At 37.5% G+C, this 72,089-nt stretch overlaps 3 long non-coding RNA genes across 4 annotated transcripts; 1 reads left to right on the top strand and 2 right to left on the bottom strand.

Annotated features, from left to right (window-relative positions):
• Window positions 1–29,463: 29,463 nt before the first annotated feature.
• On the bottom strand, window positions 29,464–56,521 carry LOC113040365 (uncharacterized). The gene is made up of 8 exons (XR_003275199.1): window positions 56,453–56,521; window positions 55,478–55,562; window positions 52,131–52,254; window positions 47,749–48,647; window positions 47,396–47,489; window positions 47,125–47,177; window positions 32,490–32,574; window positions 29,464–29,679 (listed from the first exon to the last, which is right to left on the bottom strand). It is a non-coding gene; the product is annotated as an uncharacterized LOC113040365 (long non-coding RNA).
• On the top strand, window positions 29,839–31,958 carry LOC113040368 (uncharacterized). Its single transcript, XR_003275204.1, has 2 exons — window positions 29,839–30,177; window positions 31,358–31,958. It is a non-coding gene; the product is annotated as an uncharacterized LOC113040368 (long non-coding RNA).
• LOC113040367 (uncharacterized) lies at window positions 38,323–42,466 on the bottom strand. Of its 2 annotated transcripts, XR_003275203.1 has the most exons (4): window positions 42,124–42,466; window positions 42,014–42,017; window positions 38,908–41,862; window positions 38,323–38,868 (listed from the first exon to the last, which is right to left on the bottom strand). It is a non-coding gene; the product is annotated as an uncharacterized LOC113040367 (long non-coding RNA). The 2 variants fall into 2 exon arrangements; XR_003275202.1 differs by having other exon boundaries at window positions 38,323–41,862.
• Window positions 56,522–72,089: the final 15,568 nt, after the last annotated feature.

Below are 72,089 nucleotides of genomic sequence, written 5' to 3'. Positions count from 1 at the left end.
ACATTCCTGATGAGAGATTCAGAGACAGACTGAAGCTGGACAATCAATCTGGATCTCTAACTAAAACAAACATCAGAACTCAACACCCTGGAGTTTATGAACTAGACAAAAGTGTAGTGAAATTGTCAGCAAAAACATTCAGTGTTTCTTTCTATGGTGAGTAGAGACATAATTTGTTCTGTTCTTAAAATATTCTTATTTTACTGTATTAAAAGAGTATTCAGTGAAACTTCAGCTTAATCAATAGCGTTTGTGGCATGCTGCTGAATTAACAAACATTCCATATATTAAAAAATATCAAAAACAGATGATTTTGTAACCTGTGATACTTTTTTCAGGATCCATTGATGAATTAAAATAAAAACAAAAACATAAGATTTTTTTTTTCACAGAGACATTTTTGAAACAATATAGACTACTGCTCAAAAGTTAGGGATTCGTAAATTTTTTTTCTTTCTTTTATGAAATAAAATAAAACTTTTTATTCAGCAAGATGCGTTCAATTGATAAAACATGATAAAGACATATACTGATAGAAAACATTTCATCTTTTTATTAATCACTGAATCCTGAAAAGAGTATCAGAGGTTACAAAAAAATATTAAGCACTGATGATAATCAAGAGTATCAAATAGGCATATTATGATGATATTTGAAGGATCATCTGACACTGAAGACTGGAGTAATGGCTGACAAAAATCAGCTTTATGTCAGAAATAAATTATATTTTAAAATATAATAAAATAAAAATAAAAAACTGGCAAAATGGGCCATGTGACTCTCTCCTGGTACAAAGGAAAGTTTATTGTCCAGCATCAGTGTGTCTGATCTCAGCATCAGTCTCTCTCTACCTCTGGAGATGGAATATCAGGAGAAAAACAGCTACAGCTGTGTGATCAACAATCCCATCAGAAACCAGACTACACATCTGGACATCAGCAAACTCTGTCACACATGTGAAGGTATGGCAGCATCAATATAATGTGTGTTTATTTAAACGGGGGGGTGAAATGCTAGTTTTCACTCAATATCCTGTTAATCTTGAGTACCTGTAGAGTAGTACTGCATCCTTCATAACTCCAAAAAGTCTTTAGTTTTATTATATTTATAAGAGAAAGATAGTCTGTACCGTTTTTTTTCCGGAAAAACACAAGTGGCTGGAGGCGTGACGTGTGGGCGGAGCTAAAGAATCACGAGCGCGAGTAGGCTTTTGCGTTGAGAGCGTTTGGAAGTTGTGACATTACCGTGAGGGAAAAAACATCCAAATCAAACCATGGCTAACAGTCAGATTCAGCGTATATTTATGATCCAGAATCAGATCCAGAGGCTGAAATTTAACAAGAGCAGCATCAGCAATGACGTCTCTATGTGGTATGTATTGAAACTGCATACATTTGCTTAGCGGTTTTGGAAAATGACTAAGTTCCACTTTATATCGTCTTTTTTTTTTTTAAAGCTGTACATGTGGAAAGTGCAGTTTGATGACAACATCGCATGTTGTTTAAGTTATGTGCTTACGCGCTGATAGCTAAGTTAATAACACAGAGATATTTGAAGCAGTTTTACTCACCGCATGTGGTTCCAACACACGATCGTGACCCTTTTTCGTTGGGACTTCATTATCCTGATGTTTTGATTAAAAGAGAGTTAACACTAATTGTCAGCGAATTCCTAACAATTAACAATTTTTACAATAGTGCTCTCATTGTAAAGTTAGCCTATATGACAGAAGTAATTAATGTTCTGCATTTCTGTTTTGAGCTGCATGAGCTGAAGATGAACAGTAGAGTAAGCATTTGATAGCAAGTTTTTAATCAATGGGATTAAACTCATAATTTCATGTAGAATACGCTTCATTATTCATACAACAATGTTAATATTATGACTTAAATGCTATCTGCAAAAATAACCGAATGCACATGAACATATCTGCGTGGGTCTGAATGTGAACTCCTTTTGTTGATGCGTTGTTCATGCAGAAACACAGCAGCTAAACTCTAAAAATTCACTGCGTTTTATTAGAATGGTGTTCTCATTATAATAGTATGTATATAACGGTTCCAGTCATAGTTATTAATGTTCTGCCTTGTAATTTGTCCTGCTCGTGCTGTGCACTGAAGAGACATCACCGTAGTGATACAATGAAGTGCTTGACTCAAAACCAAATGCATCTTATATCAGGTAAATAATATATCCACGATATATATATACACCGGCTGAAATGTTTTTAAATCACTTAAACCCTACCTGTTCAATAGAATCCAGTCAACGAGAAAGTACATTCATGTAAAATATTTGCATTGACCATTTTACCATGTTATTTTCTGCAGTAACTGTGGGTAATATAAACTGTAGAGACTACTGATCAACTGCAAGCTTTGGATTTACTGAATGTGTTGTGGTATTTACTGTTATTTTTCAGCATAGCGATGACTGGTGAAAAGAGTTTATTAACTTACTTCAGTAAGTTACAACACTCACTCAGAAATTATCTATGGTACTATGGTATTAGTTGTGAATGATTAGATCAGGGGTTGGCAACCTACAGCACGCATGCTAACAGTGGTACGCAGAGGGATAATCGCTGGCATGAGGGCAATAGGACAAATGCATATTTACGTAGAAATCTCCAGAGAAGTTGGGACACTGTATAAATTGTGAGTAAAAAAGGAATGGAATAATTTACAAATCTCACAATAGAATATAGATAACATATCAAATGTTGAAAGTGAGACATTTTAAAATGTCATGCCAAATATTGGCTCATTTTTTATTTCATGAGAACTACACATTGTTGGGACAGGTATTTGACTCATGAATGAGTCAGTCTATTGTTCGCTATCTGGCTCGTCTCGGCGTTCATCTTCAGTTCTCTCTTCACCGCAGTTCAGTACTGTTTGAGTGCATGCATTACTCCGGGATATTGGTTTGTTTGAACTCAGAGGGAGTATCAGCCACATTAAAAAAAGTTAACAGCTTAAGTCATTTGTGGATTAATGCTTTATTGGAGATGCGAACAGTTTCAAACGATTCAGTTCAATTTGGTGAACTGGTTCAAGAAGATCCGGTTACATCGAGTGATTAGTTTACAATCCAGATATCACAAGACTGCAGTGTTTTGAACTCTCTCACAACAGACACGGAAGAGAAGACAATGCTGAATAAAGTCGTAGTTTTTGATATTTTTGAACCAAAATGTATTTTCGATGCTTCAAAAAAATCTAACTAACCTTCTGAGGTAGGCTTGGGTACCGAGTATTGAGTATCGATTGGAACCAGGACTAGCTTTCCGATTTTCCCAGAATCGTTCAAAAGTTTAAATTTCGATTCCTAATTTCGATTCCTAGTCCGTCGACTGGAAGAAGAAGAAACCGCTGAACACCAACAAAGAAGCGTACACCGGAAGTGTTGGCATAACCGAGCAAGTCGAACATGGATAGCGTGCATCGGCTGTCCTAAGTGTGGTTTCACTTTCCTAAACAGAACGAAATCTCGGCAAAATGCAACATTTGCATTAAGATTGTTTTGTGCATGTGCATGTCAATCATGATAATTCACCTCCGAGTTCATGGAGTAGAAATAAATATGTGCAACGTCTTTGTCGTGCTGCGCCCGACCGTCATCCGCTGCCTCTTTTTTCTCCTATTTATATGTTCAAGCTTCTTCTACACCCACAGAACAAGTTATCTGTCCATAACGCTCACGCATCCTGCCTGAGAAGGCAGATATGATAATTTTCCTAAACAAGAACTGTTTCTGATTTATACTGTACCTGCTGCTAATCTATACTGGGTTTTACAAGTTTTTTCTTATTGTAGGACCCTATGATTTTTGCAAACACGGACGTAAACACAGAATAAACTGAATTTACAGTTTATCTGGGAATGTCACAGAATTTGCCAAATTTTGAATGAATTAATCAAAAGTTGGTCATTGCACTTACATCAAATAGCGATATGGACTAGTATCTGTAAATATTAATCAGGAAAAGTCTATTTAAATATGAATCCTGCACAGGGCCGGCGCTCCGCACACATGACAATGTTTTAAATAAAAATGTTGGTTTTAAAAGAACGGCGTTAGGCAACTACGTTATTTTTTCAGTAGCGCAGTTATCTAACTAATTACTTTTCCCGTCGTTACAACGCCATTAGCATTACTAAACGTTAAATGCGGTGCGTTACTATGCATTGATTTAATAAACTATGCAATCCGAATGCACCCCTGGCTCACACAGCGAGTGAGCAGGTGGGTTAATAACGAGATAAGCGATGATTGGCTAAGGCAGAGTCATGTGTTCCCTTTCATAGGTCACTTCGATGCTGCGGTGACGTCACCTGCTATGGGAACACCTTCGGTGTGACGAATGTCATGAAGCCCTATACCATCCCGCCAATCCTATTGGCCAAATAGCGCTTGGCACCTCCCTACGCATGTGTACGCATCGTATACCTGGGTGCCGCGTGCCATTTCACTCAGATTTCATTCCTTCAGGGAAGCAAATCATCTGTGCCCTAAGAATCATCTCGCGTTCTCCAGCGGTTTCTACGAGCAGTGTTTAACTCCTCTTTCGCGGACGTGATGAGTCAACGAAAGGTAAGAGCTGTATAATGGGTTTATCACAGGGAGGCACTCATGAGAGATTCGTTAGCAGCCTCTCTACATATTCTCTCTGTGATAGCCTACGGCTATGGTAAAATAAAAAAAGTATCCGCGCTCTGGAGTCTATTTCTTAAGTCGCCTCGCGTCTAACCCCCACTGTTCGCTTCTGCGGTCGCAGAGGCCCCGCATGAGGTGTTGGTTAGGGGCGATATGTGCGGGTTGACTATGTATACAGTGGTGCACTGGAGTTTTTCCACTTGCTCGCTCTTCCCCACTCGAGTGTGTTAATCAGAGCAGATTTGCTTTTCTACTATGTTTGTCTAACCGCGGCTTCGAACTCAGAGTAGGCTCTGGCCGGCATACGCGGTTCTCTCCCCTTCCTCAGTGTGCTATTTATGTGGCTATCCGCGTGGTGGAACGCTAATGCACATCCAACACTCTCACTGCCTTCCCTACGCTCTAACATTGACTGTCTCACAGCAAACAGTGCTTCGAGCAGCATTGGATCGGGCTTTAACGCCAAACGTAAAAAGAAAAAATCCCTCAGACACTCTGTGCAATCCAGCTTTCAGAATTCGAGGGGCGATTCAAGGGTCCTACACAGATGACCCGTTTATGACGGCTCGCACAGCCGCCGCTTTTCGTTAGCGGCAGAGCCCGATGTTCAATTCGTTGGCCTAATTCCTGCCGTGGACATGTTTCAGGATTATACACAACGGGACGCAATGGCTCTTATGCATACACTTCCCCTGTGCACGAATGGAGCAGGCTTTTCATGCACGGACATTTAACGTGTATGACAGCGTTGATGAAAGCGGAAATTTTGAGACCGCTAGTATTGTTTCAGGCCGTGTGGAACGCTTGGCTGGCATTTCTCAATGGGTGTTATGCACAATTTGTCACGGATACACCATTCAGTTTTTAAGAGACCCGCCTCCTTTCCACGGAATTCTTTCCACGTTGGTAAACCGATGGAAATAGCGGTGTTGCGACAGGAGATGTCAACTCTGCTGAGCAAAGGGGCTATAGAAGACATACACCCCTCTCAGATGGAGGCAGGGTTTTACAGCCGTTTTTTTGTAAAAAAAAAAAAAAAAAAGACGGCGGATTGTGACCCCGTACTTCTCAAAATGCATGGATGCAGCTCTGGCCCCATTGCGGCTCCAGGGCGTCCGTGTTTGAACCACTTAGACGATAGGCAGGTTTTATCGCAATCGCAGACTCAAGCACACTCTCATCGGGTTCTTGTGCTGAATCACTTAAAGAGCCTGGGCTTACACACGAATTTCCAGAGAAGTGTTTTAATCTCCTCTCATCGGATAACCTTTCTGGGAATAGAATTGGAGTCTCGCGCGATGACAGCAAAGCTTTCTCTCCCGCGCGCTCAGTCGATTGCGTCATGCGTGCGGCGCTTCAAAGCGGGTCGCACAGTGACAGCAAGATTGTGCCTGAGACTTTTAGGTCTAATGGCAACGGTATTCCCCCGTAATTTGTCTGGGGTTACTTCACATGCGCCCTTTTCAGAAAATGGTGGGCGAAAAGACTAAATATTTTACCCCGTTGTCTTCCGCATCGGACGATTTCGGTGACACGGAGTTGTGTGATGTCGTTATAAATCTATGGATGCCAACCGAATATCTCCTACCGGGGTTCGGCTGGGGATTTGTGCTTTCCCAGAGACCGTCACGACGGATGCGTCTTTGACCGGTTGGGGAGCTGTTTGTCAAGGGCGACCAGCCCATGGAGTGTGGACAGCGGCACAACACAGTTGGCATATAAACAGGTTGGAATTACTGCCAGTTTTTCTGGCTCTCCAGTTTTTCACAAATTTGCTGATCGGCCGTCATCTGCTGCCAAGATCAGATAACACAGCGGTTGTGTCATACCTGAATCATCAGGAAGGATTACGCTCTCGCCCCCTTTGCAGGCTGGCGAGACATGTTCTTCTTTGGTCTCAGAACAAATTTCTGTCGATCCGATTCATGTCCCCGGAAGTTTGAACTTTGGAGAGGATATGCTATCCAGACAGGCTCTGGAACAAGGGAAATGGAGATTACACCCCCAAACAAATCTCTTATGGCAGATTTTCGGAGAAACAAGGGTGGATTTATTCGCATCGAGCATGACTACGCATTGCCCACTATGCTTCTCCCTATGGCCCATTGCCCATGGGCTTTGCTGCGTTAGCTCACAGTTGGCCCAGGACCAGTCTGTATGCTTTTTCCCAGACTCATTTGATCCCAGCGGTATTATCCTAAATACGGCTGGACAGAGTGGAACAGCTGCTGCTGGTGGCTCCGCAGTGGCGCACACAGCCGTGGTTTGCGGACCTGATCAGTCTGTTAGCGGGCTCTCCATGGAGTTTCCCCTCAAACAGGATTTATTATCACAAGCACAGGGACTGATTTGGCACCCGAGGCCAGATCTGTGGAAACTGTGGGCGTGGCCTCTGAGCGGAGTGAGTTAGTATGTCCCGGTCTTTCTGTTGAAACTACCGAGACTATACTGAATTCTAGAGCAGCTTCTACGAGACGCTTATATGCTTTCAAGTGGAGACTGTTTACGACCTGGTGTGAAAATCGTAATGTGGTTCCAGTTTACTGCCCAGTGGCTTCAGTGATGGAGTTCCTTCAGGATCGTTTTTCGAATAGAGTGACGCCAGTCACTCTAAGGTTTACGTGGCAGCTATTTCAGTTTACCACAAATATATAGACGGCACCTCAGTGGGCCGTTATCCACTGGGTTCTCGTTTCATACAGGGTGCATGACGGCTGAGGCCTTTCCACCCCGTGCGAGTTCCTTCATGGGATTTATCCATTGTGTTGCAGGGTTATCAGGGCATCTGTTGAGCCCTATGAAACTGTACCGGATAAAATCCTGACTCTGAAGACACTTCTTCTTATGGCTTTATCCTCCCTCAAGAGAGTTGTGGATTTACAGGCTCTCTCTATCTCACCCTCGTGCATGGAATTTGCACCGGGATCGGTGAAGGTGTTGTCGCGACCGAGGCCTAATTATGTTCCTAAAGTCGCATCTAATTCCTTTCGCTTTCAGCAAATGGTCCTGGAGGCTTTAGTCCCTGCTGAGGCGGGGTCAGAAGATCTAAGTATTTGCCCCTCAGGGCTTTAAAAGACTTATGTGGATCGTACAGCCCCATGGTGTGAGTCTGACCAGCTGTTTGTCTGTTTGGACATAAGAGTAAAGGCCATGCGGTTACAAAACGGCGCATGTCCCATTGGCTGGTGGAGGCAATGTCTTTAGCCTATGAGGCGCGCGGACTCGCTTCGCCTTTAGGAGTTAAAGCTCATTCCACTAGAGCTGTGGCTTCTTCTCAAGCTTTTCTCAGTGGATCTTTTATGGATGATATCTGTGCTGCGGCAGGATGGTCCTCACCGAGCACTTTTATCAAGTCCTACAGTCTGGATGTGAGGATGGCTCCTGGCTCCCGGGTTCTCTCCGCTTGAGCAGATGCTTCCTCGGATCCCAGCTATCAGGTACGTCAGGGATTTTGGTATAGCGTTCCCATAGCAGGTCACGTTACCGCAGCATCGAAGTGACCTATGAAAGGAAACATCTCGGTTACGTATGTAACCATGGTTCCCTGAATAGCATTCTTCTTCTTCAGTCATGAAATCTGAGCGAAATGGCGCGCGGCACCCAGGTATACGATGCGTACGCATGCGTAGGGCGGTGCTAAGCGCTATTTGGCCAATAGGATTGGCGGGATGGTATAGGGCTTCAGACATTCATCACACCGAAGGTGTTCCCATAGCAGGTGACGTCACCGCAGCATTTGTGCTTAGGGCACCCAAATGGCTAGCGCCGGCCCTGTGTGCAGTTATGCATGGTTATTTGCAGTTTAAAATGTGCACTTTAAAATTCATACTTCATAAAATGCATTCACTTATACTGTTATTTGCACTAAACTTTTTTTGCACTTTTAACTTTCTGTGTTTACATTGTTCAGTTCCAATTATTCATTTGCAGCAGTTAATTTTGAAGTAAAGAGAAACTAAGAAATTCTGAATGGAAGTTATTTCTTTGGTTGGTTGGTGGGTGGGTGGGTGTGTGGTTGGTTGGGGAGGGGAGGGGAGGTCGGGGCACCTACTTGAGGATTTGTGCTTAGGGCACCCAAATGGCTAGCGCCAGCCCTGATCCTGCATGTTCTGCGTGTCTGTGTTAATGAATGGTGCAGAAGCGTGTCTTCATTCATCACACACACTGAAGCGCACGTGACATGATGACGTGATGTTTTTATTACCTTTCTGGAAATGCACAGTATACCGTTTACACAGCTTCAATGGAGGGACTGAGAGCTCTCAAACTAAATCTAAAATATCTTAAACTGTCTTCCGAGGATGAACAGAGGTCTCACGGGTTTGGAATGACATGAGGGTAAGTTATTAATGACATAATTTTAATTTTTGGGTGAACTATCCCTTTAAGGTTAAAAAGAGCAAAGAAGCAGCACATAATTTAATATTAGTAACCTTTTAACAATAGTTTATGATATAAATGTTAAATTACTTACATATATATCTGGTGATGCAAACTACTCTGTTTTATTTGTTATTTATTTTTTTTATTTATTGTTTTCATTTTGAGAGAGAGAGAGCGAGAGCGAGAGCGAGAGCGAGAGAGAGAGAGAGAGGTGTAAATTGTCTGTGTCTGACTCTCTACAATGCAGAATTAGTTACTAAAAAACAGCAATTTTACCCCCTCCTTGCTGAGAAATAATGAAGCGATTCAGTATCGACTGATAAAAGTCACGTGGCAGAGCTCAATAAACCTTTGGAAAAAAATAAAAAAAATCTTCAGAACTATTTGCCTGAAAATCAAAGAGGCCTATTTTTTTGTATATAAAGCATTGATGCCGACCCTTGGATAATATTACTGTAAATAATAATTAAAAAAAAGTGTTTAATTTTAAAACTTTGCCAAAACTTTGTTCAAAACACTACATTTTGGTGTCTCTTTACAATAAGGTATCATTAGTAAACAGTAGTACTGTAAATGTTGAATTTAACATTAAATAATTGAGAGTTTGGAAACATCGAAGCGTGGCAGCAACGGTAAATTGTGCTAGTGAGAGTCTCCACGATGATTGGACGAGAAGACGTTAAGTTTTCCTTACAATTATAATACAATAATTACAACGACCATCATTTGAAGGGATATTTCATTATTGTTCGTACATCTTCCAGAGGTCCTAAATTATTGTACGAATACGATATCGTATGTTGGCAGCTCTGTAATGCATTTTCAGTGATTCGATCAGCTGTTTAAATTATTGTTTACAAGTATCATTAACACGATTTATTAACCGCTTATTATTTTGTCACATCACTTTCATTTTCGGTGCACCAATACTATTGAATAAACGAACTCGTTTCGTGGCTTACGTGAATTAAGATAAAATTACTAATATTATCATTGCTTTTACTGTTATATTAAATGTTTAAATCGTCCATGATAATACTAATTTACTCACCGTGATAATCCTGGATGAATTGTTAGGCAGAATGACAGCCTGTTACCGTTCACCTTTTTCCTCATACAAGTGAACGGAAACTGTCAGTCACTAACTTTGCATGACACAGGAAGCAAGTTTTTTTTTTTTTTTTTAATTCCAGATAAAAATATATAGACGATCGACAGCGATGTTTAAACAACACATTGGCTATACACATATACACACACACACACATGACCAGCCCTACTGTTTTGGGGGCCCTAAGCACCGGAAGACATAGTTTTCTGTGACAATATATTAAGTTCATATGCTTTTCATATAACATCCTTGAGTCAGTCACACCATAGGCCAATTTTGAGATTTAGCTAAAAAAAAAAAAAAAAAAAAAAAGATTAAAAATACAAATTTTAAATGATGACAATATTATTGAATGTTTTATCTTGTGTGACAGTGAAAATTGCCATGTCATGTCAACAACCCATCTAAGAAAACTTTTTAAAACTAAAGAGTATATATATATATATATATATATATATATATATATATATATATATATATATATATATATATATATATATATATGCATACATACATACATACAACACACACACACACACACACATAAAGTGCACTATAAATAGATGTTGCTGTTTTCAAAGTCACTACTGTTTATAATAGTATTATAATAAATAGCTTTATACTGTCATTTCTTTTCAAGTGGCGCCATCTGGTGTGTTTTAAATAACAGCAGCTAAAACAGCTTTACAGCACTATGCAACAGTTGTGACTACCTGACATGTGACATAATACATAATGTGAAAATTGTCACCAAAATCTGCTGGTACTTGATGTGCATGTGAAGTTGATAGAGATTATCTTCTTTATGTTTTAATGTCAAAGCTCACTTTTTTTCATTTACTGAACTGATTTAAAAAATGTATTACATTATATGTTTAACATTCCTCAGAAAAATGCAGAAAGTGCAGGCGTTCATAGACATTCTGAATTCTACTGGGGTTAGACAACACATCTCAGGACTTACTCACTGTCTAAATCATACTCTAGATTTAATACTGTCACATGGAATTGATGTTGATGGTGTTGAAATTATGCAGCCAAGTGATGATATCTCAGATCATTATTTAGTTTTGTGCAAACTTCATATAGCTAAAACTGTAAATTCTACTTCTTGTTACAAGTATGGTAGAACCATCACTTCTACCACAAAAAAAACTGCTTTATAAGTTATCTTCCTTATGTATCGCAATTCCTTAGCATATCCAAAACCTCTGAACAACTTGATGATGTAACAGAAACTATGGACTCTCTCTTTTCTAGCATTTTTAATACAGTTGCTCCTTTACGCTTAAGGAAGGTTAAGAAAAATGGAGCGCAGCAGGAGGAAAACAAAACTAGAGGTATTTCGTATGGCTTGGCGGGAAAGTAACCTATCCTACTGAAAAGCAATAAAAACTGCTAGATCTGATTACTTTTCAATCAATCAATCAATCAATCAATCGACTTTTATTCAAGACACATAGGTCCATAGAGACAGTGACATACAGATATACATATATACATACATACACATAGATACATACATGCATATATAAACATGCATATATATATATATATATATATATATATATATATATATATATATATATATATATATATATAAACATGCATATTTATATATATATATATATATATATATATATATATATAAATAAATAAGAGTACAAAAACATATAAGGATGATGCAGACGAGGCATCATTAGAACATATACAGGCTTCGGGTCCAATGTTTCCAAAGCAAGATGTATACCTTGTATCACTCTTAGAAACATCAGCTATGGACACAATGATCATATACTTAGACCCTGTTAGTCTGCACATGAATCTATACATAAGATTTTTTAAAACAGCATTAAAAGTGGGCACATTATTAGACACAAACATTTCACTGACACTACACCACCTAGGAATTTTAAGCACAATTCTCAGTGCATCATTAATATGCCACTTGAAGTTTTTTCATTTTTGACTGACTAAAATTACACCACAGGTGGGCAGTATACAGTGGAGTGCAGTAGGTTTTGAAGAGTGAGATTTTAACATTGAGTGTACACATGTGGAATTTACTTGCCAGCATGTTTGCCTGCCCATACAGTTTTCCACACTGACGCTGCACATCATCATCACCACAGAGGTCATGTCTTATCACATGTCCCAAATATTTAATTTTCTTTACAACCTCTAGTGGTTTACCTGCCAATGAGAAAGAAGGATAGACACCCTTCATATCCTCATTGGTTCTGACAATCAGTACAACACTCTTCATTGTGTTAAATTTTATATCAAACATTCGCCCATATTGAGATCATCTAAGAAGTTGCTGCAGGCCAGCACTGGAGGGAGACAGTACCACCAAATCATCAGCATAAGGCATATGATTAATGAGACTATCCCCCACCAGGCAGCCAGTTCTACATCCCTTTAGCTCCCTAGGTAAATTATCCATGTACAGATTGAATAGCAGCCGAGACAGAGTTCCACCCTGCCGCACTCCATTGGAGACATAGAAGGGTTCTGACGAACTCATCCCCAACTTGACTTGCATAGTTTGGTGAGAGTACCAGAACTGCAGTATCCTGATTAGGTAAGAGGGGACACCACAGTCATGTAGTTTACCAAACAGTTTCCTATGATTGATATGATCAAAATCCTTTGATGCATCCAGGAAACACATACAAACTGTGCTATTGCGTGATCTATACCTATGGACAATTTAAGTGCATTAATACACAGTTCAGTTCCATGCTTGTTCTCAAAGCCAAACTTATTATCTGCTGATTCAATGTATTCTGCAAGCCTATCCATAATGACCCCCTCTAGTACCTTGGATAGTACACTTGCAATTGAAATCTATACTCGTTAATTTACCAGTCTTATTTTTAACTACAGGCACTAACAAGGCCGATAAGATGGATCCAAGAAGTATACCATGCTTCATTAACCCAGAAAAGCATAGAGCAAGTAAAACTGAAATACTTTGACTGGCGTATTTCAGATGTTCTGCTTGTTATTCTATCCCGCCCACAAGCTTTATTCATTTTAAGTTTGTCAATAGCATAACAAACTTCCTCCGGCCCGATGACTACACCATAACTGTAAGGTATCTGACCTACAGTATATCAAATACATCACTCTTCACACAGTTAAAAATGTTCTCATAGTGTCTCCTCCATCACTCTGCAATGTTTTCAGGTTCAGTAATACCATCAATACTAGAAAGCAGTGGCATCTTGCTGTTGTTTACCACTTTCACCTCCTTCCAGAACTCATAAATATTATTATTATATATATTATTATTTTGTAGCTTTCGCGCCACGGAGTTTGCCCTCATAGTCTGCTAATTTATTTTTATAAAACGCACAGCAAATTTGAATCTAGCATCAGACCATACCTTGTACTCACAGACTGGGCCATCCCTAGGGATGGGTATCGTTAAGGTTTTAATGGTATTACTACTCTTACCGATACTGCTTAACGGTCCTGTACTTAAACGGTATTTCTTATCGGTACTTTGTTTTGTGTTACTGTGTTACTTTGTGTTGTGTTTAGGCAGTCGAAAACTTTGCATTTCTCTGTCTGCACTTTTGAAAGATGCTTTGATAGATTGCTTGTGTTTCCGCCCTTACATGCAAAAATTTTGTTGCACTTATGACAACCAGCCTTGTCTGCATCAACTCTAGTGAAGTATAACCACACTTTGGAAATGTTTTGCTGTCTCCGCTATCGTTACTCTTTGTATTAAGCAGGAGTTTTCGTACTGTAAGGGGCCGTTCACATATCGCGTCTAAAAATGCGTGGAGAACCCTAGGCACGCCGCTTTCTGATTTTTCCCCCAAAGCCTTCAGGCACTTGCGCTCCTGAGGAGTCTGCCATTGCTAAGCAACCATGACCTGCTCTCTTCATGAAGACGCGGAAATTTCAGCATTGGATAAATGGATTTGCAGCACTAAAAACTTCTTGCAGTATCTCTGCTACTAAATTACTTAAAAAATCCACATACAGCTATCAGCTGTTCCTTCATCTTGACTGAGCTTTTAATGTTGTTACGGAAAAGGTGAGGAAGTTACATGACCTGCCGTGCGCTTGCGGCTTTCTGAAAAGATGAGATGTTTTTAACTCGATGCGGTTTGGACGTGCCTGGAGAGAATGAGCTCGTCCCACCGCGATTCATTATGAGTACGCATACCGAGTGCCTACATTTGAAATGACGAACTTGAGCATGCATAATATATGAACGGCCCCTTATGCGTGTGTGCGCGCCGCGCTCGTTATTGTAGTGTGTGTGTGTGTGACTGACAGACAGCCTCCGCAGCGCACATGAGAGATCTCGCAGATTCACAGTCAAACGTCTTAATATGATCGCACATTAGAAATGTTTGGGAAGATAAAATGTGCACGATAACATTATTAAGCAAATCTCTTCGCCATCTTCACTCTTTATTATTAAGCGTGAGTTTTCATACTATATGTCTGTGCGTGCGCCGCGCTCATTGTGGTGTGTGTGTGTGACTGACAGACAGCCTCCGCGGGCTGTCTGTCAGTCACACACACACACACAAACACCACAACGAGCGCGCATGAGAGATCTCACAGATCTCACAGACAAACGTCTTAATATGATCGCACATTAGAAATGTTTGGTGAGATAAAATGTGCACGATAACATTATTAAGCAAAAATACATAGTACATTAATTTTTTTCCCCTCCAGTACCGAAAGCAGAACCGATACCGTCAGATCTTACTAAAACTACGGTCTTTCATAATTTAGCCCCAAGGCCAATTTAATACCGGGTTTCGGTACCCATCCCTAGCCATGCTTAGGTTTGCCTGCTAAGACCGATATTCTAATTGCATCTCTTGCCTCAATATGAACATCATGGACATATTCATTCCACCCTGGCCTTACAATATGTTGTTTCCCTACTTTACTTCTTAGTGGTTCACTTCCATCAACTAAACGGTTCACAATTCTATCATACATTGCAAAAAGGTCATTGTGACTTACATTCTTACATCTGCATCCACACACATAATTGCATCAACAGGTACCTCAATATCTCTAAAGTGCACATCAGTCAGTAACGTTGCCCAGTCTAGTATCTCACCTGATTTATGACTGTCACTACAAACAAGCTCAGGTAGACCCTTAACACTTATGAACATAGAGACAGGGATATGGTCGGCTGTAGCCAAACCCATATAGGATCTCAGCCTCCTTTATACAATGTGCATCAGCTGTAGATATACAGTGGTCCAACCAGGATGTTATCAGGTAGGACTCATGACACAGATGTAAAGGTGAATTCAGAACTGTGTTTATTTAATAAAGTTTCAAGTGCTAAGTGTTTTCTGTTCCTTAGTGCTCGGTGAAGCTTCGATCTTCTAGTGCAGGCTTGTATGGAATTCACATGGAGCGGGGAATAACACAGGTGAGTTTGTTTGGAACACATATGTCAAAGCCACAGTCATTGATCGCTCATTAATGTTCTCTTCCTTCTTATAAGCCAAAGACAGTACCAGCTAGGGGTACTCACAGGAGACCAAGTGACCGTCGAAACACTTGACATTGCACGGTGATCCACGGTTCTGGGAACAGCAGAACAAGAACATAGGTTAGGGTAACACTAAGGTGAGTATAGTATGAGATGTAGTATGCCAAGCTTCATACTATTCGTCTCTTTTAGAAGAAGTAAAGAAACATAACCCCAGGTATTTATTCAATACAGTGGCTAAATTAACGAAAAATAAATAATCAACAAGTGTTGACAATGCCCAACATCACAGCAGTAATAACTTTATGAACTACTTTACTTCTAAAATCGATACTATTAGAGATAAAATTGCAACCATTCAGCCGTCAGCTACAGTATCGCATTAGACAGTGCACTATAGACCCCCTGAGGAACAGTTCCACTTTTTCTCTACCATAGGAGAGGAAGAATTGTATAAATTTGTTAAATCATCTAAACCCCCCTTCCTCAAATCTTGGAGGTCCAATGCACTGCAGAGTTTAGCTCCAACCTGAACAAAGTCAACTGTCTGGGATTATCTAATGATCCCAAAGACATTAATTGGCACTGATTAGCATGCACAGGTGTGTTTGATTAGGGTTAGAGCTAAACTCTGCAGGAAAATGGATCTCAAGGTCCAGATTTGAGGATCCCTGCCCTATGCCATCTAAGCTCCTAAAATAGGTGCTTCCAGAAGTCATAGATCCTCTTCTGACTATTATTAATTCCTCATTGTCATTAGGATTTGTCCCCAAAACCTTCAAACTGGCTGTTATTAAGCCTCTAATAAAAAAAAAAACACAACTTGACCCCAAAGAACTAGCTAATTATAGACCAATCTCGAATCTCCCTTTTCTGTCCAAGATACTAGAAAAGGTGGTATCCTCACAATAATATTCCTTCTTAGAGAAAAATGGTATATGTGAGGACTTCCAGTCAGGATTTAGACCGTATCATAGTGCTGTGACTGCTCAGTTACAAATGACCTGCTCTTATCATCTTATCTTGGTTGTAGATCTCTATTAGTTCTATTGGATCTTAATGCTGCGTTTGACACTATTGACTAGGGATGGGACGATACACTTACTCACATACGATGCACCTCGATATGCCAGGGTCACGATACGATACGTCACGATACGATATAAAAAAAAAGAAGAAAATATTACTGTATAACAACAACTTAGTTATTTTTGTTTCAGCTGCACATAGGGAAACACAAGGCCTAACTTGCCAAACACAAACAAGAACACTCCCTTAGTGCTGCTCTAATCCTAGGTTAAGTTTTCTCAGGACTGGTTCTTCTTCAAAAAAACTAACATATCAACATGTTCTGGTGTAATCAGTGATCTTTGAGCAGACACAATGTCTCCTGCTGTGGAAAAGACACGCTCACTGGGCACTGACGTAGCAAGAATGCAAAGGTAGGCTTTGGCCAGGGGGGCAAGTATGGGGTAAGCATATGCATTAACTTTCCACCACTCAACTGAACTACTGTAGGAATCCCATTTCTGTAGGAGAGTATCTCCATTTCAATCCCTCTGCTGGACTGCACTGTCTCAACAAAAGTAGTGTAGGAGCTCCCAGGGAGATCTTCTAACGCTGTCTTTTTTGGTGGGGGAGGCTGTGTCACGTCCTGCATCTGCCTTTCTCCTTCCGCTGGCTCTTCCTGGCTCTGCTCTGCTCCCTGTGCTGCCTCAACCATGACCCTGGCCTGCTCTGCTGCTGCCCCTGATATTGAAGCACTGGCCCTAGTGGTTCTTTCATCTATGTCACGGGTCTGAAAAAAATAAAATAAAACTAGCTCAAACATTTCTGTTTTTTAATCATTCACTCCCTCCCTCTCTCACAGACACACACACACAGAGACTCTCTCTGTCTCTCTCTCTCTCTCTCTCTCTCATCGACTAATAAAAAAACAATATGAGAAATAAGTTTTCGGGCTCTGGCCTACACATACAGAGTTACACACACGCGCAGGGCACCTCATTTTTTTTTCAATAAAAGTTAGCCTACCTGGTTGCGCTGGTCATGAAGTGCTGAAGTTTTTTCACGTATTCGGGCATAGACAGACTCGCGTTATTCATCATTCAGATGGGGCAGGCTTCGGAATTGTGGGTCAAGCGCAGTGCACTCCTGCAGCATGTCATTACAGTCCCCAGAGTACCGGTCCGAGATGTTGAGTAGAATGACGCTTTTCATGTTGGCGATGGTCTGTGTGTCATTTTCGTCTGGTGGCATGCGTTGCTCAATCATGAACTTCAGTGGGATTATCAGTGAAACAGTGGGCTCTTTTTCATCACAGACAACTGTTGTGGCTGTCTTCAGTTGCTTAAGCAGTTTCACTATGACCTCGACATCTGATATATCACTGTTATCCAGAGTGTCAATTTCTCTCGCATTCCTTCGGATTCCTGGCAGCTCAGCGCAGCTGAGACAGCTGCTTGTTGCTCCAGGTAGCGTGCCAGCATGTCGTATGTGCTATTCCACCTGGTTTGGACATCGGTGATAAGTTTATGCCGAGGCAGCTCTAACTGGGTTTGGTTGTTGGTCAGGAGGGCGGTGGCCGTGGTGAATGTAGTTATTATAATGTGAATGTAGAATGTATGACTTTCACTTAGCTCACGAGTTTGCAACTCAAAGCTTTTTCTCTCCCATTTCTCACTGATAACCGTGATGGTTATTTAACTCTGTGTTGCACGCGAGGTCCAGCTGTCGGTGGTCAGGGCGACACAGTCGGCATTTTTTAGATACTCTTTCACGCTTTGTTTGGTTTCATTGTAAATTTCCGGGATTACCTTCTCTGGAAAATGTCCTCGGCATGGCATCTTAAACTTGGGCTCCAGCACATTGAACATTTGGATGAATTTTCTGTTCTCTACCATGTTAAATGGAGCCATATAGTCCGCCATATTCACCAATGAGCCTGGTTATCTGTTTTGCACGCGGACTTGACGGAGGTAGAGTTGGTGTCAGTGCTTGTTTCATGGTCAGCTGTCCCTTCGGTAGGCTCATTTTCTCCGGGGCCATCTTCACATTTTTATGGTGACGTTGAAGGTGGTGGTTCATGTTTGATGTGTTTGATGTGGTGTACGGAATGACAGCATGGCATAGCTTACACACAGTCTTAGTCTTGTCAGTTACTCTATTGCCGTCTTTGTCTTTTTTAATGAGAAAGCCAAAATACTGCCAGACATATGATTTGTATCCAGGCGGAGCGTCCTCAATTTCGACCTCATCCGACTCCATGGTCGGCTGTCTGGGGGCAAGGCAAGTTGGTGCTAATGCTAATATTTGTTAGTTCGCTGCAGTGTTGTTGTTGCAATGACATGCGCTGTCATTGAGGTTGAAGATGTTAGGAAAATGTTTCAATCTATCAATACAAAAAAGGCTGTGGGTCCTGATGGTTGTAGTGCAGGCCTTTTAAAAAGTTTTGCTCATGAATTAGCACCTGTGTGGCAACCAATATTTCAATCTTCAGTCGACACACATGTTGTTCCTGTGATATGGAAGACTGCATACATAAAACCGCTACCAAAAATATCATGTCCAAAAAATTTTTAAGACTGAAATCATTACAAATGTCGGAGTACCGCAAGATTGCGTTAGCTCTGCTATAATTTTTACCTTATATACTGACGACTGTAGAACGGACATGTTTAATCAGTATATTCTGAAGTACTCTGATGACACTGTCTTAATATCTGTGTTGAATGACTCGGACAGTTCTGAGGTTCATCAACAAGGTGTAACTAAATTGATAGAGTGGTGTGACAATAATGCCCTTATCATTAATACAAGTAAAACTGAGGAGATTGTATTCGGGTCTACGGCGGATATAACTCCTGTTTCTATTCATAACGAGACAATTAGATTTGTTCAGACCTATAAATATTTGGGAGTAATTATAGACGACATGTTGTCCTGGAAAGATCACATTGATATTCTATGTAAAAAAACAAAGCAGAGAATCTATTTTCATTTGGAGTAAGAAGGCAGATTCTTTTGTTGTTCTATAGGTCTGTGATAATGAGCTTACTGCAATACTGCAACTCTATTTGGTATAAAAGTTTATCTGTTGCGCTAAAAAACAAGGTTTTTAGTCAATTAAAAATCTGTTCAAAGATAGTAGGTCAGCCGCTTGAGAAGCTTTACGATTCATCCTATCATAAGAAGATGCTTAGGCTTGCTAACAATATAGTCTCTAATCCTACGCATATACTGCATAAAGACTTTGAATTATTACTGTCACAACGGAGGTATAGAGTCCCCAAATTTAAGAAAGTGAAGCTGAAAAACTCTTTTGTGCACCAGGCAATCCTTGCACTGAACAAAAACACCTAACCGTATTGGGACGGTGTTGCAGATGTATAAATGTTGTATGAAATGTATAATTGTACGTGCTAGAGTGAATGTCAATGCAGAATGTATGTTAAATGTTGTAAACATAAATACTGTTATGCAAGAAAAATTTCAGACACAGTCTGACAATAAAGTATAAAGTAAAGTAAAGTAAAGTCTTGACGACGTACCGCACGGTTCCCCGGATTTTTTTTTTTTTTCATTTAGTTTTTTTACCATGCCACCATAGACGGTATGTCTGCCCCATATACATACACACACATATAATACACAAAATTATTTATATAATACGCAAATCATGCAGCAGTGCCATCTATCTTTATTTCGCGATCCATTTTTTTCGACCTTGATGTGTTTCGTCACGTTTTGTATCGCAATATTTTGTCAAACGATATTTCGTCCCATCCCTACTATTGACCACAACATTCTTTTGTATACTAGAAAACTTTGTTGGCATTAATGGACGTGCATTAGCATGGTTCACATCTTACTTTTATGACCGCCATAAATTTGTAGCAGTAAATGAAGTGGTATCATATCAAAAGTGAAACTGACATGACATACAGCCAAGTATGGTGACCCATACTCAGAATTTGTGCTCTGCATTTAACCCATCCAAAAGGGTTAAATGCACACACACACAGCAGTGAACAAAAACACACACACACCGTGAACACACACCTGGAGCAGTGGGCAGGGTGGAGAGAGCGCTGTACATTCAGGAAACACAGCTTTCACTGATATGCTGATGATACTCTGCTCTATATTTCTTTGAGGCCCACCGAAACATACCAATTTGAAAAACTAGCAGAATGCATAGTCAATATAAAAAACTGGATGACGAGTAATTTAAAATTGGGTAGAAAACAGAGGAATTAATTACAGTACTTAAAAAAAACTCTGCTTTTAATAACCTAGAACCTAGAAGACTTGATGGCTGCTCTGTCAATTCTTCGTCAACATTTAGGAACCTATGTGTTCTATTTGAGAGCAATCTTTCCTTAGAAAGACACATTTCCAGCATTTAAAATATAAAAGTGCATTTTTCCATCTCAAAAATATATCTAAATTATGGCCTATGCTCTCAATGTCAAATGCAGAAATGTTAATCCATGCGTTTATGACCTCAAGGTTAGATTGTTGTAATGCTTTATTGGTCCGCTGCATTCTCAAAACTACATTTTGATAAATTTTATAATACATAGAATTTAAAAATCAATGTTTTCTATTTAACACCCCAACTCTGGAATAACCTACCTAACATTGTTTGGGAGGCAGACACACTCTTGCAGTTTAAATCTAGGTTAAAGACCCATCTCACACTGTGGAACCAGCAGCTTTTAAGGGAAGAGTTTATTCCTGTTCTGCTTTTTATAAATGCATTTATGACCTCAAGGTTAGATTATTGTAATGCTTTATTGGTTTGTTGTTCTGCACGCTTAGTAAACAAACTCAAGTTAGCCCAAACTTCAGCAGCAAGATTTCTTACTAGAACCAGGAAGTATGGCGTTATTAGCCCGGTCCTGTCAACACTGCACTGGCTCCCTATCAAACATCGTATAGATTTTAAAATATTGCTTATTACTTATAAAGCCCTGAATGGTTTAGCACCTCAGTATTTGAATGAGCTCCTTTTACATTATATTCCCCCATATCCTCTGCCTTCTCAAAACTCAGGCAATTTGATAATACCTAGAATATCAAAATCAACTGCGGGCGGCAGATCCTTTTCCTATCTGGCTCCTAAACTCTGGAATAACCTACCTAACATTGTTCAGGAGGCAGACACACTCTTGCAGTTTAAATCTAGATTAAAGACCCATCTCTTTAACCTGGCTTACACATAACACACTAATACGCATCTACTGTAATATCCAAATCTGTTAAAGGATTTTTTTGATTAGATTAGATTAGATTCAACTTTATTGTCATTATGCGGAGTACAAGTACAGATCTAATGAAATGCAGTTACCATCTAACCAGAAGCATATACCATTTTAAATACATAAAGTGCAGAGTAAGTGAAGCTATGACATACAGAATGTACAGTGTAGTTGCTATATACAATATTGATCAGAGTATATACAGAATATAAATAGGAATGCAATGTAGGTATTGTATGTACATTATGAACAGAGCAATGTAGGATTATATATACACATTATGAGCAGCAGCAACGTGAGAACAGTGGTAATAAATACAGTTGGATGAGTGTGCAAAAGTATCGTTAAACAATGTATTCTATGCAAAATAACAGTAGTGCAATGCTATTTTTTATAGAAATAGTTTACTGTGCTTTGTACAGTAACAACTTTAGACAGTTTACAGTAATAGCTAGAACAGTGTGCAGTCTGTGCAAATTATGAGTAGCGCAAATACATGTAGTCTGCCCTGGCAATGGTGTTCTGAACCAAAGACTGACAGAAGCTAAAAGGAATAAAGCTTCATCACACGTTCTTCGTTGTGCTTATGTGATGCACACTTTACTTTACTGTAAAACTGAAAGAGACACAATACAAATTACAAAATGATTTACAAAATAGCATGGACATTTTCACATTCACAAACATCTGTTTACAGAATTAACAAAATAAACAACCGAATTATGCCTTTGAAGAAAAATGCGACTATTAGCATATTAGCCGTCAGATTACGCTATATTTCAGAATCAAACATCAATCTATAAACATCTTAATAACGACCAGCTTTTAATTAAATTAACACAACATTATTGCAGTTATTTTCAATATGATATTTACGGACTTACGGTCGTTTCTTCTCCAAGGATTAGACAGCATCTAAAACGCAGATCACAGAAAACGACTCTTCTTCTATTGTTTTACGTGCTTCCTGTTGCGTTCTACTGAGGATTGTAATAACGATTTTCACCACAAGGTGTCACACATGAACTACTTATACAATCCAAAATGAAACTAAAGAAAAAACCAATACTGCACAGAACAACATGTATGTAAAGTACTGTGACCAGTTCAGGTTAGATTGGTGGTGTGGCGTTCAGAGGTGTCACAGCCTCGGGGAAGAAGCTCTTCCTGAGCTTACTAGTGCGAGAGCGTAGGCTAGTAGCTTGCTCTATTCTTTTTTTTATTCTACCTGTTTTTCTTTTAATTTGTTATATTATTTAAAATCTCATGCTACGTGTAGGCTACTGTGTTAACCTAACTGAGACTTGTTATAGCACTTGTATATCATTGCTCTTTTTGTTGTTTTTGATTGATTCCACTGTCTTCATCTGTAAGTTGCTTTGGATAAAAGTGTCTGCTAAATGAATAAATGTAAATGTAAAAGTCTATGCATGCTAAACATTAACGTTACAACAGTAAACATGGTAAATGTAACCAGGAGAAATCAGATGGCTTCTGATTCTCTATCGCAATAATGTATTTATTTAGTAATTTATATTATCTGTCATAAGTCTCATCTGAAGAGTTTAGCTCCACATAGCCTATTATAAAAATATAATAATTTTTTTTCGAGAGCTTTTATAAAGATATAGTGTAACAATTACAAACTTCATATTCCTGGGAAGAAGGAGGCGGGAACCGGCAGACAATCAAACAGAAACTTTAATTACAAAATAAAAAGCAAACACAACTAAAACCCAGGCCTGGTCCTCTCTCGTCCGTCACTGTTGTTGGTCCAGTTTTATATCCCTCCATCTCCTCCGTGGGACTCGAGACCGGTGGGTTGGGCAGGTGTCGCTCATTTCCAATCACTCCACTGGCCTCGCTCCTATTCCCACGTCTCTCGGCCCAGCCCCACTCATCACATAGAGATATTATCTTTCATTCTAAATGTTACGTATATAGGCTACTGTGGTTACAAATAAACAGAAATGGACTCGACTGAATAAGCAGGCTATTTTCATAAGCGTTAAAAATAAATCAAATAGAAATAAAATACTTTCTGTGTGATTAATTTTGAGTCCTGATCAATTAATTTCATTATGATCAATATATCACTTATTATATTTTAAAACATCGATGCCTTTGAATTTAAATATTTTACAAAGTGTGCAAACAATACTGCCGCTTTTATCATGTTTGTTTTGTGATCATGCATGCTCCAGTGACTTATTTCTTAGTTTTTTAAGAAACTTTCTTAGTTTCAAACTTATCTTTGTTGGTGAAATGATGAGGTTGCGTGACGTTGTTCCAGAGAGGCGTGTAAAGGGCATGTTTTAGCGCAGTGGAGCTGCGCTATTCTGGCCCCGGTGCTACTGGCCCGAGGCTATTAGCCCCACCTGGCCCGTTTTAAGCACTGGCTCACACTGGCCCAACAGTGGAAATGTGGCTATTGTAGGTTTCACACATTTGATGAGTGTACTTGGGGAGCAGGAACAAAGAAAGGTGGTCAGACTGACCCAGGTGGGTCACATTAGTATAAATGTGGTCCAATGTTTTATGTCCACTTGTAGTGCAGGAAACATTTTGGTGAAATTTAGGGAAAACAGATCTTAAAGTGCAGTGATTAAAGTCCCCAGCAACAATAAAGGCTCCATCCGGGTGCAAGGTTTGTAATTTGCTAATAGCAGCAAAAATGTCTTCCATAGCCACGTTAGCATTAACGTCCAGGGGTACATAAACTGCAGCAGCAACAATGCAAGTAAACTAATGTGGTAGATAGAATGGCCTGCACTTGATAATCAGGAACTCCAGATCAGCAGAGCAGTAGGTATCAACAATGACAAAGTCTGTGCACCATGATTTGTTTACATAAATGCATAGTCCACCACCCTTGTTTTTACCAGAGGTTAGTGTTACTCCGTCAGCCCTGAAGAAATAGCGTCCATCCATATGCACCACGCTGTTTGGGACATCCTTGCAGAGCCATGTTTCAGTGAAGAACATAACATTACAGTCCATAACCCATTTCTGTGTGTGGATCTTTAGTTCCTCCATCTTGTTCATCAGTGACCATACATTGGCAAGGAAGATGCTGGGCAGAGCTGGTCAATGTGAGTTTAGCCTTAGGTTACCACGCAGCCCTCCATGCTTTCCCAGTGTTTGTTTACAGTCTCGGAGCGAGTGATCCGCTTGTCCGCGGTGATCTCAGTAGATCCGGTCGGAGTTCACTGAAGTCGAAAGGATGACCTAAAACTATGTTGGAACACCGTTTGTTGATGTCCAAAAGTGACTGTTTACTATAGCTGTAGTTTGCGTAACTGAATCACGCGAACACAAAGGAAGTAACCAGGTAAATTAACACTATTTTCCGAAATCTGGTAAGACGCTGAGCTGGTTTGCGTAACATGATGGTGAATTTTCTGTCAATGACTTGGCCTCCGAACTCACCTGACATGAACCCAATAGAGCATTTGTTGTTCAACTTGAAAAAAGGGGGATTGCGTTACATCACCACCATCCTGCAATGTACAGGAACTGGAGGTCCAGTTGTTGATATTATGGTACCAGATACATAGGAGTCGCTCATTTTTCAGTTTAAGGCAGTTCAACATTGAATTCAGTCATGTCATCAACCAGCTTAATTCAGTTTAAATAGTATCTGTTCAATCAAGTCAACTGTATCGCTGGAAATTAAGTGACCCCAACTAATGCTGGGAATACACCAAAAGATTTTTTACATCTTATAAGATTTTCACAATGTGATAGACCACAAACATGAGGATAAAAAATCTTGCTTCCGTTTTCCATCATCTCGATTTATGATTGGATATTGTTTAGATTCACATGATAATCTCCAGAGCATGAGTGCATTTGTCCTTGGGATTCCCCCCACACATTAGGATTTCTGATCGTAAATATTAAACATGTTTAATATTTACGATTCGCGATCAGGGTGCCTCCAACGTTCTTCCGATCAGGTTCGGACACTCTTAAGACACCTCACACCAAGGGAAAATCTGATAAGATCATCTGTAGAACCATCAAGATAATCAGGACATAGCTAGGATGGTCGGAAGTGGGAAAGCCCAAAATCTGCCCAATTATCTTTTGGTGTGTACCCAGCATAAGCAAGCCTGAGGCGACAGCGGCAAGGAACCAAAACTCCATCGATGACAGAATGGGGAAAAAACCTTGAGAGAAAGGTTTTTCATATAAATTAACATTTGGGGGCCAGTTCTCCTCTGCTCATTTGGGGGCCAGTTCTCCTCTGACCAGATGAAAGCAGCAGTTCAATTCTAGGCTGCAGCAAAGTCAGATTGTGCAGAAGAACAATCTGACTTTGCTGCAACCTGGAATTGAACTGCTGGTTTCGTCTGGTCAGAGGAGAACTGGCCCCCAAATGAGCCTGAAGGATTTTTTCATTTAACTGAACAGAGATGACATCACTGAATTCAATGATGAACTGCTTTTAACTGTCATTTTGCATTATTGACACACTGTTTTCCTAATGAATGCTGTTCAGTTGCTTTGACGGAATGTATTTTGTTTAAATCGCTATATAAATAAAGGTGACTTGACTGTGCAGATTTAGTTACTGCTTTGACATGACTACTGAAACAAAGGTCCGTCTCCAGAATCACACCAAGATTCCTTGTCAAGTCAAGTTATGCATTCACCTTGAGAACTTCACCTTTGTTTCCAAATGCAGTACGTTTTTTTCCTTGTTTAACTGAAGAAAGTTCTGGCACTTCCGACTGTTAATTTACATGAATGGATGCACAACGATTATCATAAACCTTACAGCTGTAAGATATTGGGGCCTTAAAACATCTCCCACAGCCTAACACCACTACCGCTGCAGGGCTGTGTCCACACAACAGTGTATCCAGGTGTCATAGCTTCTATCAGTAATCGGCGTAGAAATCCTGAATCATCAGACCAGGCCATTTTCTTCCATTCTCGATGATCTTGGGCCCATGTCATGCGTTGCTGGCGATGGTGTGAGGATTAGTAAGAATTGGACCATAAATTTTACTCTTTTTTTTTTTGACCAGCACAAGAAGAAACTAGTCACCTACAGTTAAAACATTCATGCTCATTCATGCATTTTTTCCACCCATTAGACTAAATTTTGAAAAGTAACCACAGCTGGTTTGAGTTTGACTCGGAAGATAAATCTCACTAAAGCCAGTACTGTGAGATCATACATTTTTACATTTGTATTCTGTGTTTTTCCATTCACTTTTGAATAAATAAACAAATGTAAAATCACTGCGTTTCATAATTCACAAAAATATTATTCTACTTTTAGACCTTTCACACAGTCGAGTAACTACACTCTCAAAATAAATGCTGTCACTGAGGCAGTAATATGAGGCCTTAACCTTTTTATAAAAACAGATGATATTTTTTATCCATTAAAACCAGTATAAATTCTTAAAGTGAACTATTACATTATATCATGTGCAAATGCAGGATGTGAACTAGGAGGGCCGAACACAGTCAGGGGAGGATTCACACAACACTTTAACAGTTCTGCAGTTAGATCACACACTGAACCACTGAAGAAAATGTTTCACAGGTTTGTCTTGTTCTGTTTGTGCTTCAGGAGTCTGACTGGTAAGTCACAATAAAAAAATAAATAATTAATAATAAAATATATATATATATATATATATATATATATATATGTGTGTGTGTGTGTGTGTGTGTGTGTGTGTGTGTCTTTTTTTCATTTCAGAGTAAATTAGAATTTGAAAATGTTCATCTGCTGTTAGGTACCAAAAAAAAAAAAAAAAAAAAAAAAAACTTAAATCATGACCATTGAATATAATATACAATATCTTCTAACTTTAAATTCATGGTTATTTTGGAGTTAGGAACTTTACATTAAAGTTTCCAGGTCTATAATGGAAATTCCTAGTGAATTAAAATGTTCAGAAAGTGTGAACTTTCCATTGAGCTGCTTTCAGATATCTAAATATATATCAGGCTACATTTGTTTCCTTTTAAAAATAAATTTCTAATATCAACATACTTCTGCAGCTATCATAAACATCTACAGATGTCATGGAAACTAATTAGTACAAATGTGCAGGAACTTTATAGTGCATAGAAGACTACCCAGTGATCTAAAATATATAATTAATTTATATATATATATATATATATATATATATATATATATATATATATATATATATATATATATATATATATATATATATCACAATTAAAACTGTATTTACAATCTACAATAATGATCATGTATTTATTTTCAATAAATTACAAAACTTTAAACATTGATTGCCCTCTACACTTAAAAACAAATTAAAGGTTAAAGATGTGTTGCCCCAATAAGGTATTTCATTTCAATATCCAGTGTATTTCTGTGTGTTTAAAACTGACATTTTTCAATTATTTCATTCTTGTGATAGAACTGTTGCATTAAGCTTCTGTGAAAGGGGCTTGGGGTTGTTGTAGCTCGTTATATGAAGTTTTTCTCCTGTTTCATAAATTATGCTGCAATAAACTCTATTAATTGCTATTTTAAATCTGTAAGTGCTGTATCAGTGTTTTCTCTGTCTGCCTGACTCTCTCTGTACTGATAACAGTAAAAGGTTCCTGCTGCTGCTCTCAACTTCACTCAACTTTGTGTAAATGAAGCTGATTTCAGGATCTGTAAACCATCAGAGGATTTAATCCATATCTGTTCATCAGGTGTGTTTAATGAATCAGTTTCAGTGATGGAGGGAGATTCTGTCACTCTGAACACTGATCTTACTGAAATACATAAAGGCGATCACATAGTGTGGAAATATGGAGCGGGAAAGTCTAAAATTGCTACAATGACCAAAAATAAGCAAAACATCTCATCTGATGTTCTTGACGGGAGATTCAGAGACAGACTGAAGCTGGACAATCAAACTGGATCTCTGACCATCACAAACATCACAACTCAACACACTGGAGAATATGAAGTAGAGATAAGTCAAGCAAAAGACACATCCAAAACATTCAATGTTTCTGTCTTTGGTGAGCAGAGATCAATTGTCAAAATGTTCACATAATCTATTTACATTGTAAAATATTTATTTATTTTATATTTTGAGATGAGAGAAACATTCAGTGACCGTTAACACACTGAACACTCATTCTTTACAAAATTACTTTCACAAAATTAACAGATTCACTACAATTCACAATTATGAGAACTAGAGAATTGTGTGACAGCTTGAGACAGTTGTTTTCATATTCATCATATTCTTTCATGTTTTTTTCAGCTCATCTGCCTATTCCTGTCATCAGCAGTAACTCTTCACAATGTTCATCATCATCATCTTCATCACAGCAGAATTGTTCATTGTTGTGTTCAGTGGTGAATGTGGGTCATGTGACTCTCTCCTGGTACAAAGGAAACAGTTTATTGTCCAGCATCAGTGTGTCTGATCTCAGCATCAGTCTCTCTCTACCTCTGGAGGTGGAATATCAGGAGAAAAACAACTACAGCTGTGTGATCAACAATCCCATCACAAACCAGACCACACTTCTCAACATCACTCAACTCTGTCACACATGTTCAGGTACAGCAGAGCTGATATATGTGTTTATTTACTGATCTGATCTCTGTCTTCTGTTGTAGGTAAGACTGATTTAATCACTTACATTCATGACTGTCTCTTTTTCTCTTCATCAGTTCCTCCAGTCTCTGTGTCTCTGATAGTGCTGATCTCTGCAGCTGTTGCTGGATCTCTGTTGATTGTAGCTGCAGTCATGATCTTCTGCATCTGTAAGAAACACAAAAAAACTGGCAAGTATTATCTTTCCTCTATAAACAAGTAAAATAATAAATAATTATTTAATAATATGGTCTCAATATTTTAGCCAATGGATAGCCTTATTTTGTAATTTAAGTTAAATGATTCTCAGAATTTTCATTGTTATAATAAATGTACAATTTACATTAAATAAATTGCTTTTTCAAACATCACATTTGTATTTGATATATGTATAAATTAGTGTGTGATTTATACGTCTCCCTTAATGTAATGATAAACACTAATGGCTAATTATAATTGTTAATGCCATTTCAAAAACCTTTGAGTGTTACTTTGGTGTTAAATTTGAAAGCCCTGATAACAACACAGAGGCTGTGAAGAACCAGATCTAATAAAGACTGAGTTTGTGGTTTTAATGCATCTGTCTTTGTTAAAACAGTTGAGACTTGTGAAGAAGAGATCACTTACGCCGAGACGACATTCTACAAAAGAAGCGCACAGAAAACAGTAAGACAATTTATTGTTAATTTGTATCTGTATAATTGGTAACACTTAACAATAAGGTTTCATATGTTAACATTAGTTAATTTATTGACTAACCTGAACAAACAGTGGGCAATTAATTTGTTACAGTATTTATTAAAATTACAGTTGTTCACTGTTTTGTTTTAATAGTGCATGAGGAAATATTTAATTTGATATTAAGATAAAAAATGCTGTAGAAATATTGTTCATTATCAGTTCATGTCAACTATAGTAGTTAAGCAATGTTAACTAATGACAACTTACTGTAAACTATTACCTTATAATTTCAATAGAGAGTCTGATGTAGATCAGTGTGCACTTTTGATTTTGTCTCGCTAATATTTAAGTCAATATCCACTAATAAAAAAAAGTACAAATAATCATGTTCTGGTAAATCACAGACATTATGACTTACTAAATTCAAAGTATGAGACAAAAAATTCTAAATTATTAGAAAATCAATAACAAAGTGTTAATAATGAGACTTACAAGTTAAAATTCTAATTGAAAATTCTGAAATTATGACAAGTAATTTTAACTTGCATATATATCATATGACTTTGTTTTAAATCACATAATAAATTTTGACTTTGATGTCACTTTTTATATAATTTACAAGGGCATTATTTATTATTTTTTATCCCTTGTTGTATTGTCACCATAACTACTTTCTGTTTGACAGTATATTGTCCCAGTAATAATTGTGGTATTATTGTAATTTTAAGACCATGCTAAGCCACTGAATATATAATCATAATATAATAGCATAACAATACAAGTAGTGCATGCATAGTATTGCATCCACAAGATGTTGCAAAAGACACATTGGTCTAATGCACGTTTCCATAGAAAAAAAAACAACAACCATAAACAATTAATAAACAGCACAAGCAGAATTCAAAAATGTGAAATCGCATTTGTATGGAAAACACTATAGGGCCTCAAATGATGCCTTCTTTACACCTGTCTGCATTTTACAAATATTGTGCATGAACTCAGGCAATAATGAGCTTTCATAGCGTAATAATCTATCACAAAACCACACAATGTGTGACTTGGTACTACTACTACTTGGTACTACTACTACTACTACTACAAAAATATATATTATTATTATTATTATTATTATTATTATTATTATGTTATACATTTTTTTTTACAGAAAGTCGAAGAGGATGTGGAATATGCACCGATCAAAATCAGAAGATGATCAAACTTCATTGTTATTCTAAGTACAAGACTCTTATTGTCTTGTGATTTTCATTGGGAATCTCCCATCATGACTTCAGACACTGTGGTCTTATGGATGAGCATTTTCACTGCAGCTTTTTCATGTTTGCAAAACATAGATGCAAACTATCCATCCAGAGGTGATAAAGTAAACTCTGCTGTGGTACGGATTATTTATATCTGTACAGAAATGTGGTTTGATCTGTGCATCAGAATGTGTCTACTGCTGGATGCTTGCATTTGATGTCAGTTTGCCAGTGTGTGTCTGAGGTGTTAAAAGTGTCTGTTTGCATGTGTATTTGTGCAAGTGTGTGTCTAAGGTGTCAACAATACATCTGTGTGAGAGTGTGCCGTGTGAGTGTGTCGTGCGATTGTGTCTGAGGTGTCAATAGTGTGACTGTGTGAGTTTGTATGAGGTGTCAATAATAGTCTCTCAGTGTGAGTGTGTCTGAGGTGTCAGTCTGTGTGACTTCTGCTCTACAAGGAAGCTAATTTACTTAAAAATATGAAAGTCATTAAAGGGATCATGAAATAGATTTAGTTTTTTATCATTTTAAAATGTTCCTTTCCAAACCTTTCTCAGAAACAGACTGTTTTTAAGGGGCGGGTCTTTTAAGGCTTCTCAGTAATCAGCCGCTGTTATGATTGGCTAACATCACTGCATAGAAAAAACATTATCAACGCCCCCACACTATTACCTTTTGAGTGTTTGTCATTTCCAGACATAGCATGATGAAATCATTTATGCAGTCAGATCTAGTACAGCTTCATCTTTCAACACATGTTTCTAATGAATGAATATAAGATACAAGTTTCCCTTTATTCTAATTATATGACCAGCACCTGTGTGTATATGTGTATATATATATATATATATATATATATATATATATATATATATATATATATATATATATATATATATATATATATATATATATATATATATTATATTATTATTATTATTTATTTTTCAATAGCACAACAGGACTTGGACTTCTGTCCATAGGTAAAACAATGGTTGAAATTTAAAGTGTCAGATTAAGATAATAACCAGATCTCACCTGAAGTTTCCAGTGATCATTGTAAAGATCAGAGAAATGCTGACAGCTCACGATATCTGCTCCAGTTCCAGCTGTGTAACATCATCTGAGGATCAGGAAACACAACATAAGTGATGATCTGAAGGAGTGTTATACAACGATACAACTCGTCCTTTTAATTTTTAGTAGCAAAAATCAATATCAAATACGTGGTTAGTGTGCGAGTAATGGTTAATGTTAGTTCATACTCTAGTGTGCTCTGAGTGGGTGGTTGTTTACTGGTCAAAAAACACCACATGACTAATATGATAAAGTCTGTGTCATATTCTGGTCTGTAGATATGTCTCGGGTCCCTTTTTGTCTATTGTTGGCTGATTCATCGTCCAGCAGTAAGGTCACTTTAAATAGCAGCACATCTCTCCTCAGCAACATAAAGAAACACGGGACTGAAACATTTAATTTAATTTCATTTTATAAATGATAAATAGGCTACACCAGCGTTCATTTCGAAGAGAGACAAAAACGCTACATACGAGATGCCGATTTATGAAATCGCACAAAACAGTTTTTCAGTCAAACAAAGAGCATCAAACGTGTAAAACATTAATACACGTGTGCAGTGACAGTAAATAACCCTCTCTGTTGTTTATTACACCCGCAACAGGACTAGCATCGGTTCAGATTCATCTGCATTTTTATTTATGTGTGTCTGCAAAACGCTTGTTGTTGCGTTTTACATAAATACCATCCCGCATCAAGTGTATGTGTCTTCCCCTAATGTGTCTGCAACCTAAAAACCGTTAGAGAAATCAGATAAACACAACACACCCACAGAAACGAAACTAATAAACTGTTGACCACCACTAGAAGACGAGTTTCCATTTCTTCTTCTACTGTTTATTGGCGGTTGGCACATTTCCGCCTCCAACTGGTATGGAGTGTGGACAAGAACGTCTACAAATCCGAAGCAAGTTGTTTTAAATATGCTATCAATTAGCTTCTCTAAGGTATTGAAACAATTAATTAACAATAAAACACCTATACTCTGACTCCTGCAGATCGGTAACTTCTTTCTTGTGATAGTAAATCACAGCAGCAGCTGCAGATACAAGCAGCACCAGAGCAGCAGCACTTCCTGCTGCAGCAGCTGAACATAATAATAATAATAATAATAATAATAATAATAATTATTATTATTATTATTATTATTATTATTATTATTATTATTATTATTATTATTATTATTATTATATGTGCTCAGTTTACTATGCAGAAGCAAAAGACATGAATTTTACGTTTCCACCAAACATCTAAGGGAGCTTATTCTTTTTCAAATGGGTTCAAAAACATAAACACTTTCAAATAAATAAATATATATATATATATATATATATATATATATATATATATATATATATATATATATATATATATATATATAGTGACCTGATCATTGTCTCCACCAGTAATGCAATGATATAAATCCAAGTGATAGAAATGAAGGCAATTTATCAAAGGTAGGGCACATAAAAGTGGACTTTAATGCAGCCTCAAGAGGAAAATCATGAGAGCTTAGGGTTCTGCTGCACACACAAGATGCCTATAGGTCTCCACCTACTGGAGTAAGATTGTTACTAGCAGAAAGAGTCACTGAATCAGTGAGAAATATTGTGTTATTCATTGCATCTACTGCACTTGATTAACATTATATTAAATCATATTAGACATATATTGGATATTAGATTATATTTATAGACACTATATTAGACATATCTGCCAAATTACAAGACTACACATTTTGAATGATTAAACAACATTGATAATATTGTGGTTTCATTGCAAACTAACAATGACTGCTAAAAGAAGATAATTTAATAATTGGTTTTGGACAAATTCTTATCAAATCAATGAATGCAACCTTGTTGAAAAGAAGTTTCTTACTTGACTGTTTTCCCATTGGTATTTTAATGAATTAATTTTATTTGTCTGTAAAACTTTTCCAAGGAGGGAAGGCAGACAGGAGGTCAATAACAGCAGAAAAATAGGAAGCCCCTCACCTAAGATCTGAACATACATCAAACAAATGGCCATTTTCACAACACTAAATGTCTAAACAACAGTTCACATCAGATTTCTTAAAGGGACAGTTCACTCTTTAATTACTCACCTTCATGTCCTTCCAAACCTGTAAGACTTTTGTTCATTTTCAGAACACTAATTAACATTTTTTTATGAAGCTACAAAAATACTTTTTGTGAGTAAAGACTACAGCTAAAAGAACTACTTTATTCAACAATTCCCCCCCCCCCCCCCCCCGAGTCTGGCTCCATTATGGAGAGTACCATGCTTTCCTCTGAACAAAAACAAGGCTCAGTGCATGCTTGTTCTACTTCAGCAGCACCACATGCATGCATTGTTTACATGCAGATCAAAGCATGCACATCTGTTGTGGTACTCTCCAAAATGGCGTTACTCTCCAAATTGTGCTACGAAGATGAACAAATGTCTTGCAGGATTGGAACATCATGAGGGTGATTAATTCATGACAGAATTGTAATTTCTAAGCCTTTAAGTAAACCAAAAACTGAGCTGCTAATGCCTGACATCACACTTTCAGAAAAAAATTATACAAAAGCTTTTCCTCGGATACCTTTTAAAATCTTTCTAATAAGTACCATTTATCTACTAATATGTCAAATTTATGATACTAATATGTACCTTTGATGTACTAATATGGCCTCTTACAGTACATATGAAGTCTTACATTTTGGAAGGGACAGCTTTTGCACCTTTCTGAGAATGCAGTAAGGCTGTAGACATTTTTGGGTTCATGTAATCAAACTTTTTCCCAGTTTGAGGGTGCTTTCACACTTTTGGTGCACACTTGGGTTCGACTGACAACAAAGTCCATCCAAACTAGTGTGCACACCTGCAAACCGTATCTGAGTCCGCTTAAAACTCCTGTGAACTCCAGTACGGTAAGCTGGTGATATGAATGCTATTGTATCCAGTGTTGGGGTTAGGTATGTAATCAGATTACTTTCTTTCAAATAACTAGTAAAGTGTTTTCCTGTTTAATGACTGACAAGTCTCTTGTCCACATACTTTGAGAAATCGGTAGTACAGAGGCGTTGTGTGTGTTGTGTCAACATGATGTAGTTTTAGACTAAATGTGAATGTGCATTAATTCATCCCACTCTCAAAAAGAAAAAAAAAAAAACACTGCTTTAGTATTAATAATTTTTTTTACAAAGACAGTAAAATGTTTTTTTTTTTTTTATTGCTAAAGAGTGTTGAATCCTCTTCTCCTGTGTTCTACTCTACAGATATGAATTTACTTTTCCTTTAGTCTGAGGTTTATTCATTACACTTTTTGGTGTGACAGGGTTTTTATATTTGCTATAAATATAAATTCTTATATTAAAGACAATCAAGCCCTGCTTATATTTAAAAAGTAACATGAAAGTAACTCAAAAGTAACGTAACGTAAAAGTTTTAGTATTACTTTAGTATTACTTTTTTAGGGAGTAACGCAATATTGTAATGCATTACTTTTAAAAGTAAGCTTTGGAAACAAAACAAATGATTCAAAAACATAAATTTATAAAAGTGACGAGCAATGTTATGCATTTTGCCACTTATATTTTGCTACCCCTGCCACATGATGTGGTCAGCAAATCTTATAGGAATATTTCACCCCACTGTACCACAATTCTGTTTTCACAAGTGACAACAGTGTACCAGTTCTAATGAAATGGCGAAAGTTCGAGCAAAGCATGCTAAGTTGCTAACTGTTCTGTCTTTGGTTGCACTGACGAGCACATAACACTGTTTAAAGTCCTAGCCTGAGAGGAGACAAGAGAGCAGTGGATTTATTGACTGAATATTAAGCTGCTCACATTCCGAGTGGCAGCCGCTTTCTGTGCACGTGCTTCAGAAGCTTAAAATGATGTGGATTAAAAATGCATGATTTCAGTGTGATAGATTAATAATCAAAACCAAGATGCTTTTTTTTATTATTATTTATTTGTATTTCTTTTTTGGCAAATTATCTAAGGTACCAGCTGTAAGGCATAGCCATATTACTGGAAAAGGGGGTGGGGAGAAGCAGCTCATTTGCATTTACAGGGACATGCACAAAAACAGCCTGTTTCTGCTTCCACTCAAAATAGGCATTTGTAGCAATACATAATAAATGACCTGTGGGGTATTTTGAGCTAAAACTTCTGAGACCATGTTCCATGAAGATATTTTGTATAATTTCACCACTTCACAGTTAACACAAACATCTTACTTGTAGCTATTTGAAACATTCAAGTAACTTTACTCCCTGTGAAAAGCTGTCACTGAGGCAGTAATATGAATCCTCCTAATATAACCCTTTCCTTTTCATAAAAATAAGTATGTTGTTATCCATTAAAACCAGTAAAAATCTTAAGATGAACTATGACATTATATCATATGAAATGCTGGGCAGTAATTAGTTACTAGTAATGCAATACAGTAATAAAGTTACTTTCCCTGGTAACTTGTAGTGCAACTAATTACTAATACAATTTAAGTAATAATATTACAGTTACCACTTAAAATAAATAAATGTTGAATTGCTTTTTTCTCACAATTGTTAATTATTTGAACTTCAAAAATCAGTTTTCTTAATCATTGTCTTGCACATGATGTCACCAGTCAAGTCAAGTCACCTTTATTTATATAGCACTTTAAACAAAACAGATTGTGTCAAAACAACTGAACAACATTAATTAGGAAAACAGTGTGTCAATAATGCTATAATGCAACTGATTTTCATCCCAGCCGCTTCACACTCGGCTGCACCAATGCACCAAGTTAGCTTAACTGGAAGATGGAGAAGCCCACGTCATATAGTGCCTGGAAATACAGTCATTATTTAAATTTTGTTGGGAGAAAAGATGACAAAAACATCAATGTCACAAATTGTGTAGTGGTACCAAATTTTTAAGTGGGTTCTACCTTATTTTATCAAATTTTACTATGTTACTGCTTTTTTTTTAAAACACCCATCCATCCATCTTCTTCAGCTTATCCGGGACCGGGTCACAGGGGCATCAGTCTAAGCAGAGATGCCCAGACTTCCCTCTCCCTACACACTTCCTCCAGCTCTTTCGGGGGGATAACGAGGCTTTCCCAGGCTAGTCAAGAGACATAGTCCCTCCAGCGTGTCCTCGTTCTAGCCCTGGGGTCTCCTCCCAGTAGGACGTGCCTGGAACACCTCCCCAAGAAGGCATCTAGGAGGTATCCGGAACAGATGCCCGAGCCACCTCAGCTGGCTCCTCTCGATATGGATGAGCAGCAGCTCTACTCTGAGCTCCTCCTGGGTGGCCGAGCTCCTCACCTTATCTCTAATGGAGTGCCCAGCCACCCTATAAAGAAAGCTCTTTTCAGTCGCCTGTATCCGGAATCTTGTCCTTTCGGTCATGACCCAAAACTCATGACCACAGGTGAGAGTAGGAACGTAGTTCGACCGGTAAATCGAGAGCTTTGCCTTGCAGCTCAGATCCTTCTTTACCACGACAGACAGGTACATCGACCACATCACTGCAGAAGCTGCAACTATCTGCCTGTCAATCTCCCGCTCCATACTTCCCTCACTCTTGAACAAGTCCCCAAGATACTTGAACTCCTTCACTTGAGGCAGAAGCTCTCCACCAACCTGAAGGGGACAGGCCACCCTTTTCCAGCTGAGATTCATGGTCTTGGACTTGGAGGTGCTTATTCTAATACCAGTCGCTTCACACTCAGCTGCAAACCGTCCCAGCACATGCTGAAGGTCCTGGCCTAATGAAGCCAACATGAAAACATCATCTGCAAAAAGCGGAGATGAAATCACGTGGTCCCCAAAACAGGCCCTCTAGCCCCTGGCTGCGCTAAAAAATCCTGTTCATTATTTTTATGGACAGGATTTCTAGGCGCAGCCAGGGGTCGGTGATAAAGGGCAGCCCTGTCGGAGTCCAGCATGTACCAGGAACAAGTCTTACTTTCTGCTGGGATAAGGTTGAATGCCTTTTCCAAATCCACAAAACACATGTGGATTGGTTGGGCAAACTGCCATGAACCCTCAAGCACCCCGACGAGGGTATAAAGCTGGCCCAGGACAAAAAACGCATTGTTCCTCCTGAATGCAAAGTTCAATTATCGGCCAAATTCTCCTCTCCAGCACCCTGGCATTGACTTTTCCAGGAAGGCTGAGGAGTGTGACCGCCCTGTAGGTGTAACACACCCTCCGGTCCCCCTTCTTGAAAATAGAGACCGACACCCCGGTCTGCCATTCCAGAGTCACTGTCCCCAACTGTCACGCGATGCTACAGAGGCGTGTCAGCCAAGACAGCCCCACAACATCCCTTTGAGGTCAACAGCTCCCCACCTCCCCCACAACATCCCTTTGAGGTCAACAGCTCCCCACCTCCACTGCAAATAGTGCTGGCAGGGCAGCATATATTTTTTATGGCCACTCCTCCCAATCATGCCCCTTCAGGTGTTCCTGTCACTGCCCATGTCAGGGTTGAAGTCTCCCAGTAGAATGACAGAGTCCCCGGTCAGTACACTTTGCAGCACCCCTCCCAGAGACTCCAAGAAGGCTGGGTACTCTACACTACTATTCGGCCCATAAGCACAAATGAGAGTGAGAGACCTATCCCCGACCCAAAGGTGCAAGGAAGCAACCCTTTCGTTCACCGGGGTAAACTCAAACACATGGCGACCGAGCTGGGGAGCTATGAGCAACCCCACACCAACCCGCCGCCTCTCACCACAGACATCTCCAGAGTGGTAGAGAGTTCAGCCTATCTCAAGGGACTTGGTTCAAGAACCAAAGCTGTGCATGGAGGTGAGGCCGACTATCTTCAGTAGGTACCTCTCAACCTCCCACACAAGCTCAGGCTCCTTCTCCGGCAGCGAGGTGACATTCCACATCCCAAAGGCCAGTGTCCATATCCAGAGATCAGGTCGTTGGGGCCCCTGCGTTCGACTGCTTCCCAAACCACAATGCACCAGCCCCTTATGATTCATCTCGCAGATGGTGGGTCCATGGGAGGTCGGCCCCACATTGCTCTTTCGGGCTAAGCCAGGCTGGGCCCCATGAGGGGAGGCCCGGCCACCAGGCATTCGTATTCAAGCTCCCAGCCGTGACGTCACAGTCCTCGTTTTTTAAGAATTCATAATGGGCTTCTGAACTGCTCTTAGTCTGACCCGTCATCTAGGACCTGTTTGCCTTGGGAGACCCTACCGTGGGCATATAACCCCTGACAACATAGCTCTTAGGATCATTCGGGTACTCAAACCCCTCCACAAGATAAGGTTGCGATTCCCAGAGGAACAGAAGCTTAAAAATATGTGGCTTGCCATCAGTTTGAGCCAGATGTACTCTTCATTTATCTGCAAATTTCATGGATCCACTGACTGCAAAAATTATGCAATTTCCATTTTTTTTGGAATGGAATGGAAAGGTAATGTAACTGGATGTGTAACTAATTACTGTTAACGGGGCGCTGTAAAGGGGGTGGAGGGGGGTTGGGGGGTGTAAGGTTAGGATGATTCCAGGCCTCTGCCTGACGATGGAGAGGGCTGAGTGAATATGCTGTTCAGGGGGTCCAGAAACCATAGCGGTGCCCCAGACTGTTGGCTGGGAGTAATAAGTAATAATATTACTTTTGAAATTAGTAACTAGTAATGAGTAATATATATTTTATTTTTTTTGAGTAATGAGCCCAACACTTATCAAATGCAGGATGTGAACTAGGAGGGTCGAACACAGTCAGGGGAGGATTCACACAACACTTTAACAGTTCTGCTGTTAGATCACACACTGAACCACTGAAGAAAATGTTTCACAAGTTTGTCTTGTTCTGTTTGTGCTGCTGGAGTTTGACTGGTAAGTTAAAAAAAAATCATTGTCAAGGTTTTTTTTTCTTATATTTTGGAATATTAAAGATAATAAAATGTTATGTACCAAAATAATTGTGAATTGTGTATGAATATAATACAAGACACTGTTGGGATTAGGGTTAGGAAGTTTTCATTGACATTTACAGGACCTGGAAAAGTTCATAAAAACAAAATAAAGGAAATCCCTGCAGTGTAAATGTTCAGAAAGTCTGAACTTCTTTAAATATTTCACTTTTTTTTTCTTTTTATAATAATAATAATAATACAGATTTAAAAAATAAATCTGCAGTTATCATGAACATCTTCAAATGTCATAAATATGTGATCTAATGATCTAAATCTCCCATTTATTAAAAAAATTATCCAAAATATCCGATCTGTAATAATTATCATACAATAATGTCAAAAATCATTTACAATTTAAACATAGATTGTCCTCTACACTTTGAAGAGATACGATGTTACATTATGTATTGTGGTTTTTCAGGAGCTCTAGCAACATATATACATACATGTAAATTTATAACATGAAAACAAATAGATAAGACTAAGAGAAAATAAATCTCTGAAAAGATCTGGTTTTGAAACATTATGTACAGATTTGTGCATTATGTATATACATATATGATTAATCTATTAAATAGCGCCATTGCAACCATCTCTCTATTTTGGTAACAGTTGGTAGTTTACAATAGCTGTTTGAAAGACCGTTGATATTTTACATTTTGTTTTTTGTTTCGGTTGTTCTCAACTTCACATTTGGATGAAGCAGATTTCAGGCTTGTTAAACCATAAGAAGCTTTAATCTGTGTAAAATATTTTTATTTTTATTCAGTTGTGTTTGGTGAATCAGTGTCAGTGATGGAGGGAGATTCTGTCACTTTATACACTGATCTTACTGAAATACATGAAGGCGATGACATTCTGTGGAAATTTGGAGATGGAAAGTCTCCCATAGCTAAAATAAAGAAAAGGAAACACATTGTCATCACATCTAATGGTCCTGACGAGAGATTCAGAGTCAGACTGAAGCTGGACAATCAAACTGGATCTCTGACCATCACCAACATCACAACTCAACACACTGGAGTCTATCAACTAGATATACATGGAGTGAATCAGACATCTAAAACATTCAACGTTTCTGTCTATGGTGAGTAGAGATCATTTGTTCAAATGCTCACATATTCTATTTAAATAGTCAAATATTTATTTATTTTATAATTGGAGATGAGAGTCACATTCAGCAACCGTTAACACACTAAACACTCACTCAATACAAAATGTATTACACAGATTCACAATGCTGAAAATATTCCTATTATTCTCTCATGTTTTCAGCTCGTCTGCCAGTTCCTGACATCAGCAGTACCTCTTCAAACTGTTCATCATCTTCATCATCATCATCATCTTCATCACAGCAGAATTGTTCACTGGTGTGTTCGGTGGTGAATGTGGGTCATGTGACTCTCTCCTGGTACAAAGGAAACAGTTTATTGTCCAGCATCAGTGTGTCTGATCTCAGCATCAGTCTCTCTCTACCTCTGGAGGTGGAATATCAGGAGAAAAACAGCTACAGCTGTGTGATCAACAATCCCATCACAAACCAGACCACACATCTCAACATTACTGAACTCTGTCAGCCATGTTCAGGTACAGCAGAGCTGATATATGCGTTCATTTACTGATCTGAACTCTGTATTATGTTGTAGATCAGACTGATTCAATCACTTACATGTCTCTCTTTCACTCTCCTTCACATGCTCCAGACTTTGTATCTCTGATAGTGTTGATTTCTGCTCCTGCTGGATCTCTGTTGATTGTAGCGACAGTCAGGATTTTCTGCATCTGCAGGAAACACAGAAAAACTGATCAAGAAGGCAAGTATTATCTTCTGCTTTCCAACAGGTAAAATTTGAAATTCTTCAAAAATATGTTCTAAGTATTTTGCCAACTGATAGCTCTACTTTATCATTTAATTAAAATTATTCTCATACCCAGGAGGAAAAACAAGGGCACATACATAATGCACTTAAAGTGCTCTATTTCCATGCACAAATGTTGTACTTCATTCTTGATTTCTTAATTTTCTTAATTTAAAATGATTTGTTAGTACTTCTAAAGATTTTTTTAACATACTTTAACATACTATCTCTGTATTTATAAAATATATTTGGTCACCACTTGTAATACACTTGAACCATCTTTCATATGCTAGTACACAAGTGAATTACAAGTGGTGACTTTTTAAAAATACTTAAAAAAAAACCCAATGTGTGATTTATCTGTCTCTCGAAATGTAATAAAAATTATTTCAGGAACTATTTGTGTGTGGAAAAAGTTAATGGCTCTAACTAAATCTGTTATTGTAATTTTTTAAATCTTCTAAAATCTGTTACTTTGGTGTTCAATTTGGAAGCCCTGATAATAACACAGAGGCTGTGGAGAACAGAGTTTACTGGTTTTAATGCATCTCTTTTTGTTAAAACAGTTGAGACTTGTGTAGAAGAGATCACTTACGCCGAGACGACATTCTACAAAAGAAACGCACAGAAAACAGTAAGACAATTTATTGTTAATATGTGGAGTATAATTGGTAACACTTTACAGTAGGGGGTTATTTATGAACATTAGTTATTTTTAACCAATATGAGCAAAGAACAATACATTTACAATATTATTTATTAATCTTTTTTAATGTAATAAAAAGTTTGGTTGTTCATTGTTAGTTCACAGTGCATTTGATTTTAATAATGCATTAGTGAATATTGAAATAATATTAACTAAGTTTAATAAATGCTATAACAGTATCGTTCATGTTCTACTAAGGTAGTTTACTAATGTTAACTAATGTTAACCTTCCACTACATAAGACAAAAAAAATGCTCTGGTAAATCATAATTATGACAAAATGAGAAATACTAAATACTAAAATACTAAATAGAAAATAAGATTAAAAATGCTAAATTATAACATAACAACATTTAAAATATACAAAGTTTAAATAATGAGATTAAGAAATTCAAATTATAACTTAAATGTCGAGAATGATGTCATACTAATTTTGACGTGTATATCATATTCTAACCTAAGTATTCCATAATGTGAAAATGTTATGTCATAATTTTGAATTTATATGTCAGTTTCTGATTATGATTTAACAGAGCTATATTTATTTATTTTTCTTATTTGTCAGTTAGGCCTGTCATGATAACTAGGTAATGTACTGTCCTAGAAATAGTAGTGATATTATTGGCATTTTAAGACAACTTTATCCCACTGAATATATAATGATAATATAGCAGCATAATAATCCAAGTAGTGCATGCATAACATAGTCAAACACATCCAACTAATCCACATTTACACTGAAAACCAACGGTGGAAAACAGCAAAAACAGAACAAAAAAATGCATTCTCCCCCTCGTGAAACCCCCTTAACGTTAGCTGTGAAAGAGCACTATTTTGCGTATTATATTTATTTATGCACCAGAACAGTGAATTTCTGCTTTGTGTCGATTGGGACTTATTCTTCCATACTGGAGTCTGGAGTTGTAAGGAACACACTATAAATTTTCAAATGATGTCTTCTTTTCACTTGCTGATGTCTGCTCTTTACATATATTGTGTGACAAGTCGATATCTTGATTATTGTGACAGGCCTAGGAGCAGAAATGGGCTTTCATCTATAACAAGAATCACAGCTGTATCATGCGTTTATAAAAGACTTATTATTGTTATTAATATCACTTTTATTATATCTTGTGTTATACATTCTTTACAGAAAGCTGAAGAGGAGAGTCATGTGGTATATGCACCAATCAAAAGATGATCAAACTTCAGTGTTATTCTAAGTACAAGACTCTTATTGTCTTCTGATTTTCATTGGGAATCTCCCATCATGACTTCAGACACTGTGGTCTTATGGATGAGCATTTTCACTGCAGCTTTTCATGTTTGCAAACATAGATGCAAACTATCCATCCAGAGGTGATAAAGTAAACTCTGCTGTGGTACGGATTATTTATATCTGTACAGAAATGTGGTTTGATCGGTGCATGAGAATGTGTCTACTGCTGGATGCTTGTATTTGATGTCAGTTTGTTAGTGTGTGTATGAGGTGTCAATAGTGTCTGTTTGAGTGTGTATCTGTGCAAGTGTGTGTCTGAGGTGTCAACAATACATCTGTGTGAGCATGTAACGTTGCGAGTGAGTGCGTCTGATGTTTCAACAGTGTGACAGTGCCAGTGTATCTGAGGTGTCAGTCTGTGTGATCAGCATGTCGTTGCAAGAATTTTTCATTTTGACTTCTGCTCTACAGGGAAGCCACTTCACTTCAAAATGCTACAATCATTAGTGCTGATTTTTGGACAAAAAGGTCTCAAATCAAGTCATATTAGTATGAAAAATTTAAATATTAAATGTGCATGATGATCTCATACAGTAATCTCTCATAAAAAAAGGTACAAAAGCTGTGATGTACAATACCTTTTCAAAAAGTATATCTCTGCATCTTATGGACACCTTAAGGGTGCATTTTAGTACCGAAATGGGCGAAAAGTTAATGCACTAGTGATAGATTGAAGTATTCATTTTTTTTTTTTTTTACCCTGAGTGTAGTTTCAGTTCTTTCTAACCAAAACTATTCTTAATCCAAGGTGGTTGTTGTTCTTTTTTCTTATTTTTCTTATAAAGGTTACATTTAAAGAATAAATGCAATGCATGATTTACAATTTATGATTTGTGTTTAATGGTAGTGAATCATTTTTTTTTTTATTATTATTATTATTATTATTGCATTTGTTTTGATGAGAAACTAACAATTTAGATGATTTTCAATAGCATAAGAGGGCTCGATACGTAAAACAATGGTTAAAATTCACAGGTGCTGGTCATATAATTAGAATATCATCAAAATGTTGCTTTATTTCACTAATTCCATTCAAAAAGTGTAACTTTTATATAATATTCATCTATTACACACAGACTGGTATATTTTTAAATGTTTATTTATTTTTATTTTGATTATTATTACTGAAAACTAAGGAAAATCCCAAATTCAGCATATCAGAAAATTAGAATATTGTGAAAAGGTTCAATATTGAAGACACCTGGTGCCACACTCTACTCAAAACACCTGCGAAGGTCTTTAAATGGTCTCTCAGTCTAGTTCTGTAGGCTACACAATCATGGGGAAGACTGCTGACTTGACAGTTGTCCAAAAGACGACCATTGACACCTTGCACAAGGAGGGCAAGACACAAAAGGTCATTTCAAAAGAGGCTGGGTGTTCACAGAGCTCTGTGTCCAAGCACATTAATAGAGAGGTGAAGGGAAGGAAAAGATGTGGTAGAAACAAGTGTACAAGCAATAGGGATAACCGCACCCTGGAGAGGATTGTGAAACAAAACCCCATTCAAAAATGTGGGGAAGATTCACAAAGAGTGGACTGCAACTGGAGTCAGTGCTTCAAGAACCACTTCACACAGACGTATGCAAGACATGGGTTTCAGCTGTCGCATTCCTTGTGTCAAGCCACTCTTGAACAACAGACAGTGTCAGAAGCGTCTTGCCTGGGCTAAAGACAAAAAGGACTGGACTGCTGCTGAGTGGTCCAAAGTTATGTTCTCTGATGCAAGTAACTTTTTCATTTCCTTTGGATATCAGGGTCCCAGAGTCTGGAAGAAGAGAGGAGAGGCACACAATCCACGTTCCTTGAGGTCCAGTGTAAAGTCTCCACAGTCAGTGAGGGTTTGTGGTGCCATGTCATCTGCTGATGTTGGTCCACTGTGTTTTCTGAGGTCCAAGGTCAACGCAGCTGTACACCAGGAAGTTTTAGAGCACTTCATGCTTCCTGCTGATGACCAAATTCATGGAGATGCAGATTTCATTTTCCAACAGGACTTGGCACCTGCACACAGTCCCAAAGCTACCAGTGCCTGGTTTAAGGACCATGGTATCCCTGTTCTTAATTGGCCAGCAAACTCACCGGACCTTAACCCCATAGAAAATCTATGGGGTATTGGGAAGAGGAAGATGTGATATGCCAGACCCAAGAATGCAGAAGAGCTGAAGGCCACTATCAGAGCAACAGGGCTCTCATAACACCTGAGCAGTGCCACAGACTGATCGACTCCATGCCACGCTGCATTGCTGCAGTAATTCAGACAAAAGGAGCCCCAATTAAGTATTGAGTGCTGTACATGCTCATACTTTTCAGTTGGCCAAGATTTCTAAAAATTATTTCTTTGTATTGGTCTTAAATTGTATTCTAATTTTCTGAGATACTGAATTTGGGATTTCCATTAGTTGTCAGTTATAATCATCAAAATTAAAAGAAATAAACATTTGAACTATATAAGTCTGTGTGTAATGAATGAATATAATATACAAGTTTCACTTTTTGAATAGATTTAATGAAATAAATCAACTGTTTGATGATATTCTAATTATAAGACCAGCACCTGTAGAGTTTCAGATTAAGATAATAACCAGATCTCACCTTAAGTTTCCAGTGATCATTGTAAAGATCAGACAAATGTTGACAGTTCAAGATATCTGCTCCAGTTCCAGCTGTGTAAGGCCATCTGAGGATCAGGAAACACAACATGAGTGATGGACTGAAGGAGTGTTATCCAACAATGATACAAACCTATTATTTTTAATTTAGTAACGTTAGAAGAAGAAATAGCATTAGGAATCGTGATAAGTGCAGAGTTCTGGTAAATTTAAGCACCTGTTAGTCAGGGGGTGATGCCAGAAATGTTAAGTGGGTAGTCCTTCATAAAACTGGGTGGGCAAAGTGTACCATATGAAAACTGCATATTAAATTTCCGACAGTAAATACAGCACAAAGATTCAACATTTCAACATTTACTAATACATATCTTTTATTAATTAATATCAACAAAGATTAATTAATACTGTACTAAATGCATTTCTCATTGTTAATGTAAGTTAAGGCATTGCCAAACGTTAACTAAAGTTTACTGTATGTAAAGCATTACCTTAGACGATGAGGCTTCGCAGATGATCTCATAATCAAGTGTCTCAGTTTTACGTTCAGAGAGTAGATATCGAGGACCACAGAAATGAATGCAGCTGTAAATATGCAGTTCATTGTGAAGAAGAGTATAAATGTATATATGTATATATATCCAGTATATATGTTTATTTTGTTCTTTCCACAAAGAACGCATCTATTTAGTGAATCAAACACTGTACTGTAGGGAAAATTAATAACTGCCCAGAATTGACCATGAAATCTCACATTAAATATATTTTAAAGTATATAATTATATGACGTTACAGTGAAACTATACATTTATATATATTATCTTAGTTTTGATAAATAACTTACTGGGTGGGCCACAGCTGAAAACCTGTAGCTTCACTTCTGCTGCTAGTGTGCTCTGTGTAACTGTTTGTGTTGTTTACTGGTCAGAAGAGCCCACATGACTGATATGATAAATTCTCTGTCATATTCTGGTCTGTAGATATGTCTCGGAGGGACTTTTCACCTGATTCCTCCTCGAAAAACATAAGTCTGGTCACTTTAAATAACAGCACACCCCTCCTCAGCAACACAAGGGAACACATGAATCATTCGTGTCTGGAACACACTGAAACTTTGCGGTAAAGTTGTCACACTTTTTAAAAGTGACACAAGGGCGCTATGTACACCCCTCCTGGGGTACAGCGATGCCGCCCGGTTTTATGACGTCACGCAAACATGAGCGGTGGTCACATAAAACAGTCTTACAGTCAAATAAAGAGCATCAAATGTGTCGAGTATTTCATGCTGCATGATAATAAAACATTAATACACGTGTGCAGTGACACTAAATAACCCTCTCTACTGTTTATAACACACCCGCCACAACACTAGCATCCGTTCAGATCCGTCTGCTAGGGATCTTTTCGTCTGTTTGTGTTTGTTTGTCTTTTGTGATTGTTGGTCTGCAAAGCTGTCATGTTGTTGCGTTTTAAGTAAATAGCATCCATCATCAAATGAATGTGTCTCCACCTAATGTGTCGGTGTTGTAAACCTAAAAACCGCCAGAGAAAGCAGATAAACACAGCCTCAGAAACGAAACTAATAAACTGTCTGACTAGTACCTCTACTTCTACTTCTTCTTCTTCTTCTTCTTCTTCTTCTTCTTCTTCTTCTTCTTCTTCGGTTTAGTGGCGGTTGACAAACGAGCTGGAGCATTACCGCCACCCACTTGTAGGAAGCGTGGACCAGCACGTCTACAAGACCTAAATACAATGTTTAAAATAAATTAATAATTAAATTAAATTAGCTTCTCTAAGGTATTGAAACAACAAATTAACAATAAAACACCTGTCTTTAAAATCAGTGTATTTTCACTGGGGGGGTAATTGTTTTAATTATTATTACTCCATCTGCACAGTCTGCCCTTGCTATAAATTGCCAGACATTATAGTAATACATAAATATGCATTTGTATTAGAGCGCCATCTAGTGACAGAGTGTCAAAATCAAAGAATTCAGGTATTTATTGAATCAGGTGATTTAATGTTATCACATGAACATACAGATACCTTTCAATCTATTGTTGCTTGTTTCATGATGACACTTTGTATGCACAGATCATTTAAAATATTTCAACAGCTTATTAAAACACTGGCAGTGTTTTAGTGTAAATGAAACAAAGTCATCTACGATGTCCAGCTCTTATTGATTTATATTTGGCAAATTTTTACGCAGAAGTGGCTAAACATTTACACGACAAAAACATATCATGATGCACTTATACATTTATCTAAATCTACAATCCTTAAAAAAGGAAAAGGTCAACACTAAAGGCAGACATGGTTACCTAATCTCAGTCTAACTATGAGAAATCTCATTAGCAGCACTCCATCGTTTGATTTTAATATCAATTCAGTTCTGATTAGTGGTTAAATATGTTGCACTGTATGTTGGGGTTTTATTCTCCTAAAAAAAAAAAAACACAGATTTAGAGTTAGTTATTTTACGTTTGAATGCCAGAGAATGCGATGCTCTGTAATTAAAATAGCTAATAAACAGCAATAACTCACATGCAGATCGGTAGCTACTTTCTTGTGATAGTAAATCACAGCAACAGCTGTGTGTATATACAGTAATATTAGATCATATTAGACATATATATGGATTATAATATATATATATATATATATATATATATATATATATATATATATATATATATATATATATATATATATATATATATATATATATATCCAGTAGATGAAAGAAACTCACAACACTGTAAATAGTAGCAGCACCGGAAGAAACTCATCACTTACAAAGTTGTCTCTGAATGCCCAGTGTCACTGACTTATGTCTGGAGACTGAAAACTAACCGCTGCATGGTTTCTTCTTGACTCAGAAGATAAAGCTTGGAAAATCCAGTACTTTGGGATCAGAACATGATTATAAATTTGTATTCTGGTTTTTCAATTCACTTAAATTTAGAATAAATTGACATAATTTTTAAATCCTTGTGTTCACCATGAAATGTAGTTTAGTTATAATTCACATACAATGTTCTTCTACTTTTAGTCATTTTATACAGTCAGATAACTGAAGACAAAATCTGTCACTGTGGCATGAACCCTTCTAATATGAACCCTTTACTTTTTGATAAAAATGAAGAATATTTGTATCCATAAAAACCAGTAAAAATCTTAATAAGGGTAAGATGAACTATAACATTATATCATGTGCAAATGCAGGATGTGAACTAGGAGTGTCGATCGCTGTCAGGGGAGGATTCACACAACACTTTAACAGTTCTTCTCACCACTGAACCACTGAAGAAAATGGTTCACAGGTTTGTCTTGTTCTGTTTATGCTTCAGGAGTCTCACTGGTAAGTTAAACTTTTTTTTTTTTTCATTTTGGAGTAAATTTACAATTTTCAGCTGCTGTAGTGTACCAACATAAACATGAATATTGTATGAATATACCATAAGATCTACTAACTCTATTAACTTTATTTTAACTTTTTGTATTAGGTGTGTTTTGGAGTTAGAAACGACATTAAAGTTCATGAAGAATAATGGAAATCCCTACAATGAATGTAAATGTTCAGAAAGTGTGAACTTTCCGTTGAGCCTCTTTCAAACATAAGGCCATTTTTGTCCTTTTAAAAATACAATACAAGTATCTAAAATAATCAGCGCAAATTAAACTGTACTTTCAATCCGCATAAAATTATCATGTATTCATTGTCAATAGATTATGAAAATGTAAACACTGATTTCCCCTTTGCACTTTACAAAAAAATTAAGATGAACGATGTTGCACCAATAAGCATTAATCTTGAATCTAGATTAAATCAAGGTTTATTTTATAGTTTCTGTTGTACCAGACTTTAAACTTCGGAATAAAACTTACATTTAAACCACCATTACATATAACTCCTGAATGTGATTAGCTTGAATGCAAAAGTTGCTGTTTATATCTGGGATTCATGCATTGATGTGTTTAATTCATTAAATAGGAATACTATAATAATCTACTGTGTTTAAAATGAAATTTTTGAAACAGATCGTTCTTGTGATAGAACTGTAGCATTAAGCTTCTGTGAAGGGGGCTCAGGGTTGTTGTAGCTCGTTATATGAAGTTTTTCTCCCGTTTCATAAATTATGCTGCCATATACTCTATTAATTGCTATTTTAAATCTATTTCCAGCAATCTGTAAGTGCTGCTTCAGTGTTTTCTCTGTCTGCTTGATTCTCTCTGTACTGATAACAGTAGCGGGTTTCTGCTGCTGTTCTCAACTTCACTCAACTTTGTGTAAATGAAGCTGATTTCACGATTTGTAAACCATCAGAGGATTTAATCCGTATCTGTTCATCAGGTGTGTTTAGTGAATCAGTTTCAGTGACGGAGGGAGATTCAGTCACTCTAAACACTGATCTTACTGAAATACATGAAGGTGATTACATACTGTGGAGATATGGAGCTGGAAGGTCTCAAATTGCTAGAATGAGCAAAAAGAAACCAATCTTCTTATCTGATGTTCTTGACGGGAGATTCAGAGACAGACTGAAGCTGGATGATCAAACTGGATCTCTAAACATCACAAACATCACAACTCAACACACTGGACTCTATGAAGTAGAGATAAGTGGAGTAAAAGACACAACCAAAACATTCAATGTTTCTGTCTATGGTGAGCAGAGATCAATTGTTGAAATGTTCACATATTCTAGTTACAAACTCAGATGACAGAAACATTAAGTTACCATTAACACACTAAACAATAATTCAGCACTAAATTAACAGATTCACTACAATTCACAATGTTGAAAATGAAATTTTTGTTCATTTTCCTCTTTTTCTCACATTTTATTCAGCTCCTCTACCTGTTCCTGTCATCAGCAGTAACTCTTCACAATGTTCTTCATCATCATCTTCATCACAGCAGAATTGTTCATTGTTGTGTTCAGTGGTGAATGTGGGTCATGTGACTCTCTCCTGGTACAAAGGAAACAGTTTATTGTCCAGCATCAGTGTGTCTGATCTCAGCATCAGTCTCTCTCTACCTCTGGAGGTGGAATATCAGGAGAAAAACAGCTACAGCTGTGTGATCAACAATCCCATCACAAACCAGACCACACATCTGGACATCACTCAACTCTGTCAACAATGTCCAGGTACAGTAGAGCTGATATATGTCTATCTCTGTCTTCTCTTGTAGATCAGACTGATTCAATCACTTACATTCATGACTGTCTCTCTTTTACTCTTCTTCAGTTCCTCCAGTCTCTGTATCTCTGATAGTGCTGGTTTCTGCTGTTGTTGGATCTCTGTGGATTGTCACTGCAGTCGTGATCTTCTGCATCTGCTGGAAACACAGAGAAACTGATCAAGAAGGCAAGTGTTATCTTATTTTAAACAGGTCAATTTTGAAAGAATTCTTTAAAAATATGTTATAAATATAAATATAAATATTTTGCCACCTGATAGTCCTATTTTATAATTTATATTAAAATGATTTAATTTAAAATTCTTTCATAATATTTCATAATAAATGTCTTTTTGTGTATAATGTCTCTGAGCAAACTTCTCACTCGCACTGTCCATTTAATCTTTAATCTTGATAGATGATAACTTTTGTTGTGCTTGTTGAACTTAAATGCTGAGTAAAAACAAAGAACGTAAAATACTTCCCATTTGGGTTTGATGTATTAGTGTGTGATTTATGTGTCTCACTAAATGTAATGATAAACACTCTTTTAGGATCTATTTGGGTTTGTGGAAAAAGTTATTGGCCTAATGGCTATAAATAAAACAGTTAATGCCCTTTTAAAAATCTTTGAGTGTTACTTTGGTGTTAAATTTGAAAGCCCTGATAATAACACAGAGGTTATGAAGAACCAGATCTAATAAAGACTAGTTTGTGGTTTTAATGAATCTATTCTTGTTAAAACAGTTGAGACTTGTGAAGTAGTGATCATTTATGTTGAGACGACATTCTACAAAAGAAACGCACAGAAAACGGTAAGTCAATTTATTATTAATATGTTGAGTATCTGCATAATTGTTAACACTTCACAATACGGTTTCATATGCTAACATTAGTTAATACATTAACTGCCATATAGTGGACAATACATTTATTACAGTATTTATTCATATTTGTTAATGTTAGTTAATAAAAAGTACAGTTTTCATTGTTTGATGATATTAACTAATGTTGACACAACCTTTATTTTTAATAATGCATTAGTAAATGTTGAAATTAATATTAATTAAGTTTAATGGATGCTGTAGAAGTATTGTTCTTTCTTATTTCATGTCAACTAAAGTAGTTAAGCAATGCTAACTAATGAAACCTTACTGTAAAGTGTCACTGTATCATTTTAGCAGAGAGTCTGATGTAGATCAGAGCACTTTTGATTTTGTCTGGATGATATTTAAGTCTATTTCCACCACATAAGAAAAAATTATAATTATTGCAATATTATTGGCATTTTAAGACCACGCTATGCCACTGAATATATAATGATAATATAACAGCATAATAATGCAAGTAGTGCATGCATAATATTGTGTTTGCACAAGCTGATGTAAAAGAAAATCAAAAACATCCATTTAATGTACATTTTCATAGAAAAAATAGCATAAATGCATCCTCTCACTTGTCAAACCTCCTTAACGTTAGCTGTGAAAGAGCACTATTTTGCGTATTATATTTATTTATGCACCAGAACAGTGAAATTCTGCTTTGTGTTGATTTGGACTTATTCTTTCATACTGGAGTCTGGAGTTGTAAGGAAATCACTAAAAAGCTTCAAATGATGCCTTCTCTTCACTTGCTGATGTCTGCTCTTTACATATATTGTGTGACAAGTCGATATCTTGATTATTGTGACAGGCCTAGAGGCATAAATGGGCTTTCATCTATAACAAGAATCTCACACACAACTGCATCATGTGTTTATAAAAGACTTATTATTGTTATTAATATAACTTTTATTATATCTTGTGTTATACATTTTTTCAGAAACCTGAAGAGGAGAGTCATGTGTAATATGCACCAATGAAAATCAGAAGATGATCAAACTTCAGTGTTATTCTAAGTACAAGACTCTTATTGTCTGATGATTTTCATTGGGAATCTCCCATCATGACTTCAGACACTGTGGTCTTATGGATGAGCATTTTCACTGCAGCTTTTCATGTTTGCAAAACATAGATGCAAACTATCCATCCAGAGGTGATAAAGTAGACTCTGCTGTGGTACTGATTATTTATATCTGTACAGAAATGTGGTTTGATCTGTGCATGAGAATGTGTCTACTGCTGGATGCTTGCGTGATGGCAGTTTGTTAGTGTGTGTCTGAGGTGTCAAAAGTGTCTGTTTGATTGTGTATCTGTTCAAGTGTGTGTCTGAGGTGTCAACAATACATCTGTGTGAGAGTGTGCCGTGCGAGTGTGTCGTGCGATTGTGTCTGAGGTCTCAATAGTGTGACTGTGTGAGTGTCAGAGGTGTCAGTCTGTGTGATCAGCATGACGTAGCAAGGATTTTTTATTTATGCTCATATGAAACCGTTGCCTTTGTGGAAGATTTGTATTAGTAAGGTTTTAATTAATCAAGTATTTAATCAATGTGAATCTAGCCATTTTTGCTGCTAGTTATTATTCTATTAAAATCTTATAGGTCTAAAATCTAATAGAAAGTTGCCTACGCCCTGGAATGTACAAAACTGATGAGAAACACATGGTCAGACATACATACAGGGCCTCTCTTTAGAATAAATCAAGCAGAGGGCCTCTCCTCTCTAGGGATGTATAAAAAGTGTAGTCGAAAGGAAAAGTTTGACTATGTGGAACCGCCCCATATAGTGTATATAAGGAGATACCAAATAACATTCGAGAGATCTCCTTGCAAGGAACTCTCGGCTTTGTTTTGCTTAAAATAAAGTATTTTCTTCTGAGAGAAAAACCCCTGACTGAGTGTGATTCTTCTGAGAACCGGCAAAATACACCACACCTTCTGCACTACAGTGAAGCCATGTTACTTCAAAATGGCAGAAGACAAAAATGTCTCAACTCAAGTGATATTAGTATGAAAAAAAATAAAATATTATATACTTTGTGTGCTTGATCATTTTGTACAGTCATCCTGCAGTTAGACAGAACTACACTCAGAAAAAGGTACAAAACTACCTTTTCAAAAGGTAAACCTTTGTGTCTTATTTACCCCTTAGGGGTGCATAATAGTACTTACAGTACATGGGCATGAAAGTAATACACAAGTGAGAGCTTGAACATTTTTTTGTAGTTTCAATTATTTCTAAGAAAAACTATAACTTTTTTATAACGGTTATATCCCGTTTTTCTCTGCCATTCATTTATATAATAAATGCAATGTATGATTTACAATTTATGATTTGTGATTGAGGGGGTTAATCATTTATTTTGTTTGCAGCAGCTTTGATGAGAAATTAAACTAGTTTTTTTTTTTCTTTTTCAGTAGCTTAACAGAACTCTACTCAAAATGTAAAACAATGGTTGAAATTTACAGTGTCAGATTAATACCATAATCAGACAGAAAATCTCACCTGAAGTTTCCAATGACAATTGGAAAGATCAGAGAAATGTTGACAGCTCAAGATATCTGCTCCAGTTCCAGCTGTGTAAGGCCATCTGAGGATCAGGAAACACAACATGAGTGATGGAGTGAAGGAGTGTTATCCAACGATACAACTCGTCCTTTTAATTTTAGTAGCAAAAATCAATATCAAATACAGGTTAGTGTGCGAGTAATGGTTAATGTTAGTTCCTACTCTGTGTGCTCTGAGTGGGTGGATGTTTACTGGTCAAAAGACCCCACATGACTGATATGAAAAAGTATCTGCCTGCGTCCCAATGTGCATACTATCCACCCTATCTGCCATAAATAATATTGAAAATTACTAATCACATAAAATTTTGGATCGATATTATGCACATTGTGACGCAGGCTCTGTCATATTCTGGTCTGTAGAAATGTTTCAGACGGACTTTTCACTCGATTCATCGTCAAGCAGGTGAAACCATAAGTCTGGTCACTTTAAATAACAGCACGTCTATCCTCAGCAGCACACGGGAACACATGATGAGGAATCATTTGTGTCTGAAACACGGGACTGAAACTGTTTGCAGTAACTTAAGCCAAACACACCGGTAAATACGTCTGCGTTCATTACTAAGAAAAATGACACAAAGACGCGACTTAGCCGATGCCTCCGAGTTTATAACACCACACACATCAAATAAAGATCATCAAATGTGTCGAGGATGTCATGCTACACGATAATAAAGATTAATACACGTGTGCAGTGACAGTAATGACCCTCTCTGTTGTTTATAACACACCCGCAACACTGATGCTAGCACTAGCATCCGTCGCGAGTCTGTTAGCAGCAGATTTGGTTTCTTGTGTGTGTGTGGAAAGTTGTTTCGCTTTATATAAAGGACATCCTGCATCAAATGGACGTGTCTCCACCTAACGTTTCTGTATTGCAAACATAACCGCTCTACTTAGTGTAACTCACAGAAAGTAGATAAACACCCTCAAATCGAAACTAAAACAGCATCTGACCACTTGAAGACGATGTTCGTTTTCTAGAGTTTACTGGTTTATAACGTTGACGAACAACGAGCTGGAGCATTACCGCCATCAGCTGGTATGAAGTGTGACCAGACTGTCTAATAAATCAATCTTCTGACTCCCTTCACATGAAATATTTTAAATCACATGGAATGTTCATCTTTCCTTATGTTTTGGATAAAATAATTTGTTGTTATATATATATATATATATAAATGTCAGTTGTATATTTAAACTCCTGTGCAACTGACAGTGTTCTTCCTGCTACAGATCTATATATATATATATATATATATATATATATATATATATATATATATATATATATATATATATATATATATATCTATATATATATAGTTTGTTTGTTTAAAAGGGGCAATGCAAATTAATGAACATAAGGACAATGTCCAAATGTAAATGAGCCAGATATAGCCGTACAGACTAATTTTTATCTGGAGTCCCTGGCAGGTTGTTATTATAAAAAAATATTATTTTTAAAAATTATTGTAAAAAAAAACACTGCATACATACACATTAAGAACATAAACAGATTACATAGACACAGTCAACATCAAACAAGCACAAATAATGTCACATAGAATATATCAACCTGTGAGTAAATAACTGTACTACTGCAGATTATGACAACATATTTGATTGTCCAGCAACCACTGTTTTATAGTTTTTGAAAAGGCAGTGAGAGAGGTAATGTTTCTTACTTCTGTAGGTATTGTGTTCCAGGTATGCGCTGCACGGTAGGAAAAGGCTGACTGTCCAAAGGAACTTTTCCTATATGATATTTTACAATCACCTCTAGAAGTCGCTCTGGTGGATGCGTTAAGATTTTGTTTAACAAATTCATTGAGTGGAGGGGGGGCTAAACATGGAACATTTTATACACAAGCAAGATATCAGCAAATTTGACCATATTTCCCCAGTTTAAAAAAAAAATGTTTTTTTTAAAATATTACAATGATGAAAAGAATTTGACTTATTATCCATAGTTTACAAAGCCCGTTTATAAACTGTTTCTACTGACTATAATGCAGTCCTTCCTGTCTGCGTCCAGCTGGTCATACAGTAGTTCATATGTGACAATATCATGGCATCGGTGTACAACTTTGAGGCCTCTGTAGTCAAATTACTTCTAATATGCCTAAAATTTATCAAGTTAAATTTAATTCTGTTTACAACTTTTTTAACTTGTGATTTAAATGTCAGTTGTATATTTAAACTCCTGTGCAACTGACAGTGTTCTTCCTGCTACAGTAACTTCTGGATCGGGATCTTTATTTGCTGATTTCGAAAAGAACATGCATACAGATTTACTGGTATTAAGATGTAAACAAGAGTTTGTTAGCCAATTAGAAATATTGACCATAGTAGCTGATAGTTCCTTGGCAGCTTGCCTCTTGTTCTTTGCATGTACATATATAACCGTATCATCAGCGTACATCTGACAAGTTACTGCAGAAGGACAAACTTCAGATAGATCATTAATATACAGGCAGAACAACAGAGGACCCAAAGTTGAACCTTGCGGTACCCCCAAGTCATTATCAGTTACTTGGGAAGTTTTATGGCCTATGCGAACACATTGTTTTCTATCTAAAAGGTATGATTGTATCCATTTGATGACACTGGATGAAAAATGTAACTTTGATAACTTTGTTATTAAAATCTCATGATCTACTGTTTCAAAAGCGTTCTTCAAATCAAGGAAGACTTCCCCAACTACACCTCCTTGGTCAAGTTTAGACTTTATATTTTCCAAAAAAAGCTGATTAGCTGTTTCAGTGGAATAATGTTTCCTAAAGCCAAATTGCATTGGTTGTAATGTAAAAGATGTAGCATTTAAATGAAATGTTATCTGTTCAGAGATCCATTTTTCGGCAATTTTTGATACTGATGGAAGAATACTGATGGGTCTATAATTACTAATAGTCATATGAGTAAGTCAAATATATATACTGTATAAACACACACAGACAATAAAGTGCTATGAAAGTGTTATTCTATAGATCATAAAGATTGAGATGTCATGCCATTATCAATACCGTAATGTTTATTTGTGTTTTGGGGGCCACTTACATGTCTATGGTATTTGGGGGCCAGATAAAGCAAGCTTTTAGAAACAATACCTTCACATTTAATATTTTAGTTTAAAGCAGCCTATAGTAGAAGTGACTCTTCTTTAAACTGTTGCATCAGCTGTTTCATAATAGCAGGAAACTCTCCTCCTACAATCTAATGTGTGCACAAGATATTTGTCCATCTTTCAGATTGCAGCATGTTTCCGAGGAAATCAAACCATGGCAGGTTTCAGTTTGACTCAGAAGCTGAGCTGTTAAGAGTCAAAGTTCAGTAAGATGGGAGATGATTCTGCCTGTTTTATCACTGGCTATACAACTAAACAATTATAAAGCATTTTAAATTCCATAGTTGTTATTTCATCATGATATTTAGGAAAATGTACACATTGCACTTTCATCCTTTACTTAACACAGTTTGATGATTACTTTTCAAAAAGCATCAGTTGTAAATCAAAAATGTTTTTTTTTTTTTTTCAATAAAGAACATTTCAATATTTCTCAATAAGAGTCAAAGGGATATTTCTATGTATTTATCTGTCATGCACAGCATGTGTGTGTGTGTGTTAGGAGGACCCAACTCTGTTGTGGGAGGGTTTCAAACCAGTTTGAGTGTTTTCAGCGGATATAGGCTTCTTAGATCACACACTCAATGGAAAATGTTTCACATGCTCGTTTTGTCCTGTTTGTGCTGGAAACAGCTGCTAGGTAAGTTATAAAAACATTTAAGGTATTAATTTATTATGTGCTTCAGAACATAAACTCAAGCTGCTGTTCAAATGAGGGATTTGCGTCTGCTTTTCTTCTAAGATCAATCGAATCTAACTGGGATTTATTTTAGATCCAGGCATCCTTTCAACAAACCTTTTTTTTATGATTCAAAAAGATTAGCACAATTAAACTTATTGTTTTATGACTCTGAAATGTTTATTATCATACACACATTGAAGGCCATTGTTTCCACTTATTTAAGTGATATTTGATCTTTTGTGTCTCTGCTGCTGTTCTTCGGTTCACATTTAAAGTTTAGAAACTGATTCCAGGGTTTTTTGACCCATCGAGAATCAAAGCCTTTTCGTGTTCTTCAGGTGTGTTTGGTGCTGAAACAAATGAAATCCTGTCAGTGATGGAGGGAGATTCTGTCACGCTAAACACCGATCTTACTGAAATACGTGAAGTTGAGGATATATTTTGGAATTATGAAGATCAAAATACTTTTATAGCTAAAATCAGCAGAGAGGGTCAAACTTCTTCCATATTTGATAATGTTCTTGATGGGAGATTCAGAGACAGACTGAAGCTGGACAATCAAACTGGATCTCTGACCATCACAAACATCACAACTCAACACACTGGACTCTATGAAGTAAAGATTAGTGGAGTGAAATCAACATTAAAAACATTCAGTGTTTCTGTCTATGGTGAGTTGAGATCATTTGCCCACTCACATTTTTATTTTTTATTTTCCTGGAACTGTTATTAGTGTAAAACACCAAATATTCACACAATCAAGCACTGAGTTTATTCTCTGACGTTCTGCAGCTCGTCTGCCTGTTCCTGTCATCACCAGAGACTCTTCACAATGTTCTTCATCATCTTCATCATCTTCATCACAGCAGAATTGTTCATTGTTGTGTTCAGTGGTGAATGTGGGTCATGTGACTCTCTCCTGGTACAAAGGAAACAGTTTATTGTCCAGCATCAGTGTGTCTGATCTCAGCATCAGTCTCTCTCTACCTCTGGAGGTGGAATATCAGGAGAAAAACAGCTACAGCTGTGTGATCAACAATCCCATCAGAAACCAGACCACACATCTGGACATCAGCAAACTCTGTCAGCCATGTTCAGGTACAGCAGCGCTGATATAATGTGTGTTTATTTACTGATCTGATCTCTGTTCTGTTGTAAAACAGATGCATTCCCTTCTCTTTATCATTCCAGCACCAGTCTCTCTGATAGCGCCGATCTCTGCTGGTGGATCTTTGTTGATTTTAGTTGCAGCTGGGATCTTCTGCATTTGCAGGAAATACAGAAAAACTGATCAAGAAGGCAAGCATTAACTCCCGCTTTTTTGAGTGATTTGTGGGTTTGACAATTTCTGTGGATTATGTGCATTTAAATTCAAATTTAAAGACAAAGATGTAATTAATTTTCAGTCTTTTAAATGCATGGGTTTCTTTATGTGTTGTAGTTCTCAAGGTTGATGAAGCAACCGTTCAGAATCACGATGACGAGATCATTTACACTAATCCGACATTCTACAAAAGAAGTCCACAAACAGTGGTGAGTAATTGTGCTTTATATGATAATCTGATATGCACATAATCCTAGATGGAAATAAATTGAGTCAGTTAACCATATCATTTTATATAGTTAGTTTAGGAAAATAAATAGACTTTTAGAATGAAAGAGAAAAAAAACACATCTGATGTCTTTTGTTGTTGATGTCAATAGTTTTATGTGACAGTCAAGCTGTATGGTATTAGGGGCAATTTCATTGATGCAGTTACATAATAACAACACAATATTGTGAACAGTGTTCATTTTAGCCTTTTGCACTCTTTTTGAACTATGCATTAACAATGAATGGTTAATTCTGTGTGCAATTAGAAATGTAATTGTATTTTTGTATATTGTGTGTGTTTTTATTTTTTTAAAGAGGGCTACAGAGGAGAATCATGTGGAGTATGCATCTGTCTGCATAAGACGATGAAACATTCCTGAGAACAAGTCCCTTTCACTAGACGTTTGGATTCATGTGATCTCTGATCTTTGGAAGTTACAGACATTTTTAGGGGGAAATTGTTGAGAATCCACTCTGATGTGTGGGAGCCTGAAAACATCTATTCTGGAACAAAAATCTAAACATTAACATGCATGGTATTATGATATAAAAACTACTTTCCCACCGAGCAATTGTTGGAAAGTCTGAGTGAAACCTGTTTTGGTCTTGCTCATGTTATTATACATGTGCATAAGGGCCTATTATTGAACATTTGTGGTTGCTGTGCATTTGAGAGCATGTTAGAGGAAGAGTGTTTTTTTCCGTTCCTGGCTGCTATTCTGAAACCCATTGTTCACCACAATATGCACGCTCATCATGATCTAACAGATAAGTTGTTATCTCAAATCAAACAGTGATTGACTGTGAAACCTTACTGTGTGAACTGTGCAAATGTCATGCGTTTCCTTTTGTAAGTGAGAAATGATATATGTAAGTGCATATGCTTGCTTACCTCACTTCATAGGCTACTTAGTTTTTGAACCTATCAGGAATGCCATTACAATAGGCTCGATGAATCAAAATGTCATTTTCATTTTTGATCACAAGGTGGTGATGTCGCAAAACTTTTTGACATCCTTCAGGGCATTGCACTACTACATATTAAGTTTTGTATATGTTAATGCATTTGTAAAATATAGGTATTTTATAACAAAATTCTAAATAGCTGATGGGTAAATATGGTAAAATTGAGGATTGTAGAAAAAACTTGGCATGCTGTGCTGAATTTAAACAGACCAGTCTTGTGATTTTTTTTTTTTTGTTTTGTTTTTGTTTATTTGTCCAAACTGTTCAGAAGGTATGAGCAAAAATAGCTAATTTTCCATATCTCCTGGCCACTGTTTTAGTCTTATTTATTTTTTATGAAACTTTAACATGATGTTTAACATGAGACTGAGTGTCAGAAGCTTGAATGAGACGCGTAACACACAAGAATTAACCTCATTGGTTCTTGCATGGCAAGCAAGCATGCTTGAGCTTCCCATATTATTGATTTATTTACATGAATCATTATTTCATGTATTGATTCATGTAAATAAAATCCTAAATTCAATCTGTTCATCACATAAAGTGTTGGAGTTTGTTCAGGAAATTTGGACTGTACAATTCACATGGATTAGTTTAACAATTTCTTGAATTGTGGACAAAACGAGACATCTGACGACCATTCCTGGGCTTTTTGGGAAACACTGATCCACATTTTCTGACATATTATAGACCAAACAACTAACCGATTGAGAAAATATTCAACAGATTAATCGACTATTAAAATAATCCAAAATCCCTAATCATTACGTACAAATATAAGCCTCCCTCTCTATTCCTCTTTAAAAAAAAAAAAAAATTCTCTCTTTTTTTTTCATTTAGTAAACTTTATAGATTTCAACCTTATTATTCCTTCTTGAGTCTCTTTAACAAGAACTTAGATTAATGTATGAATTGAATAGTGATTGTGTGACCTATATGAGGGAATAACCCTTTGTAGTAATATCAAATGATAGCCTATAGCGATGTCCTCAGGATACACATACCGTGACCACGATGTGGTCACCCAGAATTTATAGTTTACCCACCTCTTTTTTTACCACTACACCTCTGTTGGTAACCGTCAGATGTGATAGTGAAATGTGTGTGTGTGTGTTAATGAATTCCAATCAATCGTAAATGGGACGCGCATGCACGCTCACTCTCAATTACCATAAATCCCGCCCATTAAATCCGACTGACAACTGGATGCGCAGGTTGATCCGAAATGAGCTGGTGCCTGCGGTCACCCGCGGTTACCCGCGGTTACGAGTCATCCAAAAATATGCGCGTGCTGTTCAGTCAGGCAAACCAGTCATGGGCAGTGTGGCCACGAAAAATAGAAGATGCACGCACTTTTAATAGTGAATGGACCGCTACATAATCTACTCTTGGTTAAGACCTGTAGATGGCAAAGCAGAGAGAGCTTTTTGCATTTTATGCAAAAGCTGTTTTTCAGTTGGACATGGTGGAAAATACGACGTGAGCGACATGGTGCATGTGAGTACCACAGAAAAAAGCGCATCACCAAGAAACATGCAAATCAGTGCAATCGTTTTTCAATAAACCAAATGACCCACAGGCTGACAAAGTTTGGACAGCATTATTGACGAGCATTTATCATGCCATACATCACACACATTTATTACTAAACAATTAAATGAGTCCTTGCTAATTTAAACACATTCATAATCATTACTTTAACCGGTTCTTTGTGGCAAGCCTTATATGTGCGGTTATAACGCTTATTATGCTTATTATCAGTTGCAGTCCATGGAGTTCTCCGTGCCTGCTTGTTCCCAAACCCGATGGCACCTTCAGATTCTGCACTGATTACCGTAAGGTAAATGCTGTGACTGTGCCAGACAGTTACCCGTTACCTCGAATGGAGGATTGTATAGATAACATCGGTTCTGCACGTTTCGTCACAAAGCTTGATATGCTGAAAGGATATTGGCAAGTTCCACTCACCCAACAAGCTTCAGAGATTTCAGCCTTTGTAACCCCAGATAACTTCCTCCAGTATACAGCAATGGCTTTCGGGCTTAGAAATGCCCCAGCAACATTCCAGCGCCTCGTTGATATAGTCTTACATGATGTACCAAATTGCAATGCGTATCTTGATGATCTGGTGTTGTATTCGCTGAGTTGGACAGAACACATTGGACTGTTGAGAACAGTATTTGAACGACTGGTTAAAGCAAATTTAACTCTTAACCTAGCAAAATGTGAATTTGGCAAAGCAACGGTCACTTACCTGGGTAAGGAGGTTGGTCAAGGCCAAGTACGACCAGTAGAGGCCAAGGTCACGGCAATAATGGAATTTCCTGTTCCTACTACCCGTAGAGAGTTGCGGAGGTTCTTGGGTATGGCAGGCTATTATCGTAGCTTCTGCAAGAATTTCTCTACGATCGTGAGTCCTCTTACTTCACTACTCAGCCCTTCTAAAACTTATGAGTGGTCTGCTGAGAGTCAGCATGCTTTTGATTCAGTCAAATTTTGATGTGTAATGCACCTGTTTTAATGGCACCTGATTGTACTCGTGTTTTTAAATTGGAGGTTGATGCAAGCGCTGTGGGTGCTGGTGCCGTTCTTATTCAGGAGGATGAGAATGGGATAGAACATCCTATTAGTTATTATTCTCGTAAGTTTAATAAACATCAGCTGAATTACTCAACCATTGAAAAAGAAGCTCTTGCTTTATTGTTTGCATTACAACACTTTGAAGTCTACCTTGGTTCCAGTAGTCTTCCGATTGTGGTTTATACAGATCACAATCCTCTTGTGTTTTTAACTCGAATGTGCAACCACAATCAGCGTTTAATGCGCTGGGCTCTTATTGTCCAGAGCTACAATTTAGAAATCAGACATAAGAAGGGTTCAGAGAATGTCTTAGCTGATGCTCTCTCAAGAGCATAGTTGGGTATGGTGTTTATTTTTTACAAACGAGTTTGTTCTTAAGGGTGGGAGTGTTACATCCATAAATATTCCTGTGAGTGCCTGCTTTTTCTCTCTCTCTCTTCCCCTCCTTGGCTGTCAATCTCTTAGGCGCCTCCCTTGTCTGCTGATTGGCTCTGGAAGCTGTCAGTCTTCATTAATCAATGTGACACCGACCTATCCAGTGCCAGTTAAGTTTCCACCATCAGATAAAAGGACGTGCAAGGAAGTGAACTGGAGACCTTTTTGCTTTCTGGGGTTTTGCGGTTATGTTACTTGTTTCTTGATTTGTTTCTTTGTTTATGCCAAATTTCAATTGGTTTGTTTTGACATTTGTTTTTCCTTTTACCTTATCTCTTTTTGATTTGCGATTTTGTTTGGTTTTGTCACTTTGTGACTTGGATGGCGTTGCTCTTTGAGCTTTGCTGAGCTTAGGCTCTAAGACTTTTCCTCCTTACCCAAGAGGAAGGTGGATAGGAAAGATGTTGTGCGACTTCCATTGTGCAACATTTAGGTAACTCGATCTGTTTAGACACCCTAGGTAAGAGGTGAACGCCACCCCCTGTATGTTTGTTTTTTTTATTAGTTGAGAATAGGGAAGTTTATGGCGCCTGGCGCTGAAGATTTGCTTTCTTTTCTTTAGTTAGGTTAGAGGTTTAAAATAAGTTAGAAGTGCATTTGTTTTGTTTATTTCTTTCTTTTGGCGTCACTAGCGTCCTCTTTCTCTTGGGTTTATTTGTATTCTTTTTGTTTGTTTCCTGAGTTGTAAATATTTGTATATATTGGTTCTCTTTAATGATTTATATTCTTTTTGGTAGTTATTTGGATTTCACGTTGTACAATAAATCACATTTGTTGGCAATTAGTGTCTCTGCATTGTCTCTTGCTGCCTCCATCAGTTTTACAGGTTTTACCACAATTGTTTTGAATGTTACTCCTTTTACCCCTAGACCATTTTAAGAGGGTCGTAACAAGGCTATAGTCTATTTAAGTAATTAAATTAATATAAAGGGGCGACGAATTTACTACTTAAAAAAAAATGCGGGTCAGGAAGCGGGTCGGGTGCAATTTTTCTCTTCTTTTTTTTTTTTTTTTTGAGGTCAGAGTTGCAGGCGGGTTAGTTGAAAACATCGGTCAGGTGTGGGTTGTTTATACATTGACCCGCGCATCACTGATAGCTACTGAACAACACCACATCATTCACAGCAGTGTTAACTCAGCGCTAGAGTTACTCTCTCATTTACATGTGCTAAATGTTTCATTCTCAACATGAGGGTGGGCTAGTTTGACTTGGAGCAGCAAATGGCAAGTTACGAATCACTTTCAAGACTTCATAGCCACTCCATAGCAACCATTTAGAGCTACCTAGCAACCTAAATCCAAAGAGGGATATCTTAACATCTGAAAGACATAGAAGCATGGGCGTTGGTTTATATTGGCAAGCAGCCTTTGTAGTATCATCATTGGCAGCTGCCAGGCCACTCCCTAGCAATCAAACAGGGTACCATAGCAACCATTTAGTGAGTCTTATATCTTTGCAACAGAAAATTGTAAAACATGGAAGTTGGTTCTTTTGACCCATGCTAGTAAACCGGAATTCCAACATGCGAGTCATGCTAGTAGTGAATAGCTACATGTTAATAGTGATTAGCTGAGTGCTAAATCATGCTAATAACTCTATGAAACCATACAGTAATGATCTGTGACAACTAGCAGATGCTTAGCAAACACATCAGGTACCTAGCAACCAGCCTAGCAACTACCCAAAGTACCATAGCAACCTCCTAACAACACCCTAGCAACCATCCCTAACACCATAGCAACTGCATAGCAACACCCTAGCAACCACCCAAAGTACCCTAGCAACGGCCCTAGCAACCACCCCAAGTACCCTAGCAACCACATAGCAACACCCTAGCAACCACCCCGATTACCCTAGCAACCACCCTGGGTACCCTAGCAATGGCCCTAGCAACCATCATGGGGACCCTAGCAACCGCCCCAGCAACCAGCCCAGGTACCTTAGCAACCACATAGCAACACCGTGGCAACCACCCCGATTACCCTAGCAACCACCCTGGGTACCCTAGCAACGGCCCTAGCAACCATCCTGGGGACCCTAGCTACCACCCTAGCAACCACCTTGGGTACCCTAGCAACCTCATTGCAACACCCTAGCAACAGAGGGGCGAGTTTTGCCACTGCAAGCACCACTCACAGTTTCTTCAGGAAATGTACGTTCTAGTTATTATTTTTTCCAGTGACCGTGCTCCACGTTTAGCCCCCATCTGTGAACACCTGGTCAAGCCTGACGCCGCCTGGATTTTGCTGCACGTCTGTTTGTGGAGTTAAGGTGTTGTGATACATTAAGCTTCCAAAAAGCATCTTTCTCAGCTTTTTGGCGAAGCCACACATTTGTACTGTAATTTAAAAATGTTCAACGACAAACGTTCAAATCCAGCCAGTGGCTGGCTTGACCGGGTGTTCACAGATGAAGACTCACTTGACTGGTGCAATATATGTACAATATATGGGTTTTCCCTCACTAATTTTACAGTTTACTAGAGCCTTGAATGCTAAAATAGCTAAATATTTCACTTCAGTTTTCAATGCTTATATTTTAGTTGGTTACTTTTAAACATTTATGACAGCTGTTTGTCTACTAATTTTTGTATAGCACAATTTCACATGCTTAGTTTATATTGCTTATACTGATATGCTACTGTTTTTTCACTCTGTTACAGCTCTTCCCCTTCAAAGTTATTGTCGCCTCAAGATACAAGGTTGTCACCCTGCAGAGTTTTCAAGAAGATGATTTTAAGGACATTCATGTTACAATGAGGTACAGTTAACACATCCTTACTGATATTAAAATTGTTTGCTGTTTAACTGATATATTTGTTGCAGGCCTAATGCAGCCACGCAACATATTTAATGCAGACCATGCAAATATTTTTTGTACAATTTCATATGCTTAGTCTATATTGCTTAAACTGATATGCTACTGCTTTTCTGCACCGTTACAGCTGTTGATTTCTCTTCAAAGTTATTGTCACCTCAAGATATAAAGTGTCACCCTACAAAGTTTATAAGAAGCTGTGTGAAGGACGTTCATTTTACAATAAGGTAATTGTGAACTTGCTCATTTTTAAAACATTCTTTATTCTTGATTTTATTACTTCTGTCATGACCTCTATATATGACCTTTTTAATCATTTATGCTCTAAGATGGCATGTGATTTAGATATGTGGTTATTTTTAATCTACCCACTAATAGTCTCTTTGGCTCCATTTTTCCTCCTGTCTTGTGTCTGTTTCAGATAAGCACAGAGTTCAGTAGATTAGTCATCATAGATCATCTACAGTCTTTCTTGGATGGACTAGATGCCTTGGTGTCTTTTAGAGCGGTACAAAGCAGCTGTATCATCAAGCAGGAGCTTGAGCCTTATGCTGGGTACACACAAAAAGATAATCGGGCTGATTTTGGGTCGATTTCGCCCCTTCCGACAATCCTAGTTATGTCCCGATTATCTTGATGGTTCTACAGATTATTTTATCAGATTTTCCCTTGGTGTGAGGTGTGTTAAGAGTGTCCGAACCTAATCGGAAGAACGTCGGAGCCGCCCCGATCGCAAATCGTAAATATTAAACATGTTTAATATTTACAATCAGAAATCCTGATGTGTGGGGGGAACCCCGACGACAAACGTGTGCACGCTCTGGAGATTATCACACGAAATGAAACAATATCCAATCAGAAAGCGAGATGATGGAAGACGGAAGATCTGGACTGCAGGCTGGCCATTTCAGTACCCGGATCCTTCTTCTACGCAGCCATGATGTTGTAATTGATGCAGCATGTGGTCTGGCATGGTCATGTTGGAAAATGCAAGGTCTTCCCTGAAAAAGACGATGTCTGGATGGGAGCATATGTTCTAGAACTTGGATATACCTTTTAGCTTTGATGGAGCCTTTCCAGATGTGTAAGCTGCCCATGCCACACGCACTCATGCAACCCCATGCCATCAGAGATGCAGGCTTCTGAACTGAGCGTAGATAACAACTTGGGTTGTCCTTTTCCTCCTTTGTCCGGATGACATGGTGTCCCAGTTTTCCAAAAAGAACTTCACATTTTGATTCGTCTGACCACAGAACAGTTTTCCACTTTGCCACAGTCCATTTTAAATGAGCCTTGGACCAGAGAAAACACCTGCGCTTCTGGATCATGTTTAGATATGGCTTCTTTTTTGACCTATATAGTTTTAGCCGGCAACGGTGAATGGCACGGTGGATTGTGTTGACCGACAATGTTTTCTGAAAGTATTCCTGAGCCCATGTTGTGATTTCCATTACAGTAGCATTTCTGTATGTGATGAAGTGCCTCTGATTTTTCTCTGAGAAACTCCTTTCTGATATTGCTCCACCGCATTGGGCGAATTGGTGATCCTCTGCCCATCTTGACTTCTGAGAGACACTGCCACTCTGAGAGGCTCTTTTTATACCCAATCATGTTCTCAATTGACCTAATAAGTTTTATATTGGTCCTCCAGCTGTTCCTTATATGTACATTTAACTTTTCCGGCATTTTTTTGCTACCGGTCTCAACTTTTTTGGAATGTGTAGCTCTCATGAAATCCAAAATATGCCAATATATATGCCAATATTTGGCATGACATTTCAAAATGTCTCACTTTCAACATGTTATCTATATGCTATTGTGAATAAAATAAGTTTATGAGATTTGTAAATTATTTAATTCCTTTTTTACTCACAATTTGTACAGTGTCCCAACTTTTTTGGAATATATTTGTATATTCAATTTTGTGTTTACGTGATACAAGACAATCTCGGAAACAAGTTTACTGCTAACAGATAATTTTATTGAGGGTCTTAGCACAGGCGATAAAACATCAACTTTATTCTTCACTCATCTTCTGTCTGGTTGGGGATGTGTGCGCGCACGCACTAAAACAACCCCACTGGATAAGAAAGACAAAAGAATTACCAAAGTAATAGGGAATTAAATGAAGCTGGATGTGATGGATTAAGCCTTTCATTCAGTAGTCAAGTCAAGTCACCTTTATTTATATAGCGCTTTAAACAAAATACATTGCGTCAGTGCAACTAAATAGTCTTTACATAATGTACTGGAAATTTATCATCACATTTCAAAACAATTGTAGCTCCTTTTAGAGGCTTACCCTTATAGGTACACATTTCAGTTTCTTTTTTATCAAAATTACAGTCAATCAAATTAAAGCCAGTGAACTCATATTCTTGGTTTTCTCTTGTCGTACACAGAGCTTCAATTTTTTCAACATCATTAATTATGAAGGTGTTTATACGCTTGCATCCCCCATTACGGTCTTTAATGCCTCTTTGCTGGATCATAGTATTACATTCCTCTGCGGTCATGCCTAGAGCAACATGTTTGTTTTTGAAAGTCTTAAAATCCTGACTGTAAGTGGGTGATGACGCACATATAACTAGTAGAAGAATCAGGGTATTCTGATGGATCTTCATGACCTGGTGAGCAACACATACAATCAAAGCACTGTCTGATATTTGGCCTAATAAAACGGTTTGTACACAATCATACACACAAATATAAACTGGAAATAAGAGACAGCATACTTCACTTTACCAGGTCAGTCTTCTTTTGTCTGTAACATGTAAAACATTTAAAGCAAGGTTACTCACAAATCCCAGAAAATCAATTTACCCCAGAACAACAAATAATAATACTCAAAGGATGTTGCTTTAAACCTATTATTATTCAATGCCTTGAAGATGAATGATTGACCACCTTTTCCCCAAAAAAAAAAAAAAAAAAAAAAATCCACTCAAAAAGAACAGCAACATGCATGATACAAAAGTTTCAACTAAGCTAGTGTGAACTGATACTCACAGATTGCAGATTGTAGTCTGGGGAAGTAAACCTTTGACTTGTATTACGATGTCCAGGTGAATGCAGTCAGGCTTAATCTTGGTCTCACAACACTGGATTAAAAACTTCCTTGTCGACTCAGGCTATAAATTCTTGAACTTTTGCAAATCAAAATGTGACGTTTGCAGCGAGTAGCCAATAAGGGGAGACATAAATATACTGATATACTTCACTGCTGATGATTAAGAGATAATAACCAAACACTAGAAATATTTTTTATCAGCAACAGACAACAAAATTGCTACAGTAAAAAGTTTCAGAGAACTGCTGGAAGAAAACACCACATTCAACTAAGTGAATGGATATTGCCAATTATTAAACTTTATAATTATGATTAACTATGACAATTGCATATATAGATATTGAAAGCCAGTTTTTTTTTTTTTTTTTTTTGACTATCTTTAAAGATGTTTTGCCTATGAAGTGCTACTCTTAAAGTTCAGAGATAGTAGAGATACTAGAGGTGTTTAATTTGATTATGTCACTTCGTTCACGGCTGATATGTCCAATGCCTCTTTACAACTTATCAAGTCAAGACAAGTCGAGTAACCAATATTTATATAGCACGTTTTAAAAAGGAAATTGTGTCAAAGCAGCTTTACAGTATATTAAATGGGGAAATATTGTGTTAAATTATCCTGAACATAATCTTCCCTAAGCAAATTTGGTGAGTGGCCTATGATTAGGAATGTCTACTAATAAACATAAGTCTAGGGTAAGAACAGAAAACAAAGAAAATAAGTCTCACAACAAAACTTTAACTACATGATATAAGAAATGCAAAGGGTACCATAATCAACAAGCTCTTACATGTCGAAACCCAGAGCCACTCCAGAGAAACAATCCCACAGAATGCCTGTCTTAGTCAACAGGTAACAAAATTATATAATGGTACTAATTAGCAATTAACAAAAGACCAATCAGGAACTGCCACACTCCATCCAATAGATCTGAAGACGACTCAGGGTTGCAACATGCAGGCCACTGTTTTCTTTGTCTTATTTCAGTAATTGTTGAATATTCATAATGTATTGATATCTTTTAGTCTTCTTATGCATATAGTTATACAGTACAAAAAGTGACTTTTAAAGGTAACTTTTTGTAAGTTCACCCTCTGGGATATACTTTCTGCTATAGACTTTATATAGCAATTGCTATAGCAGTTTTCTATTGATATTACTACTGCTATTGGAGAAGTTGTGGCCTAGTGGGTAGAGAGTTTGACTCTTAACCCTATGGTTCGATTTTCGGGCTGGCAAAACCATGACTGAGGTGTCCTTGAGCAAGGACACCAACT

Source organism: Carassius auratus, chromosome 22 (genome assembly GCF_003368295.1).
Source record: "Carassius auratus strain Wakin chromosome 22, ASM336829v1, whole genome shotgun sequence".
Taxonomy (NCBI): domain Eukaryota; kingdom Metazoa; phylum Chordata; class Actinopteri; order Cypriniformes; family Cyprinidae; genus Carassius; species Carassius auratus.
Note: the sequence above shows the minus strand (reverse complement) of the source record. Positions and strands in the feature narration are given on the sequence as shown.